This window comes from Oryctolagus cuniculus, chromosome 8 (genome assembly GCF_964237555.1).
Source record: "Oryctolagus cuniculus chromosome 8, mOryCun1.1, whole genome shotgun sequence".
NCBI lineage: Eukaryota > Metazoa > Chordata > Mammalia > Lagomorpha > Leporidae > Oryctolagus > Oryctolagus cuniculus.
The window spans coordinates 102,234,637-102,306,725 of NC_091439.1; the positions used below are offsets into that span (position 1 = coordinate 102,234,637).

At 39.1% G+C, this 72,089-nt stretch overlaps 1 long non-coding RNA gene across 1 annotated transcript; it reads right to left on the reverse strand.

Annotated features, from left to right (window-relative positions):
- Window positions 1-25,738: 25,738 nt before the first annotated feature.
- Window positions 25,739-57,183, reverse strand: LOC127483301 (uncharacterized). Its single transcript, XR_007909475.2, has 3 exons — window positions 56,899-57,183; window positions 40,776-40,944; window positions 25,739-35,012 (listed from the first exon to the last, which is right to left on the reverse strand). It is a non-coding gene; the product is annotated as an uncharacterized lncRNA (long non-coding RNA).
- Between the last annotated feature and the right edge of the window lie 14,906 nt (window positions 57,184-72,089).

Consider the following 72,089-nt stretch of genomic DNA (forward strand, 5'->3'; position numbering starts at 1 on the left):
CATCTATTTGCTGCTTACAAGAAACTCATCTTTCCAACAAAGATCCATACAGACTGAAAGTGAAAGGCTGGAAAAAGATATACCATGCCAACAGAAATGAAAAAAGAGCGGGCGTAGCTATCTTAATATCAGACAACATAAACTTTACCACAAAAACTGTTAGGAGAGACAAAGAGGGGCACTATAAAATGATTAAGGGATCAATTCAACAAGAAGATATAACAATTATCAATGTATATGCACCTAACTACATGGCACCAGTTTATCTAAAAGATTTGTTAAGGGACTTAAAGGGAGACTTAGACCCCAGTACAATAGTACTGGGGGACTTCAATACTCCACTCTCAGAAATAGACAGATCAATAGGACAGAAGATCAACAAGGATACAGTAGATTTAAACGACACTATAGCCCAAATGGATCTAACAGATATCTACAGAACTTTCAATCCTACAGCTAAAGATTTTACATTCTTCTCAGCAGTACATGGAACCTTCTCTAGGATTGACCACATACTAGGCCATAAAGCAAGTCTCAGCAAATTCAAAAGAATTAGAATCATACCATGCAGCTTCTCAGACCATAAAGGAATGAAGTTGGAAATTAGCAACTCAGGAATCCCTAGAGCATACGCAAACACATGGAGATTGAACAACATGCTCCTGAATGAACAATGGGTCATAGAAGAAATCAAAAGAGAAATCAAAAACTTTCTGGAAGTAAATGAGGATAACAGCACAACATACCAAAACTTATGGGACGCATCAAAAGCAGTGTTAAGAGGAAAGTTTATATCAATAGGTGCCTACATCAAGAAATTGGAAAGGCACCAAATAGATGAGCTTTCAATTCACCTCAAGGATCTAGAAAACCTACAGCAAACCAAACCGAAATCTAGTAGGAGAAGAGAAATAATTAAAATCAGAGAAGAAATCAACAGGATTGAATCAAGAAAAACATTACAAAAAATCAGCCAAACGAGGAGCTGGTTTTTTGAAAAAATAAACAAAATTGACACCCCATTGGCCCAACTAACTAAAAAAAGAAGAGAAAAGACCCAAATCAATAAAATCAGAGATGAAAAAGGAAACGTAACAACAGACACCACAGAAATAAAAACAATCATCAGAAATTACTACAAGGACTTGTATGCCAGCAAACAGGGAAACCTATCAGAAATGGATAGATTCCTGGACACATGCAACCTACCTAAATTGAACCAGGAAGACATCGAAAACCTAAACAGACCCATAACTGAGACAGAAATTGAAACAGTAATAAAGGCCCTCCCAACAAAGAAAAGCTCAGGACCAGATGGATTCACTGCTGAATTCTACCAGACATTTAAAGAAGAACTAACTCCAATTCTTCTCAAACTATTCAGAAAAATCGAAGAAGAGGGAATCCTCCCAAATTCTTTCTATGAAGCCAGCATCACCTTAATTCCTAAGCCGGAAAAAGATGCAGCACTGAAAGAGAATTACAGACCAATATCCCTGATGAACATAGATGCAAAAATCCTCAATAAAATTCTCGCCAATAGAATGCAACAACACATCAGAAAGATCATCCACCCAGACCAAGTGGGATTTATCCCTGGTATGCAGGGATGGTTTAATGTGCGCAAGACAATCAATGTGATACACCACATTAACAGACTGCAGAAGAAAAACCATATGATTATCTCAATTGATGCCGAGAAAGCATTTGATAAAATACAACACCCGTTCATGATGAAAACTCTAAGCAAACTGGGTTTGGAAGGAACATTCCTCAATACAATCAAAGCAATCTATGAAAAACCCACAGCCAACATCCTATTGAATGGGGAAAAGTTGGAAGCATTTCCACTGAGATCTGGTACCAGACAGGGATGCCCACTCTCACCACTGCTATTCAATATAGTTCTGGAGGTTCTAGCCAGAGCTATTAGGCAAGAAAAAGAAATTAAAGGGATACAAATTGGGAAGGAAGAACTCAAACTATCCCTCTTTGCAGATGACATGATTCTTTATTTAGGGGACCCAAATAACTCTACTAAGAGACTATTGGAACTCATAGAAGAGTTTGGCAAAGTAGCAGTGTATAAAATCAATGCACAAAAATCAACAGCCTTTGTATACACAGACAATGCCATGGCTGAGGAAGAACTTCTAAGATCAATCCCATTCACAATAGCTACAAAAACAATCAAATACCTTGGAATAAACTTAACCAAGGACGTTAAAGATCTCTACAATGAAAATTACAAAATCTTAAAGAAATAGAAGAGGATACCAAAAAATGGAAAAAGCTTCCACGCTCATGGATTGGGAGAATCAATATCATCAAAATGTCCATTCTCCCAAAAGCAATTTATAAATTCAATGCAATACCAATCAAGATACCGAAGACCTTCTTCTCAGATCTGGAAAAATTGGTGCTGAAATTTATATGGAGGCACAAGAGACCTCGAATAGCTAAAGCAATCTTGTACAACAAAAACAAAGCTGGAGGCATCACAATACCAGATTTCAGGACATACTACAGGGCAGTTGTAATCAAAACAGCATGGTCCTGGTACAGAAACAGATGGATAGACCAATGGAACAGAACTGAAACACCAGAAATCAATCCAAACATCTACAGCCAACTTATATTTGATCAAGGATCTAAAACCAATTCCTGGAGCAAGGACAGTCTATTCAATAAATGGTGCTGGGAAAACTGGATTTCCACGTGCAGAAGCATGAAGCAAGACCCCTACCTTACGCCTTACACAAAAATCCACTCAACATGGATTAAAGACCTAAATCTACGACCTGACAGCATCAAGTTACTAGAGAACATTGGAGAAACCCTTCAAGATATTGGCACAGGCAAAGGGTTTCTGGAAAAGACCCGGAAGGCACAGGCAGTCAAAGGCAAAATCAACTATTGGGATTGCATCAAATTGAGAAGTTTCTGTACTGCAAAAGAAACAGTCAGGAGAGTGAAGAGACAACCGACAGAATGGGAAAAAATATTTGCAAACTATGCAACAGATAAAGGGTTAATAACCAGAATCTACAAAGAGATCAAGAAACTCCACAAAAACAAAACCAACAACCCAATTAAGAGATGGGCCAAGGACCTCAATAGACATTTTTCAAAAGAGGAAATCCAAATGGCCAACAGGCACATGAAAAAATGTTCAAGGTCATTAGCAATCAGGGAAATGCAAATCAAAACCACAATGAGGTTACACCTCACCCTGGTTAGAATGGCTCACATTCAGAAATCTACCAACAACAGATGCTGGCGAGGATGTGGGGGAAAAGGGACACTAACCCACTGTTGGTGGGAATGCAAACTGGTCAAGCCACTAGGGAAGTCAGTCTGGAGATTCCTCAGAAACCTGAAGATAACCCTACCGTTCTACCCAGCCATCCCACTCCTTGGAATTTACCCAAAGGAATTTAAATTGGCAAACAAAAAAGCAGTCTGCAGCCTAATGTTTATTGCAGCACAATTCACAATAGCCAAGACCTGGAACCAACCTAAATGCCCATCAACGATAGACTGGATAAAGAAATTATGGGATATGTACTCTTTAGAATACTATACCGCAGTAAGAAACAACGAAATCCAGTCATTTGCAACAAAATGGAGGAATCTGGAACACATCATGCTGAGTGAAATAAGCCAGTCCCAAAGGGACAAATACCATATGTTCTCCCTGATCGGTGACAACTGACTGAACACCAAAAAGGAAACCTCCTGAAGTGAAACTGACACTATGGGAAACGGTGACTTGATCAGCATAGCCCTGACTGTTAATGAACAACTTAATACATTATCCCTCTTAGTAGTTTTTTTGTCTGTTCTACTTAATATGACTGGCTTAATTCTGTAATTAATACACAGTTATTCTTAAGTGTTAAAAATTAACTGAAATGTGATCCCTGTTAAACATAAGAGTGGGAATAAGAGAGGGAAGAGATGTATAATTTGGGACATGCTCAAGCTGACTTGCCCCAAATGGTAGAGTTAAAAACATACCAGGGGATTCCAATTCAATCCCATTAAGGTGGCATGTACCAATGCCATCTCACTATTCCAAGTGATCAATTTCAGTTCACAATTGATCATAATGAAAGGACTAAGAGTCAAAGGGAGCACATAAACAAGTCTAGTACCTGCTAACACTAACCGATGGAATAAATAAAGGGGAGAGTGATCCAACATGGGAAGTGAGATACTCAGCAGACTCATAGAATGGCAGATGTCCTAAATAGCACTCTGGCCTCAGAATCAGACCTAAAGGCATTCGGATCTGGCTGAAAAGCCCATGAGAGTATTTCAGGCATGGAAAGCCAAGACACTCTGGCAAAAGATCTCTGTGAGTGAGATCCCAGTGGAAAGAACAGGTCTTCAAAGAAGGAGGTACCTTTCTCTGAAGGGAGGAGAGAACCTCCACTTTGACTATGAGCTTGTCTAAACAAGATAAGAATCGGAGAACTCAGAGGGCTTCCATAGCCTTGGAAACTCATGACCGGAGCATAGGGAGACTACTGATGCCATAGACAGGAGTGTCAATTGGTAAAGTCAACAACAGGAGTCACTGTGCACTTACTCCTCATGTAGGATCTCTGTCCTTAATGTGCTGTGTATTGAGATTTAATGCTATAACGAGTACTCAAACAATATATTTCACTTTGTGTTTTTATGGGGGTGCAAACTGTTGAAATCTTTACCTAATGTATACTAAACTGATCCTCTGTAAAAAAAAAAAAAAAATAAAAGAAATTGTCAACTCCCAACTTGACTCTCACTGGGATTAAACATGACAGTAGGTCTGATCTGATTTCATCATCATTTAAAAAAATCATCTATTATTTTTCACTTTATGTTTTTGTGTGAGAGCAAACTGTTGAAATCCTTACTTAATGTATACTAAGCTGATCTTCTGTATATTAAGATAATCAAAAATGAATCTTGATGTGAATGGAAGGGGAGAGGGAGTGGGAAAGGGGAGGGTAGTGGGTGGGAGGGACGGTATGTGGGGGAAGCCATTGTAATCCATTAATCGTACTTTGGAAATTTATATTCATTAAATAAAAGTTAAAAAAAAAGATTCACTTATGATTCATATATACCTTTTACAAGGAGCTCTGAGATTATTCATAATTCAAGTTATTATCCTTTAATTCAAATTTTCCATGTATATTTTGAGGCCCCCTCATATACATAGATTTAAGGCTATTTTATACAGCATTTTAATGTACCTGTGTTTTTACTGTGAACCATCACGTGTAGTCATAGAGGAATTTTCCCCTCATGGATCATGTTGGTGCTAAAAAATCTTCCAGATTTTGGATTTCAGATATCCAGATTAGAGACAATCAACTTATACATATTTTGTTAAATTTGTACTTATCTAATTTGGTGAGCTTGTTAATCTGAATGCTAATATGTGTTTCAAGTTGTGTACTAACCCTATATTCTATAACTTTTATATAAGTACTTACTAACTTCAGGAAGAATTTTTTGGTGATAGGATAGTTTATACATAAAATATCATATTATCTATAGACAAAGAAATATTCATTTCCTTTTTCTTTTTAACTTTTATTTAATAAATATAAATTTCCAAAGTACAACTTTTGAATTATAGCAGCTTTTTACCCCATAACCTCCCTCCCACATGCAAACATCTCATCTCCCACTCCTTCTCCCATCCCATTCTTCATCATGATTCATTTTCAATTATCTTTATATACAGAAGATCAACTTAGCAGTTTCCAATATGCATACAATTATTTCCTTTTCTTCTCATATTGTATTTTCAAGTACTTCCTGTACAATGTTGAGAGGCAATAGTGAAAGAATATGCTTGTCTTACTATTGATATTAATGGGAAAGCTCCTAGTTCTTCATTAAATATTTTAGTTGTATATTAACAATCGGGTATTTTGTAGATTATTACCTTGAGAATTTCCTTCTATTCCTGGTTCATTGTTCATTGGGAGATTTGACAGGGATTCGGTGATGGTTATTTGCCAAACACTTTTCAACATATATTATTGTGATCATGTAAATTTTTCTTTTCTACTCTGTTGATGTGATGGGATGCATTAATTAATTTTTGGATATACAGCTAGGTACATTTGTGAGTTAAAGCTCTCCAAGTTATGCCATATTGTTCTTTTATAATTTTAGACTAGATTTACTAATGTTGTATTATGTATTCAGAATTTTTGCATCTATGTCGATCATATATATATAGATACAAATATATCCATTTGACTAATGTTTCTGTGGAGTTCAACTATGTCATTACTGCTTTTCTACTTTCTGGATCTGTCCATTTCTAGTAGAGGGGAGATAATATCTATAACCATAGAAGTAAACTCAGTTATTTCTCCTTGCAATTCCATCAATTATGCCATACATATTTTGACATTCTGCTAGTGGACTTAAAGGAAGTGAGAAACTTGCACTATTTTAATAAAATTAATGAATGAGAACAATTGTTGCAGCTGCAGGTAGATGACTAATCCAATGGTGGGAAGATGAATGAATCCTGCTGGATGGCTTCAATTTTCTTAGTGAAGTCTGAGGTGACATCATTGTTGGAAGGAAGAGGAGAGCAGGAAGCATGAGTAAGTTAAAATGAGAGAAAAATTACAGTCTTCAAAGAGGGACAAGCAAATTTTCTAGGTAAAAATAGTTGTGCTTTTCACAAAGTATTAAATGATCAATTAAGATTCATTCATGAATTGAAAAGGAAATGCAGTCTTGCACACTGACATTCTCCTTTGCATCCAGCAGCATAAATGCAGTCATAAATGAAGATATTTGTATTGAACCAATGTTTGCTTCCTATAGGCACATGTGAAAGAAGCATAGGATGCCTAAGAAGTTGAGGGTACTTGCCAGAAATGATTAGATATCATGCTCTGGGTAAGAGAGGAAGTGGGACAAACTAGGGCTGATGGATAATGAGAAAATGACAGAAACAGCAGGTTTGAAATCAGTTGAGGTTGAGAAAGGGTACTATTGTATGAAAGAGCAGGTGCTAATCTCTCTTAGATTATCCAATGCCTTCTTCACAGTTCTCACTTTACAGTGATGACCTTTGCTCATATTTATCTCAGAGGAAAAACAAAAAGGAAAATGCAGTCAGAACAAAAAGTTCACAAACTTCTCCATGATCATCACCTCAGGTACCAGCTGACTACGCTCTGTATATTACATCTCATGAGTTCTCCCTTTTAGCAGCAATACACTGTTCAAAATCCTATCCCAAGCCAAAGTCTTTCTTCTGCTCTGGACCTCTTTCCTGGTTTTACTGATTCTTTCTCTCTTTCTTTCTCTCTCTCTCTCCCTCTCTCTCTCTGTCTCTCTCTCTCACACACACACACACACACACAAACACACACACATATCATTAATTCTTTTTCCTAATCTAGAATATTGCCATCAGTCAAAGCCATATAGTATTATTTTTCATACCACAGTTTTGGGGTTTTTTTGACCTCATATCCACATATATGAAAACATGTGTTTGGAGAATTTTATCTGCCTTTTCTTTAACATAAAACTCTTTTAAAGGAGCACTAGCCATTATCTCCAATTTGCCTTGTCTCCTCTCTTCAAACCAATGCAATTATACATTTATCTTTTTTTTTTTTTTTTTGACAGGCAGAGTGGACAGTGAGAGAGAGAGACAGAGAGAGAAAGGTCTTCCTTTGCCGTTGGTTCACCCTCCAATGGCCGCCGCTGCAGCCGGCGCACCGCGCTGATCCAATGGCAGGAGCCAGGAGCCAGGTGCTTTTCCTGGTCTCCCATGGGGTGCAGGGCCCAAGCACCTGGGCCATCCTCCACTGCACTCCCTGGCCATAGCAGAGAGCTGGCCTGGAAGAGGGGCAACCGGGACAGAATCCGGCGCCCCGACCGGGACTAGAACCCGGTGTGCCGGCGCCGCAAGGTGGAGGATTAGCCTATTGAGCCACGGCGCCGGCTGCAATTATACATTTATCTTAATTCTTGTCGATTGTTAACTTCAGTGTCACCAATGACATCGAGATGGCAAGAACCAATGGAAAAGTCTTAATTCACTTTCTGATATGTTAACTGTAATATTTGCCAAAGCTGCTCTCTCACACCTGAAATCCTTATTTTTAATTTTAATTGATTTATTAAAAATTAATAAGTATTAATAATTAGTGAGAAGTAGAGTGTCAGAAAAGGAAAGAGAAATAGAAATCCATCCAGTGGTTCACTCCACAAATCCCACTGCAGCCAGGGTTAGCCAGGGCCAAATCTGGCACCCAGAAATTTAATTATCTCTTTTGATGTCAAGAACTTAATGTGTCTCTTTAGATGTGAAGAACCCAATCATGTGAGTTCTCACCACTGCCTCCCAGGGTCTAGCAGTTAACCAGGCAGGAGTCAGAGCCAGGAATTGAACCTAGGCACTGTGATGTGGGACACAGAGGTCTTAACCAGAAAGTGAAGTATCTGCTTCTTATACCTGAACTTATTTCATCTCTCGATTTCAAATAAATCCACCTTTTTTTTATTGTTCTTGTTCCCTCATAGTTTGCTTTTGTCCAGTCTCCTTTGCTGACTTCTGTTAATCTTCAGAGCTCCTGAACATTGGCACACCAACTTCAGATTCCACATCCCCTACTATCTTCTATACTCATCCCCTCAGTTGTTACATCCAACCACAGGACCTCAAATGGCATCTGAAAGCTGACTTGACAGGCATCTATGTCTCCGAACTAAATGTTCTATAAATTCAGGTCTTATGCTTACTATCTGATGTCTCCATTCAGGTGCTTATGAGAGACTTAGAACACTTTATATTACAAATTAAATTCTTAATTCACTTTCACAAACCACATTGTGAAAATTTTATAGTAACTGAAATACAAAACCTTGTAGTCAAACTCGTTGCTTCTGTTTCTAAACATCCCCCTTGCATCATCATATCACCTGCCTTACCTTTGAAAAAGCATGTCTTCTAATCACTTATTACATCAGCCCCATTACTACAACTTTTATATGGTCAACTTCACCTTTTACTAAATTATTGTAACAGTGTTATATTTTTGCTGTTTCTATTCCTAACAACATACAGTTTGATCTCTGCACTGCATACAAAATAACTCTTTCTTTAAAAAAAAAAAAAGATTTATTTATTTATTTGAAAGTCAGAATTACACACAGAGAGAGGAGAGACAGAGAGAGAGAGAGAGAGAGAGAGAGGTTTTCCATCCGATGGTTCACTCCCCAATTGGCCGCAACAGTTGGAGCTGCACCAATCTGAAGCCAGGAGCCAGGAGCTTCTTCCAGGTCTCCTATGCGGGTACAGGGACCCAAGGACTTGGGCCATCTTCTACTGCTTTCCCATTCCACAGCAGAGAGCTAGGTCAGAAGAGGAGCAGCCAGGACTAGAACCGGTGCCCATATGGGATGCTGGCGCTTCAGGCCAGGGCATTAACACACTGGGCCACAGCATGGGATCCCAAAATAACTCTTTCAACAGGTGTTATATTATACTATTCCTTTAAACCTTTCAGTGATTTCCTATCTTAGTAAAGTCCAAACACCTTACAGTAGATTCCAAGGAATATATTATTGAGCCCCCTGCCATCTCTCTGGACTCAGAGACACCATGTACTGTAGGAATTATGTTTTGTTTCATTTAAAGGCTTTTTTTTTTGGACAGGCAGAGTGGACAGTGAGAGAGAGAGACAGAGAGAAAGGTCTTCCTTTGCCATTGGTTCACCCTCCAATGGCCGGCGCGGCCGGTGCGCTGCGGCCAGCGCACCGCGCTGATCCAATGGCAGGAGCCAGGTGCTTATCCTGGTCTCCCATGGGGTGCAGGGCCCAAGGACTTGGCCATCCTCCACTGCACTCCCTGGCCACAGCAGAGAGCTGGCCTGGAAGAGGGGAAACTGGGACAGAACCCGGCGCCCCGACCAGGACTAGAACCCGGTGTGCTGGTGCCGCAAGGTGGAGGTTTAGCCTACTGAGCCGTGGCACCGGCCCTAATGTACTTCTTTTAGAAAAATATTTTCATCAACCATGTTCTACAACATGATTCTACTGATCTATCAAGACTTCTAACCTGACACATGATCATCAGGCCAAACACATGCTATTCTTTCTCATGTACATACAAACAAATCATTGCTGCAATACTCCTGACCTCTAAGCCCCTTGCAGCTACCAACACAATTCTCTACCTTCACTTTTTCCTGAACTAAACTTCATCTCTTTACCTCCACCCTTGGAAGAAGACAAAAACACTTTTCAGAGCATACTCTTTCTCCTCAAAAATAAATCCTCCTTCTTCCTTCTTATTCCATTAACTACTTTGCTCTATTGATTATCCACCCTTTTTTCTTTCACTGTGTAATGGGTGTCTTCTACAAGCTGTCATATTCAATTTCAAAAAATCAAGATTGTACCCATCAAAAAAAAACACAATCATTTGATTCTACTCTTATTTACCTAATAACTTTGCATTTCCTTTTCCTTTTAACTGCCACAGTTCTTGAAAGAACAGTGTGTTTTCCTTTCTTTCTATATTACATTCATTTCTCTGTCAACTGTCTGGTCCTCAACCACTCCACTATAATTGCTTTGAAAGAAAAAGTCACCAATGAAACTCTTATTGGCTGAATGGAATAGAAAGTTTGTATTTTTCTTTTTTGGCCAAAGTCATTTCTTTATTTTTGAAATTCCTCCAACTCTAGATTCTCTGACAGTATCGTCTTCTTATTGATCTGCTGTCCTAACTTTCCTCCCAGTCTTCTGTATCGCCTCCGTCCCTAGAGCTTGATAAACTTAACTCGCTTGATCTCTTCGGCCAAGGCATCCTTGTGTTCTCCCCTGTTGCAACATGCCACAGGTGGCTGTTGATAACGTCCTATCATTTGATTTCACATCTCCTCCAGCGCAATCTTGCGAGCTCTGTGAGGCTGTTGCCAAACCATCCTCTTTCTAGAGAAAGGGTCAGCATGGTATTTGGCAAGTAATCAATGGCCGTGTTGAAGATCCTATTCAGCCTCAGATCATCCATCAATAAACTTTGTAGTGATTTAATACTATTGGACAGAGTCCAGAGTGATTTGTTATTGTTAGAAAACACACATCAACGCACTGTGGTGCTTTTGAGACCTGCAGGGACACAGAGGGTGCTCTTGGAGGGTAAGGACTTGGTTGTCATGGAAACATTTAGGGCCCAGAGCAGAGAAAGTGATTTCCTCTTTTGAAGAAGGCTTAAAAACTGCTTTGCTATACACAAGAGGACAATAACATGGAACAAGTATTCAGTTTTTCCTATTTCTGCATTAGAAGTAGGGGCTCCTATATTCCAGATAGCTCAGGAGGATTTTCACAGAAATAAGGCCTCACACAAAAATTAAAATAATAGACTCTTTTTAAAAAAGAAAACATAAAGATAAACTTACTCCATTGAGCTTAAATCCCACCAAATGAAGTTTAAAATCAAACATTGGCAATAGCAAACTTTCTTTTTTCTTAAAGATTTATTTATTTATTTGAAAGTCAGAGTTACACAGAGAGAGGAGAGGCAGAGAGAGAGAGAGAGAGAGAGAGAGAGGTCTTCCATCTGATGGTTCACTCCCCAGTTGGCCGCAATGACCGGAGCTGCACAGATCCAAAGCCAGGAGCCAGCAGCCTCCTCCAGGTCTCCCACATGGGTGCAGGGGCCCAAGGACCTGAGCTATCCTCCACTGCTTTCCCAGGCCACAGCAGAGAGCTGGATGGGAATTGGAGCAGCCAGGTCTCGAACTGGTGCCCACATGGGATTCCGACGCTTCAGGCCAGGGTGTTAACCCGCTGGACCACAGCGCCAGCCCCATGCAATAGTAAACTTTCACACAGCCCCATCTTCTTCATCAGGTGTGCAGTGAAGTAGCAGGAGGCAGCACTGAAAGTGTTCCTTTGAAAGCCACCTGAGTGAACACCCACACTTTCCCGTCTGGATCCAGTCTGCCTGTCCTGTCCTTGTATCAACTGTTTGCTCTTGGAAACTAATTGCTTAAGCCTAACGCCACTCTTCACCACGGGTCTCTGGTTGTCTGCTATTGTGGGAAGGCTGCCCACTTCTAACAGTGCCCTCTTTACCGTCTCTGTTATGGGAGAGATATTCTCCACTTTGAAAGGATTCTGCCGTGTCTTGTTTTGTCATAGAAGATTTCCTCCACTATAACTGCCTTTGCTGATCTCTCCAAACTATGCAGGTCTGACATCCTATACTAGTTGGGCCTTAACAGAGCTGTGTCTACTAAGGGTTTTATTAACCTACACCTGCTGCTCTAAGGGACAGATCCATATCATAGTGAGCGCAGCCTCCACCACGTCCACAGTGCAGGGTAGTTTCAGAGGCCATGCTTCCTACAGCAAACACACGACAGCACAAACTATATATGCATGACAGATCTGATAGATTTCAGTCACATCCTCCTGGGAGAAATTTCTGGTTTTATTGGTATTTCTCAAGACTGAAATATCATGGCTATTTAAGATTTGCTTTTGGGGCCAGCGCTGTGGCATAGCAGGTAGAGCCGCTGCCTACAGTGTCGGTATCCCATATGGGTGCCGGTTCCAATCCAGCTCTCTGCTATGCCCTGGGAAAGCAGTAGGAGATGGCCCAAGTCCTTGGAACCCTGCATCCACATGGGAGATCTAGAAGAAGCTCCTGGATCCTGGCTTCAGATCAGTGCAGCTCTAGCTGTTGTGGCCAATTGAGGAGTGAACCAGTGGATGGAAGACCTCTCTCTCTGTCTCTACTTCTCTCTCTGTGTAACTCTTTCAAATAAATAAATAAATAAATCTTTTAAAAAAAGAAAATTTGCCTTTGACTCCAATGGTCTACTCAAGATCCAAATGCAATGAATCTTTACCTTCATGTGGCATCTCCCCTTTCCATGATAGTCTGATGGCGATTGGTGAGAAACTATTTCATAAGTGGAAGAGATCCTGAAGAATTTAAAACTCTTCAATGATATGTGGAGAATATTTAATATTTTCTCCAATCCTGCTTCTTCATGGTGATTCCCTTGGGTAAAATATGACTTTTTTGTAGTCTCCATTTACTTTTTAAGTTTAATTTATTTATATAAGGTAAACAAATTTTATCTATTTCATATATATATACATATACATACATACAGATTTAGGGACATAGTGAGACTTCTCACCCTACCCTCCCTCCTACCCATGATCCCACCTTCCTTCTCTCCTCCTTTCTTATTTTTTCTTTTAATTTGTACAATGACATACTTTCAGCTTATTTTATAATCATAACCCTAACATTTTAAGTAGCAATATAGACTCAGATCACTTTGATGAATATATGTTTTGCAAGTGTTCATATTGAGAGTACCACAATGTTGACACGCTGTTTTTTCAGCAATAATGGTTGTATTATTATTTAAGCATGAACCATTAGCATCTGAGCAACTCTGCACACAGCACATGTCATAAGTTTCCTTTCCTACTCTCATTCAACGTGGCCACCCTGATGATTTGGGCTGTCAGGCATTTCTCTGGATCCCTCCAGTGTTTTTTGTCTATGTTGAATAAGTCCCTTCCTGTCTATATAATGATCAGCCGATATTTGGAACAACCTCACTAGTAATGTTGAAAGGAAAAAAACTTAGACAAAATAAATTTAGCAGACTTTGCTTAAGCGAGAGAGGTTCACAAATTGCGCAGCACTGAGAAGTGGAAGAGGTGCAGAGAATTCCACTCCCACAGTTGGTAGCAGACACTGCCACAGGTGGGTGGTAGACTTTCAGAGGCTGAACACAGAAGCATGACAAAGGCTGTATGCTATGTGGAAATTCGTACTTACAGGTGAACTGGAAGTTTCTAATGGCAACATCTCCAGTTCCACTTTACTGTTTGCGATGAACTTCAGGTTGCTTACTCAGGAATGTAAAACACTCCAGCTATCCCACCTACTGGACTCACAACTTAAAATGCATTTTACAGATTAAATGAAGCACCTGGCTCCTGGCTTCAGATTGGCGCAGCACGCCAGCCTTAGCGGCCATTTGAGGGGTGAACCAACGGAAGGAAGACCTTTCTCTCTGTCTCTCTCTCTCACTGTCTAACTCTGCCTGTCAAAAAAAAAAAAAAAACAGATTAAATGAAGCTCAAATTTCTGGAAAAATGATATTTGACAGTAATTATGATGTCTTTCATATGTCAGAGAAGAAAAGAGATATTTTGAGTGATTATAACTGGCTAGGACAAATTTCAAGTCTCTCAGGATGGAAGTTTATATAAAACAGGGAACATGACTACATACAATCAATACAAGAATATTTTCATTTTTATGAGAACTATACTTAATGGATTTGCGAAATAAAGCTGTCTGAGGATAGAACAGTCAAATGTTTTAAAAGCTAACTCTGTATCTTTACCTGTTGGTTGGACTTTATTGTTGCTGATGAGAGTATTTTAGAAACAGTGAAAAGTAGCCAATTTTCACAGCTACTGTAGTTGGATCCAAAAATACTTATAATATTACAGGTACCCAATAACTGAGAGCACCTATTTTCTTCTAAATATCAGAACAGAAAATCCAAAATGTCATTCTTTTACTGAAAAGCCTCTTGTATTAACCAGAGATAAGGGGAGGAAAGCCATTTCTATTGATCTAGGGATAAAAACAAGTAGTACAGTATTGAGTGAGTAGTATTGGTGAGAAGATAACTTATTGTATTGCAGAGGAGAAAGACATCAAGTTCAGCAAGTAGATTAGGTTAGCAAATTTAGAAAACAGTATTCACATCAATGTGACCTTTGTGCAGAAACAAGAAAATTGGAAAAGAAACAGAACTGGAACATATTTTCACTTTCTTTGCAATGTAGAAGGATAACTAAGAGCATAGTATTGTATAAAGAAGAGTTAAAGTTTCAATAAAACTAAACAGAAAAATCATGGCTCATTCATGAACTAGCAATAGATCTTTCCCCCTCTCTTAGGGAAATATTAAAATGAGAAATATTGCATTTAAATTCAGTAATTCATACTCATGTGAGAAAGGTACCTAACTAGTTCCACCTTAAAAGGAAGCCTAACTACGAAAAAACGTCTGACACATTTTTGTCATGCATACCTAGAATTTAATTTTGGACAGTGCTACAGTTTGAAAGCATCCTCTCCAACACTCACACTTTGGAAACTTGAGCCCAATGCAACAGGGTTTGGAGATGGGACCTCACGGGCAGTGTTTAGGTCATGAGGGCTCTGCTGTCAGGAATGGAATAATGCCACCATAGAAAGGGCATACAGGGATGGATTTACTTTTTTGTGCCTTCTGTCCTATGGGGAAAGAGTTCATCCCCCTTTATCCTCCCAATTCTGTCATGTGAGGAGGCAGCAAGAAAGCCTTGCTGAACCTTGAACTTGGACTTTCCATTTTCAACAACTATGAAATAAAAGTCTGTTGTTTATACCTAATCTCAGGGATTCTGTCATAGCAGCACGTAGGAAGACCTGCACACACTGGGATAAAATAGAAGACTGAGTGTTTGGCTCAGACTCCCTGGCTCCCCAGGCTTTCCACAACCTCTGGGTAGGCTGGCAGGTGCAATATCTCCTGAGGCACCGATGCTGCCTTCCCTGTAAACCAGGACATTCTGGCATCTTCAGACAATGATTGAAATCAATAAGGGACGAAACTGTGTTTTGAATAAAGGGGTTACACTGGGCTGGTGTGCTCTTGAATTTCTGGACCACACCTGTGGAATCTCCTGCTGTTTTTGTTGTAGAGTTTGAATAAATCAAATAGCTGCATATTGCATTGCATGACTCGCTCACATTATTAGCATTACTTTTGGAAAGAAATTTTGAATTGAAGAATGTGAGCCACCTTTCTGTGTATTCTGGCTGGTTCTTTAGATGTCGTAACTACTTGCTTCTTGGGCTGATTTCCCTACCCTATGCTGTCACTCAAAGAATTTAGTTGGCCCAGAACACTAGACGGAAAGGATAGCAAAAAGAGTCAAAGCCTAATAGCTAACATCAAGTATTCATTTCCACAACTTTCCTGTACTCTCTATCCTTTTGAAAATTGGAATTCTTTTAATTTTGGGGTTAACTTAAGGTAAAAATTTTAGTGATCATTATTTGTAACTTACCTTTGTAAGTTAATAAAGATAAGTAAAATATAACTTAACTGTATAAAAGATACTAACATGAATCATCAAATTTTAGTCTGATGCCAAAGTTACTTGTATACAGGAAACATAAACTCTTCCCTTTTTGGTGGTAAATATATTGAGAGACCTTGCCCAAGGCTCTAGCTGACAATGTGTCATAATGTTTATCACAGGGTAGTTTCTCTCTCCCTTCTAAGCCTCAGAAAAGATCACACAGTTCAAGTAAACAAATTATCTCATCAGAAGTCTTTAAATAATTGAAGCTATTTTAAAGATCATCAAATAAATATGACAAAGAGAGTCACATTAGTGACCAGGATTCAGTCTACTCCTTATCAGATTCAAAATACACTGCCTTCTATTCCACGGTGAGGCGGCAGCTGCCCCTGCTGTTGTTAAAGAGATGATCTGTAATTCAGACACAGGAGCCAGGATCTGCGTGTTCACAGAGTGAAAGCACACAGTTTCAACAAGGCAGTGCTTGAAAGGCACGAAGTTGTAAGTAAAAGTAGAATGACCACTGTGCCTCAGGAGTGTAGGCAACGGCTATAAACAACAAGCAAATCTCACCACCTCAATTTCACTTACACACATTACATTTGTTTTGTACTCTACATATTTGTTACAACAAAACAAAGAAAATATGCTATTTGCCTTTTGAGACTGGCTTATTTCTCAGTGATCTTCAATATCACTCATTTTGTTGCTTAAGACAGGACTTCATTTTTATAGCTAAATAGTATTCCATCATATATATATATATATATGTTATGTGTATTTATATATCATATCATATCATATCATATCATACCATAGCATATATATAGCCTTTTGTTTTGCCAGTCATTAGTTGGTAGACATCTTGCTTGATTCCATATCTTATCTATTATGATTTGAGCTGCAATAAAAATAGGAGTATAGATAACTTTCCATATTCTGATTTCATTTCCTTTGGGTAAATTGCCAAGAGTGGGATGGCTGGATCATACTGTAGATCAATTTTAAGATTTCTGATGAATCAACATACTGTCCTCCACAATGGTTGTACTAGTTTATACTTTCACCAACAGCTTATTAGAATATCATTCCTTGGAGAAAGAACAGTCTCTTCAAGAAATATTGTTGGAAAATTGGATCTCCAGATGCCGAAGTATGAAGCAAAATCCCTATGTTTCACCCTTTATAAAAATCAACTCACAATGGGTCAGAGATCTAAACCTAAGAACTGAGACCATCAAATTGCTAGAGGAAAACATAGGGGGAACAATGCAAGACACTGACATAAGCAAAGACTTCTTGGATAAAATCCTAGAAACACAGGCAACAATAGCAAAAAATAGACAAATGGGATTATATCAACCTAAGTATCTTCTGAACAGGAAAGGAAATACTCAATAAAGTGAAGAGGCAACAGAGAGAATGGGAAAAATATTTGCAAATTATGCATTTGATAAAGCATTAATATCCGGAATACTTAAGGAGCTCAAGAAACTCAATAACAAAACAAATAATCCATTTAAGAAGTAGGCTAAGGAAATAAAAAGGAATTTTTCAAAGGATGAACCAATAGACATATGAAAAGATACTCAAGATCACTAGCCATCAGGGAAATACAAATAAAAACCTCAATGAGGTTTCACCTCACTCCAGTTAGAATGGTTATCATCAAAAATCAAAAAATATTAAATGCTAGAGAGAATGTGGAGAAAAAAATAGATAAATATTTTTAATTTACATTATTCTTAAAGCCTTAATGCCACACTAAATCAAGTGTTCAACAAATAAAAAGCAAAAAGATCCTAGGTAAGTAGGAATATAAGCAAAACATAAATAGTAATCAAATGAAAAGATGTCTTTCATTCATACATAGTAGATTTTAAAATAGTCAAACCATTAAAACTATAGTAATATATCATTCTTAACAATTTGATAAATATTTAAAATAAAGTTTGACAAAATACTATATTTGTAGCAAAACTGATATATACAGATATTTCTTTTTTTATTTTTTTGATTTCTATTTCAGCCACGAACCTTATGATTAATGAGGAAAAATAATCTTTGTTCCCTACATTTGAGTAAATGGGTTATTACTCATTAATATCAAAGAAATTCCTTTGCATTCCAAAATATATTTTCTTTGGGGAGTGGGAGCTATTATGAAATTATTGAAGTTTAGAAAAGGCTGCAATAAAAAATTAAGCATTTTCTGGAAAAGCAATATTAGAAAGATATGCTCTTTGTCATTTTACAAGTAATTCTTATATACAACTCCAGCTAGGTAATGTTTTATCCTTCATTAATATTAACTTATTATTGTGAACTACACTAGAAATACTGAGAAAATAAGTATATTCAACCAACCCTATATGTGTTTGGGCAACTTAAAGCTAACAAAACAAAACAAAAAAAATGAGTATCTACCAGTACAGAAAATGAAAATGACACATACAACAACTGTTAGGTGAATTCTATATTAACAAGAACTTTCCAAGCAGGAAAACAAAAGACTGTTGTTTTGTGCTTACACGTCAGTCAGAAGATATCTACACTGCGATATCCAGAAAATCTCTGCTACAAAGCCATGAGACTTTATACAAACTCTCAATAGCATCGATAGAACCACATGTGCTGACAGAGTAGCACAACAGAACAAACCACAAAAGGAACTGAATAACTACCCTCTTGCTGGAAAGGAAAGAAAGAGAGGGAAAGTAGGAATAGGAAGGGAAGGCAAGTGGGTAGTTTAATGACTGTAAAAATATACACAAATAATGATGATAACTTGGATTATCTGAACTGTGAACAATGATTTCATGCGATAAAAACTTATATCATCAATAGTAATTAGAATCATACTAAATTATAATAAAGGATGCTAGGAAATATGTATCACAGACAATGAAGAACATTTGTTGAAGTTTGATGTTAAGTTTAAGAGTTTATTGGTACTCTAAAATATTTCTGGGAACAAAATTAATACTCATATTTTTACGGTTGTTAATGTAATTGTTGGCTAATATTGAAAAACCATTTTTGAATACAATATATTTATAATCTTTAGGTTTTTCCAGTCCCATTTAAACATGAGCCATACCTCTATAAAATCACTCACTACTCATCATGATTTGTTTCACAAAAGCCATATTCAAAAGTGTTTTAAAATATTACACCCATAATACCTTTGCTATACCTCCCATATAAAAATTATTCCAAAATTAATCTTCTGCCATAAAACAGTGTACTAAGGTTATAACACCAGAACCTTTGATTATTTTAAAAATAGGTTTATGCATGAACACTGTTCATTGAAACAAATAATATAAAATTTTCTCCAAAAGTTTTCTTCTCTTTTTGAACAGAAAAATTCTAGCATCCTATTGTGTTTCTTACACTTGAAAACATTTCTGCTGCTCCCCAAATTTTTGCTCCTTAAATATAGCCCCCATGAGAAAAAGACACATTCTGCAGGCTTTGAAGACATCTATGCCCATTTAGAGAACACACATGTAAAAGTGTGAATCAGGAAAAGTAATGAAATCAGGTGGACTTGAGTCCAAACATGATATACATCCAAGCTCACCCAAATTTTTGCAGTGTTAAAATACAAAAATAGAACGGATTGTCATGGGAAGTCATATTTGCTTTGGCTCTGCCCCAGTATTTGGAACATTATTGATACTTCTGATTCCTTTACTGTTTGTACTTCCAAACAGAAACATCTAATCCACTTTATTAATGCCAGACAAATTCTACAGCTTAATCGTTTAGTATTGTTAGAAATAAATACTACCTCTTCAGGAGTGAAATATAACACAAATGTGAGATCTTTGCCAGAATATATCCACTATTGATAAGTGCCTTAGGCTGGATACCAGAGAAGTTTAAAATGTATTGGGTACAAATGTAAAATTCTGTGTCATAACAAATAGACTTTTGGAAACTCAAAATGGCTGTATCAAAACAGGAGAGCATTTCTTTATATTCTACTTCATTGCTTCCATGACATTCTGTAACACTGAGCCTCATCCATGACTTCCCAAGTCTTTGTAGTTGTACAACAGCACAAATCTGCCTCATTGCCTCCCAGAGTCCCCCTCTCAGATGTCAACCCCTGACATAGCAGCACATTAATTTTTTAGAATTGCAACCTGTAGCTTTCTCAGAAGACGTAACTATTTATGAGGCCAGGTTGATACACATCATGATACCTAAGAGTTGTCTAGACTTCTCTAGCCTCAGAACATCTTGTCTGTGGTGCAGCAAGTTAGAGCCCTGGTATGCAGTGCCAGCATCCCATATGGTTTGAGTCACAGCTGCTCCACTTCCAATCCAGCTCTCTGTTATGGCCTGGGAAAGCAGTGGAGGATGGCCCAAGTCCTTGGACCCCCACACCCACATAGGAGACCCAGAAAGAAGTTCCTGACTCTTGGCTTCCAATTGGCTCAGCTCCAACCATTGCAGCCATTTGGGGAGTAAACCAGCAGATGCAAGACCTCTGTCTCTCTGTCTCTGTGTCTGTCTCTGTCTCTCTCTGTGTGTGTCTTTCTTTCTCTCTCTCTCTTTACCTCTCTATGTGACTCTGTCTTTCAAATGAAAGAAATAAAATCTTTAAAAAAAGCATCTTGTCTGCTATCCAATAGTGTCTATTCTACTCATTAAAATATGTGCTATGTAGTAAGATGTGAGATATCCAGAAAACCACTCAACTAATGGCACGTTCAATTTGTTAACTAATTTGTATCTAATTTATTTAAAAAGTAGGAACCTAATGGAATTGGTTATAAGTTAGGACTTATTTGAAAGAAGATCCAGGAAAATGGAGCTAGGTATAAGATGCAGAATCTAAGAAAATTAAGTAAACAATATTTGAAAGAATGAGATAAAAGAAAGATGAAGAGTAGCTGGTAGAGGAAAGACATTATATTTAGTGAATAAATAAAAAGTAAACTAGTTTTTTAAATCTAGAAATAAAAGTTCATGGTAGTATGACCATGATATAGAGGCTCACAGCTTCAGGAAGAGACAGACACAAAAAGATTTACTGCTTTACATTCTTTCAAGAAATGAAATGAGTTCAAGTCTGGATCCCAGTCAGTCCTCAGTCCTTTCTTGCTGTGTGTCCAACCAGCCTTCCCAGCTGCTGACTTCACCAAACAAGACCCACCAAAGCCCACCATTAGGAGATTCTCAGAAGTTTCCAGAGAAATGGCATAATTGACAGAGGTCTCTAAGAACCCTTTCTTTGTGGTCTCACTTTTGGGGCCATATGTTTCTTCTCAGAGGTTCCCACATGCTCTCACTATCTGAGTGTATACCTGTACAAGTAATTCAAGACTATCTTTGAGTCACTACTTCTCTTTTCCTTTAGCTTCCCTATTTGAGATCTTCACTTCTCAGCTGCTCCCAAATTTGTATAACTCTCACTCCCATCCAAAATAACTCATGGTGATACTGTGTCCTTAACTGAGTGCTGACAATCACTTTGGCACCTGAGGTGGAACCCTTTTATTTTTGTTGCAGTCTATTCAGCCTTCTGAATCCACTTCTTTTTAAAGTGCACTCCCACATGAAACAGCTTACACTGGCCAACGCACAGAAGCAGTGTTGATGGAAGAGAGGGCGAAAAAGTCTTGAATATGTTTGCTTTTTCTCATCGAACCTTTTTAATGCTACAATAGCAAGCCAAAACTTTCTTGTAGGAGAAGGGCATGAAAAAGAGAAGGGTGATTCCAGCCAAGATCACCATATATAAAGTAGAGCCCAGCAAAGCCACTAGCTGCTCACAGATGAATAAAGGAACCCATTTGAGAGCTGTAGAGCCTTGTTTAGATCCACATAACAACCAACCAGACAGAAACATAAAATAAAATATGACATTTTCTTCACTGTGAGACACAAGTTCGGGGAAAATTGATAAGCTGATATGCATAAATAAATGATATGGTGAAAGAAGTCAAGTTAAAGGTGATAAAACTGAAGATATAGATATCTGTAAATGAAGACTGTGTATAGCATCATGGACTGATTTTCACAAAGTCTCATATTTTGGGTAGGACCTGGGAGAAGAAAGCAGTCATAGATAAGGAGAACTAAAGCATGAACCTATGAATACAAACAGCCTAGACAATGATTATGGAAGTAAACATAAAACACGGTGTTTGCCTTGCATACCTATGCTCTTGAATGAACATGAATCATCTAAGAAGCCTAAACAAAGGAGTAGATACTGTGACTTAAACAGTGGACTTCAGCCAGTTTCTAATACCAGCTACCTCGTGGCTGGCACACTAAGCATATGAATAGACCAGTCATGATGACAAAGACAAAGCCCATGTGTAGACACAACAGCATGTGTCCCCTCTCACCAATGTGCCCAACGTGCACTAGATCATCAATGAGGACTGAAACAGAGCTCCTAGTAAAGCATCAAATAGGCTGACCAACTGTCTGAGTTTGCTAGACTGAGAGAGTTCCCAGCACACAGAACACTCAGAGCTAACCTAAGTTCTGTCCCAGGTAAACCATCCCCAAGGAGACCAATCAACCAAAGGAGGGCTACCTTAAGTCCCTTCAATCCTGAAAAGAGCAGTGAATTAATTTAGTTTGCATCTCTAGTGTTTTGGTGTAGGCTTGCCTTTGCTATCCACAGACCTTAAAAAATGTTTGTAATGTTTAGTCTGCTGGCACACCAACATGCTACTATCATCAAAAACCAAAAGAACTACTCTGTAGCAAAGAAGGTGTGACATTAGGCACCTGATTACAGGATCCACGGATTCACTCACATATTGCCCCACTTTGAGGCTGCCAGCCTAAGGAAGCACCAAAAATATTCTGAACACACAGCTGTGCTGCTAACTGCAAGAATAAGACCCCAAACTCTAGCATGTGTTTGCTACCCCAAATGAAGAATTTTAAATGGTGTCATATCCATAATAGGGCAAATACATATATCTGGAGAAAAAAAAAAAGTGGAGCTAGGAAGGACCTGGCTCATTATTTATCTAAGAGATCTACCTGAAGAGTCAATACTTCCTGTTCTACCACCTTAAGTGTTAGAGTTCTTGATTCTCAGAGCAAGAATTCCTCCACGAAGTAGCTACTGATAGTCTCAGTAAAATATAAGCTGCAGATGTTGTGTGATGACTTTGGGTCCCTAATGCCAAAGGAATGAGTCACCAATATGGCAGAATTGTAGAATCTGATCTCTAGAAGAAGTAACAGAGACAATAAAAAGTATGTCAAGAACTCAACTGATCCAACAGAGCGTCTCTTAATACTTCTCTCACTTATTCTGATAATTAATGAGCAAGTACTATATTCAAAATATTTAGAATATGTTGTTCCATGTATGGGATTTTCTTCCCTCACTAAGTCACTAATTAACTAATATTTATTTTTGCATTTCAGTTTTCCTTGGTACTATAAGCAAAGAACCTCTTTCTCGGTTACCCTGGAAACTCTAAGTCCTTGTATTATACACTTGAACACTGTCGTTGTTAATTGTATGCACGCTGGCCTTTCCCTAGTGAGTGTAAGAAATTTAAATCAGGAAAATAGGCATTATTCACCTTTCAATGTCTAGCATTTAGGCTAGTTGCTGTTAAATAGTGAATGATTAGCACAGGCTTACTGAAAGAAAGAAAAGAAAAATGAGTTGCCATGTTTCCTCTGAAGCTCTTCCTTTACTTCTACCCTGTTCTTCATCACACATGCAGAACTCTATTTTGTTCATTCTCTTCCACTGGATTATAAGTTATTGGTATACAAGAGATTTTCCACCTTTCATCTATGCCTAGAAGAGTGCATCATTCAGAATAAATGTGCAATACATATGAATGAAGTTATAAAAATATTAAATTTCTCACTGTTACTGACTGCCTTAAAGCAAACCCAAAACATACACAAATATATAGTCATATCAAAGAAGAAGGACTTGTTAGAGGACCTATTTTAAACTTCTCTTTTTAAAATATTTTGGGACATGTTCAATCTGACTTGCCCCAGATGGTAGAGTTAGAAATGAGCCAGGGGATTCCAATACAATCCCATCAAGTTGGCATATACCAATGCCATTAGTCCAAGTGATCAATTTCAGTTCACAATTGATCATAATGATAGGACTAAGAGTCAAAGTGATCACACAAACAAGACTAGTGTCTGCTAATACTAACTGATAGAATAAAAAAGGGAAAGAATGATCCAACACGGGAAGTGGGATACACAGCAGGCTCATAGAATGGCAGATGTCCTAAACAGAACTCTGACCTCAGAATCAGCCCTTAAGGCATTCGGATCTGGCTGAAGAGCCCATGAGAGTATTTCAGGCATGGAAAGCCAAGATGCCCTGGCAAAAAAAAAAAAATTTAATTAATTAATTAATTAATTAAAGAGCTCTGTGAGTGAGATCCCAGGGGAAAGAACGAGCCATCAAAGAAGGAGGTACCTTTCTCTGAAGGGAGGAGAAGACTTCCACTTTGACTATGACCTTGTCTACCTAAGATCGGAGTTGGCGAACTCAAAATGCTTCCATAGCCTTGGCAACTCATGACAAGAGCCTAGTGTGAGGGCCAGCGCTACTGCTCAATAGGCTAATCCTCCGCCTGCTGCTCCAGCACACCGGGTTCTAGTTCCAGTCAGGGCGCCGGATTCTGTACCGGTTGCCCCTCTGCCAGGCCAACTCTGTGCCATGACCCGGGAGTGCAGTGGAGGATGGCCCAAATGCTTGGGCCCTGCACCCCATGGGAGACCAGGAGGAAGCACCTGGCTCCTGCCTTAGGACCAGCGCACACGCCGGCCGCGGCGGCCATTGGAGGGTGAACCAACAGCAAAGGAAGACCTTTCTCTCTGTCTCTCTCTCACTGTCCACTCTGCCTGTCAAAAAATAAAAATTAAAAAAAAAATAAAAAAGAGCCTAGGGTGATTACTGATGCCATAAACACGAGTGTCAATTTGTTAAGTCAACAACAGGAGTCTCTGTGCACTTTCCTCCTCATGTAAGATCTCTGTCCTTAATGTGTTGTACAATGTGAATTAACGCTATTACTAGTATTCAAAAAGTACTTTGCGCTTTGTGTTTCTGTGTGGGTGCAAACTGTTGAAATCCTTACTTAATATATACTAAATTGATCTTCTGTTTATAAAGATAATTGAAAATGAAACTTGATGTGAATGGAATGGGAGAGAGAGTGGGAGATGGGAGGGTTGCGGGTGGGAGGGAAGTTATGGGGGGAAAAAGCCATTGTAATCCATAAGCTGTTCTTTGGAAATTTATATTTATTAAATAAAAGTTAAAAATAAATAAAAATATTTGTTGAGATAGTTATTTTAAAAGGATCTGAAAAACTCAGAAATACTAAAGAAGAGATATATTTTAAGCCCCTTGAGAGTTCAGTTTGAATTTTAGTTCTGTTGCTTGTCAGTGGATTTTGGAGGGCATTATACACTCAGCTTCAGTTTCTTCACCTTCAAAACAAAAATAAAATCTACTTCATGGGACTTTAGTGGAACTTAAGTAAGAACATGAATTTAAAAGTAGGCTAATGCATGGCAGATATTTGACAAACTGTTTTAAATATTATTATCATTATCACTCTAAGCCTTTCTACAGGTCACAATCTACTGTACTCGTTATTATTTCCAAAACAAATTTCTCCTTAATCTTTGGCAAATGGAAGGCTAACTGCGCTGCATTCATGTGTGAATTCTAATCAGGCAATTGTGAATTATTCCTTCTTTTACAAAAATAACATTTTCTTCCTATCCTTCCAGTATAACCAACAGAAAATTTTTTCTCCAGTAAAATTCAAGCCCTTCAGTAGGCTTTAACTCTCATATGAAAGTATTATGGAGACACATGGGCAAAAATAAAATGAAAGCAACATGGACAGAACTTTTAAAAATGGAGTTGAGGGGCATTCGGGAGAAATACCTATGCATGTCTCAAGCTTCTACCTAACTAGGTGAACTTTGGTAACCTCCACACATGGCTGCAGCCATCTGGAAGGATCTGATAACTACATGGTACCCATAGACCCCAGCTGATGTACATCAGCTCTTATTTTATGGACATTTTTTACTAAATGTATGTATTTATTCTCTATCTTCCACCTTTCACAAAGCTCCTGTTCTTTCTCAAAGAAGGTTCATCCAAAGAGACTTTTACCTCTACATAGCAAATCCATCCTGTTTGCCCATGGAAACACCCACTGTCATCTTCCTTCCTCTGAACACTGACTCAGAGGTATCTGAACCTGTGTCTCTTGGATTTTAGTTCCTCACACCCTCAAATTAATTCCTTTCACTTTTATAATCTCTGACCTTAAATCAGTCAAGCCATTGAGGAACTTTTCCTTCCCTATTCATTAAGAGACTAAGATTCTCTTCCTTTGACTACCTTAAAGAAAACACTTATTACCATAATAATAAATCATCATATTTACCACATGGATGTCCTGGCACAGAGTAAATGCCTATTGTCTATTTCCTTACTTCTGTCCTTTGGAACTGAAGAAACTGTCAAAGGTAGATTAATTGGAGAAAAGGCTCACAGAAGTGCCCCTTGCCTGGAGACAGTCACTTAGTGCAATTACCATGCAGCCCAAGAGAATGTCAAAGCTTATATATCCCTTTTTCTAATGGAAGAGAGAATGTGGGAATTAATTTTGAGGGATGCAGAGAACAGAGAAATGTTAGGGGAATGAGTGGCTATAGACTGAAATTAGCTCACAAAATGATTCTCTTTGGAATTTGAATGGACACAAGGGACACACATTATCTTGAAATAGAAGTCTGTCCAGGTGTGGTTATGTTCCTCAGTCTTATTTTCTGAGATAGTGAATGGCTTTTCAGGGTGGATATGGAAGGCGATTGTGTTCCCTTTATGCAATCTGGTTTTTATACACAAGAGGGAATTTCAGAGTCTCTCTTGGCACTTGGATGCAGGTATGGAAAGCAAGGCAAAGTTAGAGGGATATTGATTCTGAGCTGGATTTTAAGATTTTCGTTTAATTTCCTTTGTATCAAATTGTTCAGAGTGATAAAAACTGACATATTTTAGAGGTATCATTCTTGGAGTTCTAACAATACCCAAATGTGTTACTTTCACCTAAAATAAAAAATGCACTAATACAGTAAAATCTCTATATTTCCAATTCAACTACCAGCAATAAAGTTAAAATTCCCCATTTGTAAAGAAAATGTACATCCACAAAAGAAGTGTTCAATGGCAAATGTATCTATACCAAGAAGTGGGCTACACTGACACAGTTCTTATCACTTGGGAGACGTTTATCTGCATGACAAGGCAGCCTCTATGCATCATATATTTCCTCCTCCCACACTTTTCCACAGTCTGTCTCAACTGCCCCTGAGAAACGCCAAGCCACTGTTTTTACTCTAGCTTGTGATTGCCATCCACATAAGCATAATCACCTGGCAACTTCTCACAATTTTTATGGCACTCCTGTGTATATAAACATAATTAAAATTGTTTTTATACTGTCAATCATTTTATGTCATTTTAATTCATAGGCCAACCAAAGAACCTAAAATGTTGGAGGTTAACAATTTTTCCACCTTTCAAAATATACAAATAAAAATAAATACCCAGTATGAAATTAAATGAAGATCATCTAATTGAGAACAAGCACAGGCTGTGTATTCAGTGCTGGCTCTAATGCAAGGCATCCAGCTCCACCACTTGCATTTGGCACGGATTCAAATGAAGGCAAAGGATCAGAAAGCTTCATGATGAAGTAGAAAAGGCTGTGATTGGAGGGGTTGGCACGAGGTTGCTGAACTTGATTAGAATCAAGCACCCTATGTGACTGGTTAAGGGTATTCATTTGTTTTTTTGTTTGTTTGTTTTTTTTTTTTTTTTTTTTTTTTTTTGGATTGGTCTTAAGTTGGAAGAGGAACAAATTTAGAGATGCTGTCATATATTGATTAAGTCATGCTTATTTGGTACAGAGTTTGTAATTTGGCATTCTGAACTGAGTGTTCTAAAATGTGCAGATTAGTTTTGTTTTTATATACGGACAGATCAATATTCATTGGAATATTCAATTTTTTACTATTCTTCTGACATAGAAAGAAGACTCTTCAAAATACAAAAGAGTTTATTTGCATGCTGATATATAATTGTGGAAATGAGTTTCATAATCTACATACAGAATAAATATATTTCTGCATTGAAATTCAAGCATGGTTTTGAAAATATTTATGTTTAGATCTTATGTAATATAGGTGTATTATTATTGGTTAGATAGATATCTTTAATGTTTTGTGAGGAGTCTCAATTCTACTACATTGAATTAGAGATATTTTTAAATGATATTTTTAAAACCAATATAGAAAAATTCTTAGGCTATCCTAAGTAATAGAAATATAATATCCTAATATCTGTGTTTCTTATTCATCTACTACAGCCCCACAAACAGAGCAATTTTACTGTGAAATTGCTTTTTTACTGGAAAATATTCAATCTGATATTTATAATAATTGATTTATTATACAAGGTCTTTGGAATCAACTTGGTTAGATGGATCAAAAATCATTATCCTTAGGAAAGGGTCACAGCAAACCATAAAGTACATATGAAATATTTTCACAATAGAGAAACGATTATCTAGGACATGCTTTCCTTGCATATTAGCTTTACTTTGGGTGAAAGAGTTTTTGAAGAAGCATCATGTTATTGCTAGGAAGTTGCAAACAACTTCTGAGAGTTGTTGGGATTAATGACTCTGCTGTAAACACAACCAAATGGTTGTCCATAACTCAAATATATGGCCTCCCTTAAACTACTCACTCACTGACTTCTTTCAGTAAATACTTAATGAATGCACAGCAGAAGTCTAGACCAAGGATGAGAGCTCAAACACAGCCTTTGGACATGAGAAAATTTTGCCTACGCTGTGTACTGAAAGTCAAACCAACATTTCAGAATCAGAATATTTCAGGTACAAGTGTTGATTTCAGTCTTGCTTTGAACAACCAGAGCCTGCAAGTGCACAGGTGAGATAAGCAGCTGGGGCACAGAAAGGTTCGTCATCTTCACCACAGTTCTGACCTCTCCCCAGTGAGACTGCCTCTCTCAATTGTCCTTTCCAGGGACAACCACTGTTTTTATGCTAAGAGAAACATATTTTACACCTGTGTCCATACAGAATTGAAAAGCAGAGGTGAGACCAACAGTGTATCACATATTAAGAAATAGAGAATGATTACTCTCCTTTTTAAATGTTTCCCTTTTTAATTTAAACTAAATATGCAAAGTCTTTGTAACAAAAAAATACAAAACCCAGTTCACTTCAATTATTTCTTTTTCTCACCTTTGCAAATTTTCTAGTGGGTGTCCTTGGTATGTATGTCAAGCACTATACTAGTTCCTAGGAATATTGTGAAATCATTGAGGAAGACTTTGATGTCATAGAGTTTATAATCTAGCAGAGATAGAACTATTAAGAATGCTAACAAAGTTAAACAAGCAATCACAGTAAAGCTCCCTGCTCAACTCATCAGAAGGAAAGAGATGCTCTTTAGTAAGCCATTGGAAAAGCATCGTGACCCACGTGTCCGGATCATGTTCATTTGAGGGTGTGAGCTTGGAGGCCGTGATACCTTGTATGCCTATTCATGGTAACCATCACCAGTTCCCACACTGCTCTCTATACAATCATCCACCCAACTGGATTGCACCCTCCTTTGTCCAATTTGTGATGAGCAAACTCCCCTGCACTGCCACCTCCTTTCTGAAGGTCCTCATCACTGGCTGACCTTCTCTGAAGCCTGTCTTCCTTTCATGGAAATTCTTCCACTGAATTGCTCTCAACAGGTCGGCACAGTGAAGTGATAGATGCACTCCTTTCTTCTCATTGACACCTGCGGGTCATGAGTCCCCTCCCAAGTGCCACACAGGCCCTCTTCTGAGGGAGTTCATCTTCCCATGCCATCCTTCATGCCATCCTCCCTTGAGTCCTGATTACTGTCTATTGCACTACTTTTTATCATTTACTGAAGACATCTCTAAGGGCAGACCATTCCTCCCTACCTCATTATCATCAGCAGCTATTTCAACATTGGCACAGATGAATGGGCCATGAGCTGATCTCTCCGTTTATTTCATCTCTTTGTTCATTTCATTTCTACTGTACCTTAGAAATCTATTTCTACACTTGGCTTTGATTTTGTTGGAAATAGAACCAGATCTAAAATACAGACTTCAGATATTACAGTTCCCAACACTTCTCCAGCCTCCTTGCTGTAAAAGTCTTCTTATTAGCTTTTTCCCTGTTTTATTTCTCTTTTCTGTCCAGTTTGATTATATCAAAGCTGTTACAGTCACTATTTGCAAACACTTTCAATTCTGTTGATCCTTCTTCCCTCCACTGTATATTCAGGAGAATTCTTGTTGAATTTTAACCTACATCATTTTACTTCCTGTAATTTAGTACCTGAATATTTCTAGGGAAAAGAAAAAACATTCAGATGGACATATAGTACATAAAAAATCATAATCAATGAAGTGCCATGATGTCTCCTTTGTATATTTATTTTGTTGTATTCTGACATAATACACTGTGTCCTCTCTCCATAGTCTCAACTCCATTTTCCTAAGTATTAATGACTTACTTACTATTTTATTCAGACAGCTGAAGACATCAAATATAACATATTTGGCAGAGATTGCTTTCAAGAACACCATATCCATTTAATACTTGTTTTTAATAAAAAAAATTCCTTTCTTTAGATGATGAACGTCCAGCTTTCTTGGAAACTAGATGTGATCCTATATCTTGGTTCTGGCCAGGCAGATATAAATTAAATGCTACATGGTATCTTTCACATGGAAGACACATTTGATGACATAGATGTAGCCTTATTCTTCTCTGACAATTATTGCCTGGAATTCAACAAATAGGTTTTCGTGTGCTTTACATTAACAGCCAAAAACTTCACCAAGAAGAGAAAGGGCAGGGTAAGAAGGAATAAAAGGCATTTACTATATACTGCGATGAACAAGCTTTTAGGATCCTTTTAACAGATTATTTTAGTGGAGCGGGAGAATTAGAACCCACTGCTGTGTATAGAGTGAGTGACAAGAGAAGAACTAAAATGACTTCTTTAGCAACATCTTTCAAGCAACTTGATTATGAAAAAGATGAGAGGGGATAGCATCCTGACACAGCAGGTTTAAGCTCCAAGTTTGATACCAACATCCAACATCAGAGTGTCAGTTCAAGTTCCTGGATGCTCCTCCTCCAATCCAGCTCCTTGCTAATGTGCCTAGGAAAGCAAAAGATGGTGGCCCAAGTACTTGGGTACTTGTGTTATTTGGGAGACCCAGACAGAGTTCCAGGCTTCTGGCTTCAGCTTGGTCCAGTTCTGGCTCTTGTGGCCATTTGGGCAGTGAAAGAGTAGAAGGAATATCTATATCTATATCTATATCTATATCTATATCTATATCTCTACATCATTCTCTATCTCTGTTTATATCTAAATCTATCTATATCTATATCTACATCTATACCTATCTCTATCTATATCTATCTATCTCTATATTTATATCTATATCTATATATATCTATATATATCTATCTCTATCTCTATCTATATATATATCTATCTCTATCTCTATCTATATATCTCTCCCTTTCCCTTTCACTTCCTCTCTTTCCCTCTCTCTATCATTCTGCTTTTTGCATAAATAAGTAAATATTTTTTACAAAAAAGGGATGGGAGAGATTGAGGTAAATTAAGGAAAAATTGGTAATTAAGTAAGGTTTTTCATGTAAATATTTGACAACTTCACTTCATGTTTTTTCACTGAAGGGATAGCTACTGATTTGAACAAGTGAATCTATCTAAAGGTGACCACATGGAGGATTAATATTCTCTCAAGTCCTCTTCTGTTCTTCCAGCCCATAACCAGCCTGTCCTTCATCCTTGTTATCTTTGTAACCTGACATTGTTTTAGTTTTCACTCCTGTGAAGTGGGAATAATATTAGTGCCTGCAGCAAGGGTTGGTAAAGATAACAGATGCTATGATTCATTTTCTATTGGGCCTGGGATTGATTTGTTTACTCTCAGATCCTGACCTGATGCCCCTTGCCCTGCCCTGTGCCACAAATATCTGACTTCCCATCTCCTCAGCTCCCTTATCCATTTGTGTCTAATTAGGTTCAACATTCTGAATGCAATTACTGGACACTATGGCAAGAGAAAAAAAGAAGTCATCTCTCTCTCTCTCTCTCTCTCTCTCTCTCTCTCTTCTCTCTCCCTCTTTCAGCTCCACGACGGATTTCAATAAGAACTGCCTCTCCTACATGATTTGAAATACCCCAGAGTCCCTCAGCCCCCAAACTATGGCAGCATCATCTTTCCTCATTTGTATTTATGAGTGATAAGTCAGCTTTCAGCAGTTGCTAAGCAATAGATTGTCTATTTCCACTTAGCTTTTCCTTGCTTTTATCACATTTACAACTGGTTTTCCATTTTAAACTTCTGTTTAACTACCTTATGTGGGTCTGTCTTCCTGACTTTGCTATAGGTGATACAACTCTCATCATCATCATCATCGCCATCATCATCATCACCATCCCTGTCAGAATGGGTCTGTCAATGGGAAGTGATTAAATGCAAAAATAATTGCTTCAGAAAATAAGAGATCAAATGGAGAGATCAGGTAAGAGGAAAAGGCTGCAATTGGAAAATGGAAATCTCTTTATACTGAAAGGGGAAAGGGAAAAAAGCATTCATGTAGGTTAATGGTCAGTTCGGTTTATTTTGTATTTTATGGTTTATTTTGAGGTAGTCTTCATCCTGGGCATGTTTGAGGCAGCTGAGACCTTAACAAGGTAGTGAGTCTCCAGAGAAAGGTGGTTGAATCTTGTGTTATGTAAACATCCATAGAGAGAACATGGGCCGCTTAGGTCCCAGAGTGCACAGCATCAGCACAGTGCTATCTATGCAACACAAAGTGCAGCAAAACAAAGAGTTGCAAGGAATGTCTAGGCAGATTGGAGATTTGCAAAAACTCCCCAAGCACAATGTGTTGGGGAGCAACCCTAAGATTTCCTTCTGCCAAAAAGTAGTACTGTAGAAGAAGGAGATTAGCTGAATTTAGTGCTTCAGATGAGGATAAGGGATATTTGAGTAACAATCTGTATAGAACAGGCACTGAGAAGCAAGTAAAACATGGCATCACTCTGCAAACAAGTGTGGACAGAGTGCAGGTAGGACTATTCATCCAGCTCTTCCCTTTGATGTCTGGGAAATATGTGAGACCCAGGGAACTTCGAATCAGTCCCTGAAAGCGGGCAGGGAACAGTGAAATAATCATGATCACTGTTTGGAAAGCCTATTGGAATAAACTCAGTATAGCAAATAAATATAATTTTAGAACAATAAATTTATATCCATTACAAAACTGAATTAGTAAAATAAGATATCTTCCTCTGACTAGTAAATAAAAAGCTGAATTTTCCTATAAGATCAGTTTTTGGACCCATGGCAGAAGAGTAAGTACTTCATTAAAGATATGAGTGGACATATTTTTGGTCAAAAAGAGGAAGCCAAGATGAAAAAAAAAATTGATGTTTTCAAAATGCTCAAAAGCTATCTTTGAATAACAGATCAGCAGGCTGAGCTTACCCAGAGAGTAACCTCGAAATTATGTCAATGAACTCTAGAATTTTGGTTCTTTCGTCTTCCCGCTTGTAAAAGATCGCTGTGCTCATAGAATTAATTTTTAAATTACACATAAAGAATCCTCAAATATTTATATTAGTTTCTTTTCAATGGGAAAAAATGGAGATATGCACACACTTGGAACTAAAACTCCAACAGGCTAAAACAGGATGCAGATTTGTACCAGAATCTAGCAACAGCAGGACAGTTTGCACTGAGGTTCCTTAGCTTAAATTTTTGCATTGTTGTTTTCTCCGTATTTTCAGTTGAATGGTCAAATAATAAAATTTTTAAATAATAATAATGTGTAAACATTTTTGGCCAAGCTTAACAATAGCATTTGAAGCCAGATAAGGTTTTCCACATACAATGATTCACCCTTCTTTGGTATCTGGTCAAAACATACTTTCTTATAGTATATTTTACTTTTAGTATATTTTACTTTTTTTAGTATATTTTAGTAAATTTACTTTCTGCCCTCCTTCAAAGAGAAAAAATCACACAGTCCTGGTGAGGGTGAACATGGAAATAAGGAGAAAGGATTCATTTTTTGCGTAACAAGTTGTTCACAAGTTGGGGTCACTCAGCAGCTACCTTTCAACATGGAGCATGCATTGCCAACAACTGTAAACCAAACTGTGAGATGTCCTATTGTACATGACAACATTCTTACCGTGGAAATTAAGATGAAGAGTTGGATGAAGAGACTTGATTGTGGAGAACGGAAATAGTTCTTTAGTGTTCATTGCATGTGGCAACAAATGTAGTTTAAGTGGTTTTTTAGAATGCATGAGTTTTCTCTCTTCACAGAATGTGTGTTTTGCATGAAACAGTAAAAAAAAAAAAAAAAAAAAAAAAAAAAAAAACTGAGGAGAAAGCCAGTGAATGTTTCACATACAATTAGCTAAATTTCCCAATAGTAAGATTCATGTATCAGGAATTCCAGCTTTGGATGGTGACACTCCTTTAGCGGTGTCTTCCTGGTGCTGCTCTCCAGAGTCCTCCACCACAGTTCATTGAGTATTGGGCCACAATTCTCTAAACATATTTATGTGATGCCAAATGTGATTTTCACCAAAGGAAATTGCCCAGCCCAAGAATCAGAGATGGTTCTCCATTCAGCCCACTTTCTTCAAGCCTTTGAACCAAAAAGCAATAAAAGAGTCTCATTTGGTAAGTAATGGAAAACATTATATTTCATGATAAAACACTGATGCTTTATAAAGCTCAGGAAAAAATTCCCCTGAAACTGTAAAGATGGTGCTAGAAGCCCCAAGCTGTCTATTGGATGCCCTTGGTTTATTATCCTTTGACAAGGAGAGATGCTTTGGGAGACTTAGAGCTACATAGTCTGTTACTCTAGAATCTGTGAGCCACTGCTTTCACAGCCTAAATAATTCAATAACTTTGCCTGACTTGGCCCATTAACACTCGGTGCTCCCTGGAGAAGCCATGAGCCCTAACCCCTCAAGAGGTATCACTTGCTCAAAAAATTGGAACTCATGTCCTAGACCCAGAACCCCATGAAAGGGGCCAACGGGCTGTCAGCTGTGCCAATTGTTAATTCATAAAAGCTTAGCTGTCTCTTTGCAAAAACCAGCAGGCGATACCTATATCTCCTGTCTGCTTTTCTCACAGTAGCCTGGCTCTCAGGAAAAGAGAAAAATATCTTCCTGTGTGTCAGTCTGTGCACAGCAATAAGTGCATAGTCCGTTATGACACTGCAAATCAATGAGGAGGGGTGCAAACACAAGGCTGGTGATGGCAAATGGCCTAAGGTAAACTGACAGGACTGAAGATAGTTTTTAATGTCGCAGTGAAGAGAGAAGGGAATTGTCTCTTCTCCAAGAATCTTGGGTTACAGAAATGATGCAGAATGCGCCCTTGTGTTGCTTGTCTGACCTGCGCTCCCATAAAAGGATAATATTCTGATTATTATGCCTAAAAATCTAATACTGAGTACTTTTAGAGACTTCATAACACCCTGGCTCTCTGAGGAACGCAGAGCCTGTCAAAAGCAGCGGCAGCCACGGCCTCGTGCCCCTGCAGCAGAGGCTGGCATTTCAGCCTGCTTGGCATTCAGCCCCACGGCGTTCTGTGACGCCTGCCCCGGAAAGAGAGCAGCGCAGGGTTTCCAGCAGATTGCTGTCGCACTGATTTATTAACTGCTTTCTGTCCAATGGTTATGTCATCACATTCATCACGAGTGATGACGCAGGGAATAATTACCATCCTATACTGATCGCAGAAGTCGTTGGAAATATGCAAGTAATCGTCTTTTACTATTAACAGTCCTCATAAGCCAATTCTCTCTCCTAGGACTCTGCCCTGTAACAGAGATTGTAGAGCAGTTTCTGGAGTATCTTTGAGGGTAGCTGGGTGTTACTGAATGGGGAGCAGATCGAACATCAGCAAGCTCCCATTTGGTGTGGTTGACGTGCTTATGTTTTCTTGATCACAGAATTGACTCAGGGGGCATCACTAGCTCCTGCAAAAATACTTGTAGCCAAAATATTCATTATGAGTCATCCTAAGAAACTGAATATTTTTAAAAATGCATTAGACCTATTTAGGAACATGTCAAATTGATTAATACCACCAATGAAAACCACTTAGCCAGAAATCAGTAATATTTTCCTTTACAATATTACCTCAACCCAATGTTGAATCACTTTATGAATGGATGCATGCATATTATATTGATATGGGGTGGCTCACTTTTAACTGACAGGAAAATAACATGACTAGGAAATGGTCATAGGATGAAGTTGCTGTCAGCAGACGTTTAAGCAAACAATACACACCTTTTTTCTTGACTGGTAAAATTATATTTTCATATGGGAAAATTATATTCTTTAATAATTATTTCTATAATGTAGAATTTTCTGGTACTTGAAAAATCTACATTTGAAACATCTTTTTGCCTGTAGATTAGTAGTATTTCTGGAAATTAGATATCCAGCAGACTTTTCTGCCTCTTGATTTCTTTATTGTATTATGAATACATTTTCCTTCCTGGTTTATAGATAAGAGAATGAAATATATAACACACACTTGCATTGTCCACTTTAGTATTCTAAAACATTTATAGGCTAAGCATATAAAGTCAAGAATACTCCCAACTCATGCATTACCATGAGCTGTTATGATTCCTGTTCCTGAAAGTGGCCACTGGAACCACTCAGACCTCTGAATGGCAACACTGTAGCTCATACCATCCTTGGATGCCACTAGCCTCACAAAGGCGTTCTGCCTCCCTTCCCTTCCCTTTCCTTCTCTTTCCCTTTTCCTTTCCCCTTCAACCTCCCTTTCATTTTCTGCACATGTATTGGGTAGGCACTGGGTTTGTTTTTTTTTTAATAGAATTTTTATTTTCATTTTCATTTTATTTAAAAGAGAGACAGAGAAAACAATTTCCCATCTGATGGCTCCATTCCCACATATCTCAACCAGCTCGACTGTGCTTGGCCCAAGTCTGGAGCCTGGCACTCAATCTAAGTCCCCACAGGTGGCAGGGACTCAAGAACTAGAACCATCATCTGCGGCAGCCCAAGCTGGAAGTAGGAGCAGAACCAGGACTCACACCAGGCACTCTGATATAGCATCCCAAGCAGGCTCTTAGCCACCATGCCAAACACCTACCCAGTTCTTTTGTTATTAACACAATTTCTTATACTCTTCATTTTTACCAAAAGATTTATTTATTTGAAAGGGAGAGTGACAGTGAGACAGAAGGAGACAGACAGACAGAGATCGCCCATCTGCTGGTTCACACTCCAAATGGCTACTACAACCATGACTGGGCCAACCAAAGCCAGGAGCCAGAAACTCCATCTGGGGCCTCTGTGGGGGTGCAGAAGCCCAAAGATTTGGACCATCATGCACTGCTTCACAGGTGCAATAGCAAGGAACTGGATCAGCCAGGACTCATCATTTCAATGGGATGCCAACTTTGTGACAACACTTAACCCAATACACCACAATGCTGCCCCCTGGTTTTTATTTTTGTAATTTGTTTAATTGTGAGATCATAGTTTATTTTAATGATTAAGACACTTGAAAAATCAATTTCCCTCTGTAATAACACCAGAGCTCTAATTCCACGTGGAATTATGGCTTAGGAATTTCTATTCCCTACTTCTTTCTTTTCTTTTTGTTTTCTTATTTTGAACAAAATTCTTAAAGAAGTAACAAATAAATGCATCAAATCATATTGCATAAAGCCTTCTCCTATGTTTGTATTCTCAATGAATCTCGTATATCTGTCTAAGAAAATGACAGATTATATATGAATATAAGATTACTTTAAAAGATCTTGGAAAAAATAATTTAAGTATGAGTGAAAAATTTTAAATCTATCATAGATTTTTCATAATGCTCATCTCTCATGGATGGATTTTGAATTATTTTTGCCATACTCGTCTTTTAATTTCAATTTGCATTAACTTCCTGAGGGTTCCTTGTATAAAGTGTACAAATTATGAAGACACATAGTTTAATTTTACTCACAGATTTTTATTAATTTGAATGCTTCTGCCCTTGCTAATATTGGCAAATATATTGCTTTATGAAATTACATGAAAACAAACTCTTCATAATTATTTTCTTCCCAAGCTAAGACAACCATCTTCTTTATATCCAGTATGTTTCTCATTATTTTTTTTATTGAAACTCCATAATCAGGTACATTGTAGGATCTCAAAAGCAGTATAAATCATTTTGGTAAAGTGTTATATGATCTAGTAGGTATAAAAATGGTTTACATTACATAGTAAATGTTAACTAATCTTCTTAAAATAATGGATTACATTCATTTGTTATTTCAATAACATAAAATTTCCAAATGTTTGATATCCTATGTTACTTATAACACTAATATTGTACATAATTCCTAACAAAATTGGATTTCTAAGGATTAAAATTTTAAAAACTAATATGTTCTAATACCTATTAATATTGTATACTCCACCTCCTCCTAAGAGAAAGGTGTTTTTTTGTTTTTGTTTTATTTGGTTTGGTTTGGTTTTGGTTTTTTAAGGGAATGATGGGGGCCGGTTCTGTGGCATAATGGGTAAAGCTGCTGCTTGCAGTGCCAGCCTCCAATATGGGCACCAGTTTGAGTCTCAGCTGCTCCACTTCAGATCCAGCTCTCTGATATGGCCTGGGATAGCAGTAGAAGATGGCCCAAGTCCTTGGGCCCCTGCACTCACATGGGAGACCTGGAAGAGGATCCTAGCTCCTGGCTTCAGGTCAGAGCAGCTCCAGCTATTGTGGTCAGTTGGGGGGTGAACCAGCAGATGGAAGACCTCTCTTTCTCTCTTTGCCTCTCCTCTCTCTCTGCAACTCAGACTTTCAAATGAATAAATGAATCTTTTTTAAAAAATGAATTTGCTGACAGTCATTACAACTTCATTCTTGAAATAATTTCATTACTTGTTCTCTAAGAAGTTGAGTCAACAATTTATTATATATGCATATATATAGATATTTTTCTGATAATAACTGTCATTTTTCTAGTAATGTAAGTAAATTAAATGTAAGTAAATTAAAATAATTAACTTGAGAAATTGTTAAGGCTTTGGTATTTTCAAGCAGCTAAGTTTTTAAAAATTAAAATAAAACTTAGACAATCATTTTCACCTTCGTTATAGTAGAACAGAATGACAGAACCATTAAATCCTAGCCTGTACTTCCAGTAGAAAGACTTAATCAGAGGAACAGTGACTCAATAGGATTGAGAGCTTTATTTTTAGCTTGCAATCCAAGCAAAGTTAATGTTTCACATGCATGATTTTAGGTGTTGTCTTCTTGTTTCCAAAGGACAAAGGGTCATAACGGTCATTAAAAAGAATTCCAGAGCAGGAAAACAAAGTACATTCAAGATAGAGAAAAAAGGATTAAGGTATTTGACAGTGTCAAAGCAGCCAACAGTGAGAAAAGTATTGAACTATGCAAAACTCACTGGAGAAGGTGGATCCAAGAGCCTGACTGGAGGAATTGTACAGAAGGGCTTCAAGAGCCTAAATGAGCAATTGACCATGTCAAAGTGTAATGAATGGGATTCTTGAAAGACATCAGTGAAATCATGGTAAATTTTGACTGAATCAGAATAAATATTTTCCTTCATTTTTATTAAGAATTGTAAGTTGACTAGCAAAACAGAGAGAATTGTGACTTACTTTGTCTATCTATTGTTATAATGATGCATTACTTCAAAAAATATATATCCCATCCTACATTATGATTTGGTTATCCTCCATAAACCTGTTTGTTACTCATAAGACACCTAAAATGCTGAAAAATATTTACAAATGGTTTATATATAGGCAACTGAGTTGAATCTATTATGAGTTTTTAGAGTCAAGTGAGCAAAGAGAAGTGGTACTACTTACAAAATCCTGTCACCGCAAAACTCATTTCTGTTTGGATCCCTTACAACACCAAAAGAATATGATTGATTTTGGTAAAAGAAACAATGTGAATAATAAATGAAACAAGAAATGTGCATAGACAGTGATAACAAAAAAGTATAATTATACTCGAGTCTAATTATTGCATTGAATATCCCCCCAAGTAATTGTATTTTTTTCTTCTTATGCAAGTCTACAAATTGATCTTGCAAATGACACCACCTTATACAAAATTTTGAAAAGGAGAAAATGTTTAAGGAATCTGCCTTCCATGGTTGAGAATTTATTCTTTTTAAATAACTATTGGCAAAGACACCAAGTGCAAACTGGCCAAATCAACTGTGTTATGTGATATGAACCAAATAATTCACTCAAGACTTCCATGACTGTCTTTTCATTCTTGCCAAGAACGTCATTGCTTGGTGATCAGCATTTCTGACACCTTCCTAAGAGGAAACAATACAGCATGAAGAAAAAGATCTGATACTCACCTAGAATTCAATGGGCTCAGCTAAATGCTCTGTTCCAAAAAGAAAAATTTGGTTTTTTCTGTCAGTAGTAAAGAGACTCAAGTTTGCGTCCATCTCTGGTTAATCAACTTTTGACAAATTATCACTGCATTTAACTTCCACTCGAGCCAAGCAAGTTTAACTTCTTAACCTTTCATGACAAAAGACACACAAGAGTTGAGCTGCAGTGTTAGGAAGAACCAGCATTCCTTTATGTGCAATTAAGGGAATTTCTGAAATAGTTAACTATTGTTGAATTTATTTATTCATTTATTTATTTGCATGCATCTCATGACAACATTAGGAACATAGTAATTTTTACTACCGTATCCAGCCTCCCATCCACTCTCCCACCCCTCTTCCTTTTCCTTTTCCTGTTCCCTGTCCAGTTTTTCACTAATATCTATTTTCATTTGTCATTATATTCAGAGTATTAATACTATTCTAGGTAAAGAGTTCAATCCCTAGTCTGAGAAAGAAGAAAAAAAAAAAAAACTGTTCTTCAACAACCCACAGAAGGGCTGTCCCAAGCTATTGCATCTTGAAGGTGATTTCATTTTTTTTTCCCCTTCCTCATTTCTCGTCCTTCCTCCCCTTTCTTTCCTTGTATAAACTTAATTATCCTTAAAGAGCCCAAGAATGCTGTTTTGTGAGTTCTTAAACATTAGTATAACTTATGAGACATAAGAATATCCTCCACTTAATATGCTAAAAGGAAGTGCTTCATGAGAACAAGTTTTGCCCATAAGTCTCATGATACAACTCTTTAAGGACAGAGGTCCTGCATGGGAAGTTAGTGCACACTGACACATTGTTTATTTAACAATTAACACACTCTTACATATTGTGTTAGTGACCTGAGGCTCTTAACATGAGCTGCCTAAGCTGTGGAAGCCTTTTGGATCCACTAGCTCTACAAGGCCGTAAGCAAAATGGAAGTTCTCTCCTCCCTTCAGAGGAAAGTACATCCTTTTTTGGTGGCTGTGGTGGCTGCTTCTTTCCACTGGGGTGTCACCAACAGAGGTCTTTTATGTAGAACACTTTTTTCTATGGTGTCTTGGCTTTCCATGCCTGAAATTTTCCCCTGGGCTTTTCAACCAGACCATAACTACTTAAGAGCTGTTCTTACTCTAGGGATTGATTTTAGCTCTTTGTCAAAGATAAGTTGGTTGCAGATGATTGGATTGATTTCTGATGTTTCTATTCCTTTTCATTGGTCTACCTATCTGTGTTTGTACCATACCAGGCTGTTTCAATTATAAATGCCCTTTAGTGTGGGCTCATCCTGTGAGACCCACACTGTTGGGATGGTGGAATGACGGCGTTCTTCAACAAGAAGAACCAGAGACAAGTTTCAGTGAACATGTCCATTTATTAAAAATCAAGCATAAACTTTTATGGGTCAAGCAAAAGGGGAGTGGCTAGTTCACGGTAACACTAATTCTGTAGGTTGAAGCCAATACTGGTGCCTCTATGCTTCTCTAATTAACTTGAAGGTCGTGTAGCCTAAGTAGCCTTCCAGGTGGTCCTCATGGGTCTGGGCCATACCCCAGAGCTGTTTACTTGATTGACATTTACAATGCCCTTCAATAGGAAACAAGGGTGGGGGAAATGTGCCTGGGGCTCCTGCTGCCTGTCAGCAGTCAGGTTATAGGGTCCTTCCCAGGAGGCATGGTGTGTCATACCTTCTTAACCCCCTGCATGGGCTAGGCTGGCAGCATCCAGCCAGGCAAAGGATCACCCATACTGTAGTATGTCTTGAAATCTGGTATTGTGATGTCTCCAGCTTTCTTTTTGTTGTATAAAATTACTTTAGCTATTTGGTATCTCCTGAGTTTCCATGTGAATTTCAACATTGTTTTTTCTGTATCTGAGAAAAATATCTGGTATTTTGATAAGATACATGTCACATTGATCTGTAAATTGCTTTCAGTGGTATGGACATTTGATATTGATTCTTCCAATTCATGAACATAGAAATTTTTCCCATTTTTTTTATCTTCTATTTCTTTAATGTTTTGTAATTCTCATCATAGAGATCTTTGACATCATTGGTAAAATCTATTCCAAAGTATTTGATATTTTTAGTAGCTATTGTGAATGGGATTGATCTCAGAAGATCTTTCTCAGCCATGGAATTGTCCCTGTATACAAAGGTTATTGATGATTGATTTTTGTGTGTTGATTTTATATCCTGCTACATTTCCAAGCTCTTCTTTGAGTTCCAATAGTCTTTTATTGGACTCTTTTGAATCCTCTATTTATAGAATCATATCATCTGAATATGGGATAGTTTTATTTCCTCTTTCCCAATTTGTATTGGTTTGATTTCTTTTTCTTGTCTAATGGCTCTAGCTAAAATGTCCAGGACTAGATTGAAAAGCAGTGGTGAGAGTCGGCATCCTTGTTGGGCTCTGGATCTCAGTGGGAATGCCTCCAACTTTTACATGTTCAATAAGATGCTGGCAATAGGTTTTTCATAAATTGCTTGATTGTGTTGAGAAATGTTCCTTCTATTCCCAATTTTCTCAAAGTTTTCATCATGAAAGTGTGTTTTATTTTATAAAATGCTGTCTCTGCATCTATTGAGATAATCATATGGTTTTTGTTCTTCAATTTGTCAATGTACTGTATCATACTGATTGATTTGTGAATGTTGATCTGTTCCTGAATACCAGGGATAAATCCCACTTGGTCCAGGTGGATGACTTTCTGATGTGCTGTTGGATTCAATTGGCTAGTATTTGCTGAGGATTTTTGTGTCTGTGTTCATCAGGAAGATTGGTCTGTATTTCTCTGTTGTGTGTTTTTCAGGTTTAGGGATTAAGGTGATACTGGCTTGATAGAAAGAATTTTTAGAGGATTCTGTCTCTCTAAATTGTTTCAAATAACTTAAGAAGAATTGGAGTTAGTTTTTCTTTAAATGTTTTCTAGAATTCAGTGGGGAAGCTATCTGGTCTGGGCTTTTCTTTGTTGGGAGGGTCTTTATTAATGATTTGAGTCCTTTCTTGGTAATGTGTCAATTCCACCATCTTGGAGAACAAAGAAGCACTATACAAAGACTTTAGGTTGTGTAAAAGAGAAATAGCCAGCATTAAAGGAAAGAAAACTGATCAAAGAATGTGAAATTATGATCTAAAGACTGTTTTTGTAACATGAAGAAATCAGTCAAGTTCATCAAATAAACCAGAGATTAGTGAAAGTCCAGGAAGAGAAAGAATGACAGCTGTTCATGGATTTGACAACATGGAAGTCAAAGTCATTGTTGACTGCAGCAAGAGCAGAAGACAAATGGAGCCAGGATCAACAAAATTCACTCTACCTGCCTCCAAAGATGGAGAGCTGCAAGGGTCAATGCAACATCCCTGAGCTACTTTCCAAAAAGAATTAAAAAAAAAACATATACTTTTATATATGCAAAGTAGATCAAAGTTTTTAATTTCTTAGTTCATATATCAAAACTAGAATCCACATTGTTTTATGTCTGCTGTTTTATGTCTGATGTATTTTAAAAACATAATCTACCTTTCAGTTTGCATTGTCACATAATTGTCCTTAAAAATAAACTTATTCGTACTCTAATAATATTAGAGAAGAAAAAGACTATGACATGAACCTGATAAATATTAAATTTAAAAGATAAATAGAGGAGCCAGCACTGTGGTGCAGCATGTTAACACCAAGGCCCGCAGAGCCAGTATCCCATATGGTGCTGGCTCAAGACCTGGCTGCTCCACTTCCGATCCAGCTCTCTGCTATGGCCTAGGATAGCAGTAGAAGATGGCCCAAGTCTTTGGGCCCCTGCACCCACATGGGAGACCCAGAGGAAGCTCCTGACTCCTGGCTTTGGATCAATACAGCTCCAGTCACTGCAGCCATTTGGGGAGTAAACCAGCAGATGGTAGATGGCTCTCTTTCTCTCTCTGCCTCTCCTCTCTCTGTGTAACTCTTTCAAATAAATAAATAAATCTTTTTTAAAAAAGGAAAATAAAATGAAAAGCAATAAATATCTAAACTAAGGGAATTGCAGACATTTTGAATTTCCTCCCCTCATTTGCTGATAAAGAAATTAAACAGGGGCCGTTGCTGTGGCTCAGCAGGTTAATGCCCTGGCCTGAAGCACAGAAATCCTATATGGGCACCAGTTCTAGTCCCAGCTACTTCTCTTCCAATCCAGCTCTCTGCTATGGCCTGGGAAAGCAGTAGAAGATGGCCCAAGTCCTTGGGCCCCTGCACGCACATGGGAAACCTGGAAGAAGCTCCTGGCTCCTGGCTTTGGATCGGTGTAGTTCCAGACATTGCGGCCAATTGGGGAGTGAACCAGCGGATAGAAGACCTCTCTCTCTCTCTGCCTCTTCTTCTCTCTGTGTAACTATGTCTTTCAAATAAATGAATAAATCTTTAAAAAAATAAATTAAACACCCAAACTGATAGCTTTTATAAGCCCAGGATAGTCCAAAAATAATAATATTATTTTCAGTATTCAAATAAAAATCCTCTAAATTAAATAAATACTAATCATTATTGAACTCAGAAATTAGTCTTCTATTTTTCTGCAAACTTGAAAAAATAGCCACATACCACTTGTCTCTATCTGTTTAAGCTGCTATAGCAAAATATCACAAGCTGTATAATTTTTAAAATTTATCTATTTTATTTGAAGGAAAGAGAAAAAGAGAGAGAGATCTTCCCTGCTCTTGTTTACTCTCCAAATCCTTGCAACAGCTGGGGCTAGGCCAGGCTGAAGCTAGAACGCTATAATTCAATCTGGGTTTCCCTCATGGGTGAAAGGGGTCAACTACTTGAGTCATCACCTGTTGCCTCCCAGGGTGCACGGGAAGCTTGAATAAGGAGCAGAGTCGGTTCTCAGATCCAGGCCATCTGATTGGAGAGGCAGATCTCCCAAGCAGCATCTTAACTGCTATACCAACTGCCTACCCCAGCTGGATTATATACAAACAACAGGAATACATTGTTCTCAGGTCTGGAACCAGGGAAATAAAATGTCAAGGGATCAGCAGATTCCATTGTTATGCCCAGTTCAGTCATCCCAAAGACCACCAAGGAGCCGATACCGCTGTAAAGCACACAAGAGTTTTATTGCAGGTCCGGCCTGGTCTCTCAATCAACACTGACGCAGCGGGTCTGAATTGAGAGCCCTGACCCTTCAGTTAACAAGGTTTTTATAGGGTTTTCAGAGACATTCTATACATCATGGTATCATTTAGCAAATCATCTCATCCCGCAGGAAATTCAAAGGGCATTTCTTAGAATTGATTCGTGCATCCAGTGGCAGGAACAGACCTACCAAGGGTGGTTGGATGGCTTTGGGGTTGATGCCTTTTGAATTGATTGGCCAAAGCGTAGGGTCCGAGCTGATGGGGTGTATGTGCCGATCTGCAGGGTCTCGGGTAGCTATCAATTACCTTATCTGCCCTGAGAAGACACCAGGAACTCTAGGTGTTTCTCTGTTATCTGCTAATCGGCTGTTGCTAGGAGAGTTTATCACAAGGGGGGTTCATTTATTTACTTTTAGGAGCTTCTGGCTCAGAGTTCAGGGCCTGGTCAGGCCCAAGTTACAAGATGGAGGCCTAATAAAAATAGTCACATCTTGATCCAGGCTCAGGTCTCACACCATATCTTGCTCTCTGCTTCAAAGATGTCTCATTGCTGGGTCCTCACAGGCAGAAGAGTGAGAAAGCTGCCTGTGACTTCTTTCATTAGCAGATGAATCCAAATAATTTCCCAAAGGTGCAACCAACCTGTTAATGTTATATTACTAATATTAAGGCCCCACTTCATTAGATTCTCCCCTCTCGGTTAGATTTAGACGAGATCGGGCGCGTTCAGGGTGGGATGGCGGTAGACAAGTTAGATTCAATATATAAATTTTAGGTGGACACATACTTACATTAAGACAACAGCACGGAACCAGGGCTGTGGCATAGCAGGTAAAGCCACCACCTACAGTGCTGGCATCCCATATGGGCACCATTTTGAGTCCCTGCTGTTCCACTTCACTTCAGATCCAGCTCTCTACTAGGGCCTGGTAAAGCCATAGAAGGTGGCCCAAATCCTCAGGCCCCAGCACATGTGTGGGAGGCCCAGAGGAAGCTCTTGGCTCCTGGCTTCAGATTGGTGCAGCACTGGCCATTGCAGCCAATTGGGGAGTGAACCAATGGATGGAAGACCTTTCTCTTTCTCTCTGCCTCTCCTCTCTCTGTAACTCTGATTTTCAAATAAATAAATAATTTTTTTTTAAAAAAGACTACAGTACCATCTAAATTGTTCTTAAGGGCTGATTTCACAAATTGCCTGCCACAAATTGATCTTGTTTCCTATTAGACTATAAAGCTATATATAAATATATATGTGTATTTATATACAAATATACGTATGTATCTAGAAGTATATATGCACACATATATATTATATGTAATACATACCCATGTATATGAAATATCTCAGAGAAATACTTCAGTGTACTCCGGTGACCTGGAATTTATCTGGTTTTCCTTCTTTGACCAGAAGAATGTGAGCAGTGAAACCTGGTGATTTTCTAAGTACTATAGCTGTTTTTTTTTTTTTTTTTTTTTTTTTTGACAGGCAGAGTGGACAGTGAGAGAGAGAGAGACAGAGAGAAAGGTCTTCCTTTGCCGTTGGTTCACCCTCCAACGGCCGCTGCGGCCGGCGCATCACGCTGATCCGAAGCCAGGAGCCAGGTGCTTTTCCTGGTCTCCCATGCGGGTGCAGGGCCCACAGCAGAGAGCTGGCCTGGAAGAGGGGCAACCAGGAAAGAATCCGGTGCCCCGACCAGGACTAGAACCCGGTGTGCCGGCGCCGCAAGGCGGAGGATTAGCCTAGTAAGCCACCGCGCTGGCCTGTACTATAGCTTTTGACAAATTAGCATTTTGGTTTTAAATAAGTTCTGTCTCTGTGTTTGGTTTCTCTTTTCTCACTACTGTGAGAATGGCAGCTTGTTTTTATACATTTTGAATAGTTCTTAGGTGGACTCTCAACAATCAAATGTGGTAATTTATAGGAACGGATATGTCTGACTTACTGGAGCATTACTTTGCATTACTTCTCATTTTAACAAAAAAGTGTAAAGAGAATACTTAAGAAAATTCTTATTTTCTAGAACATACTTTTCAATTTTAAGAAAGGGACCTAAAATATGCACCTATTAATATAAGCTGTTTCCTCAAGAAATTATGTTTGCAAATATTTATGAAGAATATATTATTGAAGTAAGGAAAGAAAAAAGGATACACACACACAGACACACATACACAGAACATTATCCTGATCCTATGACCTGGAAATCTGTGTTAAAAGATTAGGTCCGGGCCGGTGCCTCGGCTCACTAGGCTAATCCTCTGCCTTGTGGCACCAGCACACCGGGTTCTAGTCCCGGTCGGGGCACCGGATTCTGTCCCGGTTGCCCCTCTTCCAGGCCAGCTCTCTGCTGTGGCCAGGGAGTGCAGTGGAGGATGGCCCAAGTGCTTGGGCCCTGCACCCCATGGGAGACCAGGAGAAGCACCTGGCTCCTGGCTTCGGATCAGCGCGGTGCGCCAGCCGTAGCGCACTGGGCGCGGCGGCCGTTGGAGGGTGAACCAATGGCAAAGGAAGACCTTTCTCTCTGTCTCTCTCTCTCTCACTGTCCACTCTGCCTGTCAAAAAATAAAAAAATAAAAAAAATTATTAAAAAAAGAAAAGATCAGGTCCTGCAGTAGTAACTGGGTTACCTTTTAGCAAATAGAAAACTTGCTCTGCTTTGAATATATCTTATGGCCATCAAAACTGATTCTGATGTTTAATTCTTCAATACAGCAGTTCAGGGAGGTAGACCTGGTAGGAGGTCATGAAAATTTCACCCCCATTAAGGGGTTAATGGAGTTCCCCCAAGAGTGGGTCAGTTATCACAAGAGTGGTAGTTGGAAAGCGCCTTGACCCCCACCTCTCTGTACTTGTTCACTTGCCCTGAATTGAAACAGCATGAGGCCCTCAGCAGGAGACAGATATCAGCATCACGCTCTTAGGCTTCCAGAACCAGGAGACAAAATAAACCTTTTATTTATTTATTTATTTATTTAAAGATTTTATTTATTCATTTGAGAGGTAGAGTTACAGACAGAGGGAGAGACAGAGAGAAAGGTCTTCCTTCCATTAGTTCACTCCCCAAATGGCCGCAACGGCCGGAGCTGCACCCACCTGAAACCAGGAGCCAGGTGCATCTTCCTGGTCTCCCATGTGGGTGCAGGAGCCTCAGGACTTGTGCCATCTTCTACTGATTTCCCAGGCCATAGCAGAGAGCTGGACAGGAAGAGGAGCAGCTGGGACCAGAATTGGCACCCATATGGGATGCCAGCACCACAGGTGGAGGATTAACCTATTATGCCACAGCACTGGCCCCAATAAAACTTTCCTTTACAGATGGTCCTGTTTCAAGTATTCTGTTCAAGCAACAGAAAACTAATGTAAAACCCCTCTTAAGTTTCCTCAAAAGCAAACTGTAGTTAAACATCATACTCCTCACATTGTGTGAAGATAATAAATACCTCATAAACATATACTGTTATATTCATATGGCATATAGATTACCATGAATCTTTTAATGTCTCTGCTGAACTTAAGAAAATAGGGAACAAGATTGTTCTTTAAAGATTTATTTATTTTATTTGAAAGGCAGAGTGAGAGAGAGAGAGAAAGAGATATCTTCCATTTGCCAGATCACTCCCCAAATTGCCGCAATGGCCATGGTAGGGCCAGGTGGAAGCCAGGAGCCCTGAATTTCATTTGGGTCTCCCATGTGGGTTCAGGAGCCCAGGAACTTGGGCCATCTTCTGCTTTTCTAAGATCATCAGCAGGGAGCTGGATCAGAAGTGGAGTAGTTGGGACTTGAACTGGCCCCATATGTGGTGCTAATGTCATAGGCACTGGCTGTACTGGCTAAGCCACAACATGAGCCCCATTAAGACCTTTTTACAGAAATCAAATTAATGCTGCATTTGGGTAACCCAAACATAAAATACTATCACATGTATTCTTGACTGATCTCAAATTTTAAAGCAATACTAATATCTTTTAAGCAGATAGAGCCAAAGTTTGTTTCAGATAATGTTGAAATGGAAGCAGATTTTTAAAATTTATTGTTGTTGCAGAGGTGGGCATTTAGTCTAGCAGTTAGCATGCTCACATCCCATATCAGAGTGCCAGGGTTCTACACCCAGGTCCAGCTCTCATTCTAGCTTCCTTTTAATACAGATCCTGAAAGAGGTAGCATTGATGACTCAGGTAGTCAGATTCCTGCCACCCTTTCAGAAGGCCTGAGTTGAGTTCCCAGCTGCTAGCTTATGTCCAGCCCAATTCTTGCCAATGTAGGCATTTGGGTTCTCTCTCTCTCTCTCTCTCTCTCTTTCTCTTTCTCTCTCTGTCTCTCTCTCTTTCTCTTATTCTCAAATGAATTATAAAATAGTATTACTAATACAAACTCACATAACAGTTTTTATCCATAGTTCTTTCCTAATTTTGCTTCTATCTTCAGAGGTAGCTGTAGTAGGTAGATCCTAAGATGGCTCTGTAGTAGGTAAATCCTAAGATGACTGCAGTAGTTTTCACTTCCTAGCCTTTCAGGTTTCATGCCTTTGAGTAACCCCTTTCCTGTGAGTATAATGTACTTCTACCAGGATTTTACAAAAGTGGTCAGGTGTCACTTCCATTATTAGGCCACTGAAGGAAAAGAACACTTTCCCGAATATCGAAATGTTCAGGTAGAGTTCTAACCTCATAGCACTATTATCACAAGAGCATTGGATCAATAGCCATCATCTAGTTAATTGCTCTTATTTGAAAGAAGAACAACTAATAGAGTATCTAAAAGGTAATCTATTGGAGTGAAATTGACATTTTGAGATTCAATAATTGTTTATAGCCCTTGTCTCTACTGTTGAGGAATAATGTCTTTTTCTTGTTACTGTTTTTGAATGCTTTACTTAGTGTAGGGTTAATCTTATGGGTATAAAGTACACTGAAAGTAAATCATTGTAAAAATTAAAGGAGGGAATAGGAGATGAAGAAAGAAGATGGTGGAGTATGGGCAGGCGGGAGGATAGGATGGGAAATATCACTATATTGCTAAGTCTGTATATATGAATTACATGAAATTTGTTTACTTTAAATTTAAAAAAAAGAAAACAAAACTTCTCTTATCTCCTTAGACCGACTAAATGCTTGCTGCCTACGTAGAATAAGACTCTAGTTTGAGCCTCCAAGTTACCAGGAAGACTGCAAAGCTTATCTTCCTAAGGATCTACATTTTGAGAAGAAATGAGACCAGGATCTCTAGACTTCTCATGGCTTTAGACAAGATACAGGGGTTATGTGTGACCTGGAGAGCTTTTGTTTGTATAACAAAGACTTGGAGTAAGGAAGACACCCTTTTAAGAGAGAGAAGGAGAAAGTATAGTAGGGTTCTCCTCTCCCTTTGCAAACATAGGGCAATCATTGTTCTTCTGATGGGGTCAACTCTTCCTTCTTTACCACAAGCCATATGGCCCTTGTCTTGTGCACCTAGCAACAAGGACTAAGAAACATAGCTGCCAGTACTACTGTTTACTGCGAAATGTGTAATAAGAAATCCATCACTGATAAAAAATACCTCATATATGCATTTTGGATGACACAAAATAAAATGAATTTTAAGAACCTCACCATTACAGAAGAATGTAACCTCCATCCAGCTGGCATTTTTGTTCAAAACTTATTAAGCAGAGTGATAGAGAGGAAGAGAGGAAAAGAGAAAGAGAGAAAGAGAGAGAGAGGGAATCTGCCATCTGTTAGTAAAATAGCACCATTTCCTAAGCCCAGCCTGGATTACTAGAAGTCAGGTGACCAAATGCCCCAATCACAAGTGTCTGCTCCATGTCCCCCCCACAATGGGATTTGTTGCTCCCACTTCCTCACCTCTGCAAAGCTGTATAAGACCTGTTCTCCCAGTACAGGCCGCTGTTCTCTGTGCATGGGGAGGCAGCCTGTCTGGTTTCCCCCACCAGACAATAAACCTGCTCCCTTACTCTGGTGTTTGGTGTGTTTTAAAGTGACATTTTACCACCTGCTGTTTCACTTCCCCAAATGACCTCAATAGTTGTGGTTAGGGCAGGCTGAAGCCCAGAACCAGGAACTCCATGTGGGACTCCCATGTGGGTGGCAGGAAGCCAAGTAAAGGGACCTTCCTAGGCCCATTACCAGCGAGTTGGATTGGAAGCCAAGTAGCGGAAACTCAAAGCAGTGCCCAGATAAGAGATGCCAGCCTCACAAGCGATATCTTAACCTGCTGTGCCACAACGCTGACCCCTAGCTTGCATTTTATTACACTTTCTCACTTTGCAGCCTTTGATGAATCTGGTGGCCTTGTTGGAGGGGCCTAGGTAGGAAGCAACAGAGGGAAGTGTTCAGGTTAGAGCCAGTTAGGAACTGAGGTCCTCAGTCCAACAGGCTACAAGAAATTAAATTTTGTCAAAACTGTAAAGCTGAGAAGCCTTCCTTAGACTCTAGCTTTTAGGCAAGACCATTGCTCAGGCTAGCACACTGACTGCAGCCTTGTATGAAATCCTGCAGCAGAAGACCCAGCCAAGCCTTACCTAGAACCACGCCACAAGACACAGTGAGATCCTGAACATTGTGATGCTTCAAACAGTTAACTCTGATGATTTGTCACAAAGCAAGAGAACCAATAAAATGATCTCAAAATCAAAAGTACAAATATTCAATAGTTCCATTAAAGTGTTCTCAAATACATTATTGTAGTGTGTGAATTATCGTCTGTATATTATAATTTTTAAACATAAATTACGGAAGCTATCTCTTGGGAGAGTATTCAATTTCTCACTTTTTAAAAATTTACATGAAATGTAAAGTTAGCTAAGATCATTTGTAAATTCAAGCCAATTTGAGAATTAATATTTTGGAGTTGATGCAATCTGAAAAAAAGATGGAAACACATCTCATTTTCTAAAAGCCATTATTTTGCCACATAGTCTCAAATGCACTGAAATCAGAATATCTCCTCAAAGGTTACTTATTTTATCAATTACTCATGTGTAACATGCCATCATTTAAGTTAAGATAACACAAAGATAATGCAATAGCTGAAGAATTATTAGGAGAACATGACTTGTAAGGGGGTGGAATCCTATTGGTAAAGTTTGCGTATTTGTCCAGTGATTGATCAAGGGAGCAGCTCACATATGGCTTACAAACAAGCTTGGCTGGCCTAGGCATGCACAGTATACTCTATTTCAGAATTTGGAAGAAAAACAAAAATTGTCACTGGTAAGACTGCCACTAGCAAAAAATTAAAAAGAAAACAAAAATAACCCTTTATAAAATATAAATTATACTGTTTTCAAGATCTTTGTGGGAATTTTATTACATACAATAGGAAATGACTAGAGAAAAGAAATGATAACAAAGTAAGTTTTTTGCCAAAGTGTGTATAAAAATAAATCTAAATTTATAAGTATAATATGCATTTGTATTATAGATTACAGACTATAGATTACATTTGAAGGGATCATTTTTATTGTGCAAATGTGTTATTGAATTTAAGGAAGGTCAATCCTGAAAAACAGATAAAATAAAGGATAGTGAGAATATGTTTTTAACTTTTCTAAAACTTACTACTTTTTGTCTTCATTTGATATAAAATGTATTTTATATGAACAAGAAGCAGCACAATAGAAACAGTAAATAACATACAAATAGTCTGCATCTTTTCAAGATGGCTGCTTGCCTCAGGCAATGTTATGCTGAGAGCATTTTATACATACTAAATTAGAGCTATAGGATCTTATTCAAAATGGTATTTAGAAAAAGAACAAAAAACTATTATCTGCATAATTATTTTTAGGACAAAATAGTACTATTTTTTGATAAAAATATCTAAAAGAAGATGTGGTTTTCCAGATTTAAAAAAAAAGCACATCTATGAAAATCATTATTTTCCCATTATACCCAAATAGAATGTTTCCTACACCCACATGTTCCTATGAGAAAAGTAAGAAAAATATTCCTTGCCATGTATGGAAATTTTAATCAAGGAAATGATATTAGCTAATTTTTGTGATTAAAGGAAACTTGGATATATTTGGAGAATGGGTTTAGCAGAGACAAAACAAGTAGCAAGTCCTATATTAGGGATTTGCTGGTGAAGCTCAGGAGATAAAAAAGTCATGTTGGAATTTTTAGGGCCTTCAAGTTATCAAGGCTCAGGAGTTAGATACTGGTAGTTAAAGTATTTGTGCAATGGGAATATTATAATAAAAGCAATAATATAAATCATTTGTTTAGTTTACTACATGTCAAACATGGTGTTACAGAGCTAGCTAAACATATTTGATCTAAGTTAGCCACAGGTCAAAGTAATGAAAGCTTTTTGTCTTTTTAACTCCTTTCATATAAGAGATGTAAAAATCAAGACTATGGAAGTTTGTTGGGTCATTTTGTGCTGCTATGAGAGAGTGTCGCAGGCTGGTAATTCATAATAAATGCAAGTTTATTGCCTCACAGTCTAGAGGTTTGGAAGTCCAGGTCTACAGGTATGGGTCTTCTTGCTGCGTAATCCCAAGGTGGAAGGGCAGAGAGGACCAGAGAGAGAGAAGAGGAGAGAGAAAGAGAGCAAGCATGGAACTTCCCACAATTAGGAACCTACTCCCACAACAGTGACACTAATCTGTTCAACCTCATGGCCCAATCACCATCCCTCCACCTTCCCTTACATTGGGAGTCAATTTCCAACCACCTGGGTTCTGGTGGGGGCCACATTTAAACCACAGAATTCTGCCTTTGGCCCCACAATTCATGTCTTCCTGACACACAAAGTGCATTCATTCTATTCCAATAGCCCTAAAATCTTAATTCATTCTAGTGTCAGCCCAAAAGTCCAAAGTCCAGAGTCTCATCTAAATCACAAATGTGTGAGGCTCAAGGCATGATTCCTGCTGCAGTGCCCAAGCACTGAGTTAAACTCTGTTATCATGTTTTTCCATGTCAGGGCAGCTGTTTTTCAAGATGAGAGGATCCTTTACCAGGTGGGTTTCTGTTTGAGCAAGGGCAATTGGGATAACATGCTCTAACCTGTGTTATGTATTTCCTTTGCATTTTAAGTCTCCTCCCAGGAGTGCTTTATCATTATAATGAAGCACAGTTTTGTCAGCAGTCGAGGTGGACACTTGAGTTGGTCAAAATTAACTTCTTTTTATCTGCCCAGTGTAAGGAGGTGGACTTATCTGTCCAGCGTAAGCACTCTGGCTTCTTAATTACTAATGTTAAAGACCTATTTCTTGCCATGAGAAAGTTGCGATATGGTTAACATTGGCCACATCAAGTTGCCTTTCTAATTGCCTAACCTTTCCCACTAAGCCTGCCTCATTATGACCCCGTAGTTTGTGCACTTCATAACTGCACAATTAGCATCATGTGGGCATGACTAATTTGTACTGTCTATACCCTCTAGAGTAGTTCTTGTGGGGATTCAGAACCCTAGCTGAGCACAAAAAAATCCCCAGCTAGATTTAGCCCAGGTTCTTGCTTCCCACTTGTAGGACTATAACCAGCAGGCATAGATACAGTGAGCAGAAAAGCAGCATTTATTGAAAAACAAAGGGATGGTGCACACTGAGAAGTGAGTTCAGACAACCTCATGAGTTAGAATTGCCCCCTCCCAGACTGGAGTTATCCAGATCACAGATAAAAGATTAAAGCTGGTGCTTGGGGCAGGGTCTGATTAATGTTCTAAGGAGGCAGGCTTTAGGGTGGGGTGGCTGTGTATCATGTTCTCCCGAAGCTATCATGGTGTTTGGTGCAGGATGGAAAAGTGAAGCTTAGCTCTATGAGTGAGTGTGCTGAGTCTTCAGCCATGTTGAATTGGCAAGGAAGGTGATGGGATTTGGGATATGCACAGGGCTTGGGTCTTGGCATTCCTTAGCTCCCTGCCCCTCCCTGACTCCCACCTACTCATATCACACTGACCTGAGCCACACCCAGGCCCACTTATGCCACAGTTGGGGTACCCAGGAGCACTGTGCCGGAATATGGGAGCAGTCTTTAGGCGCTCCTGGACAGTGAGCCCTCAGGACCCAGGTCTCTCCTCTGCCACTTTTCTGATTTATTTTCTTCCATCAGGCCGTGACATTCTGGGTCTGTCATGGAGAGGCAATGCCAGTGATCTTGGACCTGACTTGCCCCATTGTCCTGATGGATGGCCCCCGGCTTCATTCTGTCCACACTAATCTCCTTATCAAAAGTCATCTGGCAACATCTTCACTTTCCTTTACTGAAAATGTTCTTTCATTCTTCACCACAGGGAAGGATGAGAATCTTTTAAATCCTTAAGGCTAGTTTCCCTTTTAATTACAAATTTCATCTTTAAATCACTGACTTCTTATATTTTACGATGTGCAGTTAAAAGAAGCCACACAGCACCAGGAATGCTTGCTGCTTGGATGTGTCTTCCACCAGAGAGGTATCCTAGTTCATTATTCTTCAATCCTGCCCTCCACAAGGCCCTCACACCCAAATGCAGTTCAGCCATACTCTGACTTTCCTAACAGGGAAGACCTTGTTCCCAGTTTCTATTGCCTTTTCCCTCATTTCCACCTGACACCCACCATAACTGTTAGTAAAATGGTACAGTTTTATCTGTGCTGCCATCTTGGGCTCTGGCCCTGTCACCATTTTGTACAATAAGCTTCATTCTAAGCCCAGCCTGGCTTACTAGGAGTCAGGTGACCAAATGGCCCAACCACAAGTGTCAGCTCCACCCCCACCCTGACGAGATTTGCCGCTCCCACTTTCTTACCTCTGCAAAGCTATGTAAGACCTGTTCTCCCAGTACAGGCTGCTCTTCTCTGTGCACGGGGAGGCAGCCTGTCGGGTTTCCCCCATCTAATAATAAACCTTTTCCCTTACTCCGGTGTTTGGTGTGTTTTGTGCTGGCCTTACATTGATGCCGAAACCCAGGGCCAGACTCTCCTGTGGATCTTGCTCTCTCATGAGAGATGTGAGCTGCTTCCAGACCCTGGATTTCTGTCAACCATAAACTCACCCCTGGACTGCCTTCCTCGCCACTGAAAGCTCTTTGATCTCCATCCACACACTTGCCCTCCAAAATTCTGAGGTAAGACAGAGAATGGGGAATTCTTTCACAGCAACCTTTACCATAAGTTGTGGTTCCACTCTGCTTTGGCTCCAAGTCCTGGTACCAGACACCACAACCTTCTATGGGCTTTATGCCTTCCATGGGCTTTCTGTCTTACAATGGGCTTCATGCCTTCCACAGGCTCTATACCTTACCACGGGCTGTATGACATTCCATGGGCTCCATGCTCCAAGCCCTTCCATGGGCTCTATGACTTACCACAGGTTCTATGCCTTCCATGGGCTCTATGACTTATCACGGGTTCTATGACCTTCCATGGGCTCTATGACTTATCACGGGTTCTATGACCTTCCATGGGCTCTATGACTTACCATGGGTTCTGTGCCCTTCCATGGGCTCTATGACTTACCACGGGTTCTATGCCCTTCCATGGGCTTTAGACCTCAGTCTCCAGTGGGTGTATGGGTGATGACCCCCACTCTGTTCCTGTACCCTCCCTGTCAGACAGCTGTGATCTTGGGGATGCCCAATATCAGCCAGTCTGACTCCATGGGTCGCCGTGAGAACTTCCTCATCCCATGTTCGTCCAACCCTCCTCTCGGTTGTCTCCTACCTCCAAATAGCTCTGAGTTAACAGCCGAAATTGCCCCTCTCTCTTCCTAAACCTTCTTCCTCCGTTCTGCCACTCCGTCTCTTTTAACCTAGCCACCTTGGCATCTGTTCTGCCCTGCACAAAGGGGCCATAAAGCCTCTTGAGAAATTTCAGAAATCCCACACCCATATATCTCTATCAACCTATGTGAAATAATGATCAAGAGTACTGGACCTTCAAACCAGCTGGCTCAGCAGGTTAATTACTATTTCCAAACCTATCTCTTTTTCCAAAATTGCCCCTTATCTATCACCTATCATTTTTCTCAGGAATCTCCAGAGGGGTGGCCATCTGCTCTAATGGATGCCCTCTCCCATTAAATCTAACATAATGGTGAACAGTAACTTGCCAAACTTATTTTGCAATTTGTTTTAAGAGGTTTCTGATGATATGGGGCCTGTATTGTGGCTTAACAGGTAAACCCGCCACTTCAGTGTTGGTATCCCATATGGGCACCGGTTCATGACCCAGCTGCTCCACTTCCAATCTAGCTCTCTGTTATGGCCTGGGAAAGCAATAGAAGATGGCCCAAGTCCTTGAGCCCCTGCACCTGTGTGGGAGACCTGGAGGAAACTCCTGGTTCCTGGCTTCAGATTGGCACAGGTCCAGCTATTGCGGCCAGTTGGGGAGTAAACCAGCAGATGGAAGACCTCTCTCTCTCTCTCTCTGCCTCTCCTTCTCTCTGTGTAACTCTGACTTTCAAGTAAATAAATATATCTTTTTTAAAAAAGAGAGATTTCTGATGTTATAGCTATGGGTAATGCATTCTTGTTATAGCTCCTAAGGTGATTTTGTAGTCTCTGGGTTAATGTCACTGAGTTATAGCTAGAATTTTATAAAAGCAGTAGAATTCCACATGCATGTAATTTTGACCTTAATTCAGATAGAGATTTGGTGTAATACCAGCATCTTCACTCAAACAGATGTTATTGCTTAATGTAAATTCGGTGTTTAATGTAAACATTGGAACGCCTAATCCTTATATTCTATTGAAAAACTATTTGGGTTTGCTAACATGTTTTCATATGTTATCCATATGAAAATAGTTCAACACTACTTGAAAGTAATTAAGGTTGATATTTAATGTGCTATCTTATTTGGAAAATGTCTGAATTTAGAGATTTCTAAAGGTTATTTCAAAATGTAAATCAAGGAAATCAGCAGGTGGAAAGCAAAGGCTATTATTTGACATAGAACTAGAATCGGATCATGTTAAAGCAATGACGTTTTTATAATATTTTGAAATCATCTTAAAAATCTTTTTTAAAACCTGCAGCATCTCATTTTAATAGTTTTGTTTAATTGGTGGCTCTGTCAGTTTCTATCCAGCTCCAGTAAGCTATTTTCTCTTTCCTAGTCTGACTCTGTTAAAATTGCTCTAAGTAATAGAATATGATTACATGCACTAGCTCTTAAATTTAAGTGTTTTTTTTTTTTTTCTGATTTTTGGAATGACCAAAGAGACTTAGATTTTGTGTTCTGTTAAAGTAATCTAGTATGTTCTCTTAATGTGTCTGTTAAGTTCTGATAGTTTAAAACAGCTGAGTTTTTATTAAGAGTTATAGTTTGTTTAAATGTATGCTTATTCTACAGCATTTGAGTAATCACCTTGTGAAAATGATCAAATTTTGTCTATATTACGTCATGATGTTAAGGGATCCTATTTCTACCAGATATTTTAAACCTCCTTGGCATCCCTGACAGGCATTCAAAAAAAAAAAAAAAATCAAAGTTCCAAATCCTTTGGACTTTGACATTTCCAGATGGGCCCTTGGAAATATCAAAGGATATATGTCTCCCATCTTGAAGAGACACCAGGCTATTCGGATTATATTATAGGTACTGTCAAGATGCAAAGTGGTGCTAAATTTTAAGTTATGATAATATAAAATGCTATTGATAGAAATGTCCAAAAGTTAAAAAGTCTAATGATCTTATGGTACCAGACATGATGGTTATCTTAATGAGAAAGGCCCAGAGGCCTCACAGGGAGAATTTTTTTTTTTTTTAATTCTACCATAGACTTCTAGTTTAGACCATCACAGATTAGAGATGGAACTTGAGCACCCCCTTGACTTGCATCCTCTTAAAATTGTCTTCTGGTGTGATTTAACAAAACCAGAAGGAAGAGAAAGAAAGCTAGGCAGCAGAAAAATGCAAAGATAGGTGGCAGGCCAATTAATGGCTGTTCTACATAGTGATCTGCCATCAAGGAGACCCAACAAGCCAGTCCACTGCACTGGTTTATATGGAAAGCCAGGGCTTAAGCAGAAGTCAGCTTGTGAAAAGTACTGGCAGCACTGCCAACCAAAAGTTGGCTCACTGAAAAAGGAAGTGCCCTGGAGTCAAAAGATGCCCGGGTCAGAGACGCAGATCCTGTTGGTTTTAAGGTGAAAAGCCCTTCACTCTGCCCAGCTTCCAAAGTAAACACCACTGCTGAGGGGACGGCCAAGTAAAGTCAGCAACGTGCAGGCAGAACTGTAAATTTCCTCTTAGAGATACCACCTGCCTTTACAGGCCAGCTAGGTACTGGAAGTCAACAGGGTGCCTTCCCCAAGGAGGTTCACACTTTCTTGGGTCTGGGCTTCATGACTGGCAAGGCCTTAAAACCCACCTGATTACTATCAAGCTCCTTCAGTCAGTTTCTATTTACCTCTCAATCAGAAAACTTATTCATGGTTTAGAAAGAACCTTTCTTAGGTCCTCTAATAATGTCTGTCCTTTATTTTAGACCCTGTCTAGGCCACTTGGGGCCTCGTCCTTTGTAATCATACCCTTTATTCTTACATCAATGGCTCCACACCCAACCAGTCTGGATTGATCGTACTCTTCCCCCACTTAATGTATGATCATTCAGATTTTTTCTATAGACAAACCCCCCTACCCACAAGAGACAAGTGACCAGTTTTGGTTGGGATCAGCTTCGCAGCCTCCCTCTTCTCCGTAGTGATGTCAAATACAGCTTTGGACCACAATGTCAATTCAACCAGCTGACTCTAAAACAACTCCAACAGTTACAAGAGGAGGTCACCAGGTCCATTGAGACCTCAACCAACACCATCCGAGGAAGTGATAATGGAACAAACCAAAGCCTTCACCAACCAGGCAGTCAACCAAATATTACTACAGGGATATACTTGGCTGTCCACCTAGGACATCACGGCTTTAGACATCGCTCCTTGCCAGTGGAGAATAACTTGTCACCCCATGTAGCAGAAAGCAGCTCTAGAAGACAGAACGTCATCCCTCCATCCCTCCTGGACTTGTGGGGCCAATGTAATCTCATACAACACTTGCTTTATGAAAGACAAAAGGGGGGAATGTTAGCAAAATGGTAAGGTCTTATCTGTGGTGTCGTCTTAGGTTCTGACCCCCTCACCATTCTGTACAATAAGCTTCATTCTAAGTCCAGCCTGGCTTACTGGAAGTCAGGGGACAAAATGCCCCCAATCACAAGCATTAGCTCCACCCCCACTCTAATGGGTTTTGCTGCCCCCATTTCCTTACCTCTGCAAAGCTATAGAAGACTTGTTCTTTCAGTGTAGGCTGCTGTTCTCTCGTGTGTGGGGAGGCAGCCTGTTGGGTTTCCCCCACCTGACAATAAATCTTTTCCCTTATTCTGGTGTTTGATGTTTTGTGGTGTCCTGACAATAATGGCCTTTATCATCCAAGGTTCAACCCTATTGGGGTCACAACCACTAAATCATCTCTAAGAAGTTCTTGGCTCTCCCTTCAGCTTTTTCTCCTGAGGTCCTAAATACTCTGCTCATGGCTATTCATACTTTAACCAGCATCCACTTCAGAATAGTTTCACCCTCCCCAATCCCCCAGTTCGCACATGGAGATATTTGCCATAGTCAAACTTCCACTTCTATCTCCCATGTTGTGCCTTAGTCCATTGTATAACACTATAACAGGATACCACAGACTGGGTAAATTTTAATCGGCAAATTTATTGGCTCATGGTTCTGGAACCAAGAAGTACAAGATCAAGGGGCAAGCATCTTCTTACTTCCTCATGGTGGAAGGGTTAAAGAGGGTACAGGAGAGAAAGGTGAGTAAATTTTCCCTTTGTAACAAATTCCATAGTGATGAAGCCTCTCCTGAGAGAATAGCATGAATCCATTCACTCTACCCCCATGACCTGATGACATCTCCCTAGACCCTTCCTCCTGACAGTACCACAATGGAATCAGACTTCCAACACATGAAGTTTTGACATCATACTGCGATCCGTAGTTGGTACATTCCTGCTTAAATCTCTATGATGCCGACTAAACTAGTTTTTTTCTATACAAGTTTACATATGTTCATATTTAAATGTATTTCCCATGGTCTATGTATGTTTCATGCCATAATTTTCAGATATTTTATATTGTTATTATAAAATGTCAAAAAACAAAAAGAAAAAATTTAGAATACTTATAGCCTATAGCATGCTTAGAGTATGCTAAATTTTCCTTTCCTTTCAGTCCATTTATTATTTTGGAAAATGATTTCCTATAATGACTGATTCTTCCTTTCATTTTGAAATAATACGTCGAGGGTAGTTTGGAATTGATAGGCATTTTTTTAGACCATAAACAAAACAACATTATTGCTTCTATCTTGACAATATGTCTTATGATTATGTAAAGAAAAATTGTAATCGCATATCTTGTAAACCTGTGAGTTTATCATTGATAAAAATAATTAAAAATGGAGAAAAATATTATGCTCACTTATAGGATAAATATGAATTTATTGTCCCACACAAAAGCGACAAACCTGAGACTAAAATACATAATTTACAATGATCTCTATTGTATTTATATTAATTGAGAAAATTTTAAATGAACAAATGATAGTAAACTGCTACATTTTTCATATCTTTTTAAATAAATATAGGCAATCACACTAGAAATATGTCAATTCTGACATATTGTCTCTCTCCCTTGCTGACCCATTTGAGTTGAAAGGGCTTAGTCAAGGAAAAATATTAGGGCTTTAAAAATGCATAATTTCTTTTTCTATCTTAAATTTCCAACTTCATAATCTGAGTAGTGGTGATTTTAAGAGTTTGGGGCCTAACTCACCAGTAAATATAATACTTATTGACATTTTGATTACAAATCAGTTTCTGCATTTCTATTTCAACTCTTTTAGATTTTTCTTCCCTATTATAAGCAAATATCAAGGGTTAGTTTATAAAGTCAACTTTGGCAGAAAAATTTCATACTTCTTGAGTTTGTCTTTAAAATTTCATACTTCTTGAGTTTGTCTTTAGAATTTAAGTCCAAGACATTCAACAATTTATATTGCTCTTCAGCATAAGTTAAGGTTTCTAAACCTGGAAAATGTATAGATTTCTAATTATATTTAAATTAATTTGTGCATTTCACTCTTCCAAATTTTGGCTTGATGACTATCATACAAATAGTGATTGACATATTTAATTTAATTGTATTATCAAGGAATAATTTTTGTGATAGAGTACTCTTTTATTCAAATGTAATATTTTTGTCTCATTGGCCAGCTATTTCTACAATTATTTCTACTTCATTGTTTACATGGCCTTCTCTGATATGACATCTTTTAGAAAGATAAGCAAAAAATGGTCATAGATGTGATATTATGGGAAAATGTAATGAGATCCCTCCTTTTCTATTTTGTTATATTTTAATGATTGGGAAACAGAGCAACAGAAATTTTATGACCTCAAAGAAAGAAGAAAAATGCACAGAAAAGCTAATGTTATAGTGCTAAGCCACCACAACTTTAAAATAAGCATTAACACATCCAAAAAATCTATTGATCTCTGTATGATGTCAAATGTGATTTCAATGGATAAATTTATTTATTTATTTATTTATTATAAATTATTAGTTAAATAAATAACTTGGTTTCTGATTTGGTTCATAGACATAATAATTTCTATGTTAAAAAGTGTTAGCATAAGGGGACAACCACTATGGCATAATGGGTAAAGCCTCCGTCTGTAGCTCCAGCATCCCAGTTCAAGTCCTGGCTGCTCCACTTCAGATCCAGCTCTCAGCTATGGTCTAAGAAAACAGTAGAAGATGGCCCAAGGACTTGGGCCCCCTGCACCCACATGGAAGACCCGGAAGAAACTCCTGGCTCCTGGCTTCGGATCTGCCCAGCTCTAGCCATTGTGTCCATTTGGAGAATGAGCCAGTAGATGGAAGATTTTCTCCCTCTCTTTTCCTCTTTGTAATTCTGCCTTTCAAATAAATAAATAAATCTTTTAAAAAAGGTGCTGGCATAAATTGGATTAACTACTAATATTTATGTTTAGCAATAACCCAAATTCAATCTATTTGATTTTTCATAAATTTTTGAAACCTTTCATGAATTATAAAATCTATTTAGCAATTTTTAAAATTTCCATTTTTTTCTTTGATATATACTCATACATTATGGTATATTCTAAAATCCATAAAAATAAAAAGAATTATTATCCTGTTTCTATTAGTCCTTTCATTAGATTTTCATTCCACACATTCTTCATTTTAGCATGGAGTCATTGAAAAATTGATGCATCCAAAGGGCATAATATAAAAACTATAAAAGAAAATAATAAAATAGTCCACCTACCCAATACATGAGTTAAATAGTTTAATTCTAAATGAAAATCTTAGAACAGAGTTAAAACAGACAAAGCAAACATATCTTGGGGATACCTCATCATTTCTAACTCTCTTGCAATATCTCTCAGTCCAGTCATTCCTGAAAAAGAACATGAAATTTGTTCTTAAAATGTTGGTTTGACATGTTCCCAATAGATACAGGGAGGAACTGAGCTGATAAGTCTAACAGCAGTTACGACTCAGGCAATTCACATATGTGAGCAACACTATATTCTATTCTGGCAGTAAAATGGCTCAAAAAAAATGTATCATGGTGGTCGAGGTTATGGATTGAAGAGTTGGGAAAACTTGGTTAAGAGTCATTTCTTCAACCTTCCAATTTTGTGTCTTTAAAACAAATTACTTATCTTCAGCTACCTACCTGGTTACTTACCTACATTTTGAACTTTGAATTGAATTTGAATTATTTTCCTGGATTCTTGATACCAGACCAATCAGAAAATCCCATTCCTTTATCATTAAGAGTGTTTAGAGGCTGGTGCTGCAGCTCAATAGGCTAATCCTCCACCTAGCGGTGCCGCCACCCCAGGTTCTAATCCCTGTCGGGGCGCTGGATTCTGTCCCGGTTGCTCCTCTTCCAGGCCAGCTCTCTGCTATGGTCCGGGAGTGCAGTGGAGGATGGCCCAAGTCCTTGGGCCCTGCACCCCATGGGAGACCAGGAGAAGCACCTGGATCCCAGCTTCGGATCAGTGCGGTGCACCGCCTGCAGCGCACCGGCCGCAGTGGCCATTGGGGGGTGAACCAACAGTAAAAGGAAGACCTTTCTCTCACTGTCCACTCTGCCTGTCAAAAAAAAAAAAAAAAAGTGTTTAGGGCCAGCGCTGTGGCATAGTGTGTAAAGTAGCTGCCTGCAGTGCCGGAATCCCATATGTGTGCCGGTTCGGGTCCCAGCTGATCCATTTCCAATCCAGCTCACTGTTGTGGCCTGGGAGAACAGTGGAGGATGGCCTGCGTGCTTGGGCCCATGCACACTGGTGGGAGACCTCAAGGAAGCTCCTGGCTCCTGGCTTCGGATCAGTGCAGCTCTGGCCATTGAGGCCATCTAGGGAGTAGACCAGCAGATGGAAGACCTCTCTTTCTCTCTATGCCTCTGCCTCATTGTACCTCTGCCTTTCAAATAAAATAAATAAATCTTAAAAAAAGAATGTCTCTTGTGAGGGTCGGCACTGTGGTAGTTAAGGTGCTGCCTGAGATGCTGGCATCCTACACAGAGCCAGTTGGGTTCCCAGATGTTCCACTTCCTATCCACCTCCCTGCTAATGTACTTGGGAAAGCAGAAGGTAGCTCACCTGCTTGAGCCCCTACACCCTTGTGGAGGACCCAGAGGAAGCTCCTAGCTCTTGGTTTCAGTCTGACCCAGCCATGGCCATTGCAGCCATTTGGAGTATGGTTCCCAATTCTCCTCTCTGTCTTTGATCACATTAGAATGAGCAAAGTATATTATCCCACTCCCTTGATGCTGAGCTGGACCAATGAAATAGGAGAGGAAGGGGCAGGCATAACTACTTCTGAGCTGAGGCTGTAAGAGTCAACAGGTTTTTCTTGTGTTTATGTCATTGTTGTGAGAAAAAATGTCCCCCTTAGACTCTGATCTCAGGGTGGGACACTGTAGAAAGGACCTTAACCCAACTTTCAGTCACCAGCACGTCAAGGAAATTTACAATCTAAAACAAGTTGACCCATAAAACAATGAAAGAAAACTATAAATGTTTATGATTGCAAAGCTGTGGTATTTCCAGGCTGTTTGTTATAGAACTAAAACTGACTAGCATGTCCCTTTAGGCTCTTTCTTCTGATAGAAAGCACCCCTGGCAGTTTTAACCTCCTATAATACTACTAGGACTCCTCCTTTTGCTGTTCAAATGCTTTATTGTTCCCAGTCACTTAATGAAAAATTCAAACATTTGAACCCGATCATTCAAAACCAAGCTGCCACTTACCCTTATGTTCAAGTATATCTAAGAAAGAGCCTCTTTGTTCCAGTGCGCCGATGCATTCATTGTTGTAAAAGCATTTATCAACTATTTCCTGGTCTACTTTGTAGCTCATAATTCATCTCCTTTCTTAAAGTGATGTCCTCCTCCTTTCATGATCAATAAATATTTTAAAGTTTTAAAAATATTTATAAAATTTGCTTCTGTTCAGAGCCTCAAAGGTATTTTGTGTCTTTGCAGTAAGATTAGGGTTTTGATGTCTGTATAAGTAGCAAGTTAAGATGTTATGCCTTGACCTTCACTCCTGAAATTCTGTAAGCTACAAATTCTGAGTGAACTTTTCATATTGTTTAAATAGTTTCCAATACGTTGCAGGCTGTGGCTTCTCCAGGTAGACATAATTTCCTTAATTGTGTCTTTCAAGTTATCTAAATATTTTTTAAAGTAATGACATGGTGTATTTGTAAAGTGAAAAAAGGATTGTATATTTAATCTTAGTCCTAAAACAAGTTTATATGATATTATTTATCTGTTGACTTACAATTCCAAATATTTTTGTTTTTGTGTTTCTTAGTGCTTAGATCCACTCTTGACACTCTCAGCCACCTAACACATACACACACGTACACACACAAATACACACCTACCCATCTTAATTATTTTTTTATCAATCACAAAGAACCAACGGCCCCATCATGCATATTCTCTCCTATGAATGTTTCCCCATTATTGCGATGATTCATTTTCTGTTCTACAGACCATTTACATTGATATAACAAATCTCCTAGCTAGGTATTAATCCTAGGAGAGCCAAATCAATCCCTTCAAACTCCAAACCTAAATGTCTCCATACACGTAGGCAAAAGAGTGGAGGGTTAAAAAAAATCGCAGAAGTTGCATCCATAAAGAAGCACATGCAAAGTGTGACACTAGTGATGGTCAGTTCTGGTAATGCAAGTGAATAACCTGCCGACGCCCTAGATTCATCTTATTTTCAAAGGTGGCAGTTCACATCCTGGCTACTCCGTTTATGATCCACTTTCAGGCTAGAGTATCCTGGAAGGCAGCAGAGATGACTCAGGTGCTTGGGTCTCTGCTACTCATGTGGGAGACCAGGGCTCCTGGCTTTAACCTGGCCCAGTCCCATGTGAAGTAGCATTTGTGAATCAGAAGATGGGGTCTCTCTCTCCCCACCCCCATCCCCGTTCTCGCTCTCATTCTGGCTCTGGCTCTTACTCTGTTCCTCTGCTTTCCAAGTAGACGGAAATTTCAAAATAACCATTTTTTAAAGGATTCAAAATGGAGAGAATGGATAAGCAGGTCCTAAACCCTAAGAAATTTGATATGAAGTTGTCAAATTTGCATTGCGGCCGGCGCCGCGGCTCACTAGGTTAATCCTCCATCTTGCGGCGCCAGCACACCGGATTCTAGTCCCGGTCGGGGCAGCGGTTTCTATCCTGGTTGCCCCTCTTCCAGGCCAGCTCTCTGCTGTGGCCAGGGAGTGCAGTGGAGGATGGCCCATGTGCTTGGGCCCTGCACCCCATGGGAGACCAGGAAAAGCACCTGGCTCCTGCCATCGGATCAGCGTGGTGCGCCCGCCGCAGCGCGCTGGCCGTGGTGGCCATTGGAGGGTGAACCAATGGCAAAAGGAAGACCTTTCTCTCTGTCTCTCTCTCTCACTGTCCACTCTGCCTGTCAAAAAAAAAAAAAAAAAATTTGCATTGCAATTCATTACCAATCCTCGTTCTCTTGTTTCATAGTTTGTAAAGATATTCACATGACAGGTTTGGTTCTTTCTAGGAGCCCCCATACGACACCTAATCTACAATGCAGGATCTGTCCATCACGTTTGTCATTTCGCAGAACAGCTTTGCACCAGGATTTCTGTTCCCCCACTGCCACCTCTAGCAAACCCCACTCAGTAATGAATTCAAAGAGCTCAGATCTACGGGAGTGCCCCTGAAACTGCAGAACAGGTAATCCAGCATTGCGTTACGCAATAAGGCTACACGTCTTCAAGACATAGAAGGCAAAATATTTGCAAAATTGAGAGAAAAATGGGAAAGGAAATGAGCACACCATCTTTTGTTTGATTTTAATTTAGATGTTCCTTCCTAGCACAGATTAGAATTGACAAATGTTATATTTCACCTAACGATCTAACAGCCTGAAAATCAAATGTAACTATGGCCGCTTTAAACATCTTCTGTCAAGTTTGCAAGCTCTGAAATTCGTAATGTGATACCACAGTGAAGGTTAGATAGCTCAGACCACCCACTAGGCACTCAACAAAATATGACAAGAATTGATTAAACCACAGATGCAGTTTAATGATTAAGTACCACACACCTCTTATGGCATATCTGTTACAAACAGCTGTTTAGTTACTTTATCAAAAACAGCACCAATTTCAGCACCAACATGATGACCACAGAATATATGTCATTTTCTCAAAATCTGTTGTGGAGGCATTTAGTATCCTAATGGAGTCAGGCTGGTAATCTCTGTTGCAACCTTTCAAGTGCCACCCTACTTGCCCATAAAAGGAAAGGAGAAAATAACTTTACATAAGCTTGCAAAACCAAGTTGCTAACCTCACTACGGAAATCACAGAGCACCCTAAAGGAGCCAAGGCCAAGGAGATTCAATGACAAATTCAATTAATTAAGTCACACTGGTGGCTCTGTCACTTAAAACGGAATAAACTTGCTGTTCTTGAGAGTAGGCAGGCAGTAAGTGGCTCCAGCCCACAATCAATTTCTTGATCTGAAAGCAGCAGACCTGTCTCATCAGTGTAGATGCTTTTTCTGCTGGCCACAACACCTGACAGCTACTTCCTAATTGTTATCAGATTCTTACCTCCTATATGTCTTTGGAAGCTGTCACTCTCAGTCAATGTCATAATAGAAATTGCAGAACAAGTGCCTCCTGGAAAGAACTGTTCCCAAAAAGTAAAGCACTGTAGCTGAGAAAGGAGGAAGTAGGAAAAGGAAAATAAAAGGAGAAAATAAAAAAAAAAAAAAAAGAAAAAGGCAAGAAGTGAAAAACCTACTCACTCTGGGATTTCTGTTTTCCAGGTCTACAGTTCACTCAAATCAACTAAACTGAAAGGGAGATTAAGAAAGACATGATGTGCATTCATTAACAATCATGTAATTTGTATGTGCATACATGATAGAAAGAGTCTTGGAGTTTGTATCATGTAACTTCCAGTCACAGCAATGAAATAGCAAATCTCAAGAACACTGAGCAAAACTATAGATCACACACATGTTTCCTGTGTGCAAATATCAGTTCTAAACCAAGGATAGTTTTAAAATACACAGATCTGGGGAAATAGGAAAAGAAGTCTTGCAACACAGAATAAAAAGAACAAGATGCTTGTATTAGCATTTCATCACACAACAAAACACTTCAGAATGCTACACATGAAGGAAGGAGGAAGATTATTTGGCCTACAGTTTTGGAGATTCACAGTCTAAGAACAAGTAAGCACCACTGGTTCAGCCATCTATTGAAGCCAAAAGGTCTCAATGACGGAATACATGCAGAGGAAAGATCTCATGGAAAGTCATAAGTCAGAGTGAGCCTAGAACTGTCTCAGGGTGTTTTCCTTCCTTTCACAAGAGTTTATTATCTTCCAACAATATACCCCCAGTGACCCAGACACCTCACACTGGGCCCACCACTTAAACATCACAAAGGATAGAAGTTTATATACTCCCAGCATCATTAACACAGGACTTTGGAGTTAAACTTTATCTTTTATGTATTACTTGAGAAAGAGAGAGAGAAAGAATTCCTATCTGTTGGTTCACTTCCTAAATGCCTACAATAGCTGGGGTTAAGCTGGGCCAAAGCTAGGAACCAGCAACTCAATCCTCCTCTCCTAAATGGCTTTCAGTAACCCAATCACTTGAACCATCCCTGCCCCCTCCCAGAGTCGGCATTAGCAGGAAGCTGGAATGGGGAGCTGGAGACAGGACTCCAATTCAGGTCTCTGACATGGAATGTGGGAATCCCAACTAGCAGCTGAACAACTAGACCTCATGTCTCCCTTTTTAAATGTCTGTGAGTTCAGTAGCCATAACCTACTCAAACTATAGTAATCCTTAAACTCCAGGAAAAAATAATTTTAATCACGAACAAAGGCTATATTTTTTTATTTGACAGGCAGAGTTAGACAGTGAGAGAGAGAGAGACAGAAAGGTTTCCTTCTGTTGGTTCACCCCCCAAATGGCCACTACGGCTGGAGCCAAACTGATCCAAAGCCAGGAGCCAGGTGCTTCCTCCTGGTCTCCCATGCAGGTGCAGGGCGCAAGCACTTGGGCCATCCTCCACTGCCTTCTCAGGCTACAGCAGAGAGCTAGACTAGAAGAAGAGCAACAGAGACTAGAACCCAGTGCCCATATGAGATGTCGGTACTGCAGGCAGAGGATTAACCAAGTGAGCCATGGCGCTGGCCCTTAATAAAATCTCAAGAAATATTAGAAAAGTTTATTTATCATTCTCAATAGGGAGATCTGATTAAAGCAAAATAGGAGCAGAAAGCAGGAAACATGAAACTCAAGGAGTAATCAGCATGGGAGACCTGGACAACTCTGGACAGAAAGCATAGCTCTGTGTCTTGTGAAGGGATGGAAAAAATATTTTAAAATACCCCTTGGGGCAATAAAAAATTATTGACAGGAAATCAACAAAGTAAATGGACAAGGAGAAAAACTTAGAGAATATGAGAACTATGAAAGGCAAAGAATATAAATTTGACATATAAAGTGTGGGTTGTTTTATGAGGCATGTACCAGAAATATTACAAGGAAGAATAACATGAGATATAATTAGAGTTATGATAACACTAAGATGCATAATTCCAAACAGGATATCACCTCGAACCTAGCAAGTAGAAAAGTCTAGATAACCCATTAACACCCTATTTTACAAGCTCACCAGGGAGCTGAGGTTACAAGATAGTGAGGTCAATCTAACTCCAAAGGCAGTAAGGTAAGCCTAATAATTTCCAAGGGTGACAAATCCTTCCATGGGGTAGAGTGACTTGCAGAATAAAGGGGAGCCCCATACTCTTGCACAAAGAATTTGTCTCCCTTCTGGAGCACTTCTCTGGTGGCCCCCTCCATGATGAGAAATCTCAAGGCCAATTGCAGAGAACTACATGAGCTCCCAGTGTGGCCCAGGCTTACGAGGCCTGCCAAGGTTTCAGAGTATTTCCCCTGTGGAAATGCACCCATGGCTCGGGCTGTGCCTGAGTATAAGACCAAGATCAGTTGCTACAGGAGGGGCAGGGTAGATACTTTGTGTCCATCTTTCTTTCTTTCTTTCTTTCTTTCTTTCTTTCTTTCTTTCTTTCTTTTTTTTTTTTATTTTGACAGGTAGAGTTATAGACAGTGAGAGAGACAGAGAGAAAGGCCTTCCTTCCGTTGGTTCACCCCTCAATGGCTGCTGGGGCTGGCGCGCTGCACTGATCCAAAGCCAGGAGCCAGGTGCTTCTCCTGGTCTCCCACGTGGGTGCAGGGCCCAAGGACTTGGGCCATCCTCCACTGCTTTCCTGGGCCACAGCAGAGAGCTGGCCTGGAAGAGGAGCAGCTGAGACTAGAACCTGGTGCCCGTATGGGATTACAGCGCTGCAGGTGGAGGATTAGCCAAGAGAGCCACAGCTCCGGCCCCGTGTCCATCTTTCTGAAACAAAAGATGGTACTTCAGAGGAGAGACCAAAAATACAAAGTCCACTCATCTCTGCGACTTAATTATGCTTCGACAGGAAAAGTACTGACTGTCATACTGGGGAGGGGAAGGAGCTTCTCCTTTCCCCAGGACCAAGGCAATACCTGGCTGCCATGGATGTGAAAGGTGGCAGCTAAAGATCTTCCATTCCCTTTGGTGGGGAGT